Below are 68,182 nucleotides of genomic sequence, written 5' to 3'. Positions count from 1 at the left end.
CCACTAGTCACTGCCTGCCATTCTGAAAAGGTCCCGTTTATTCCCACTCTTTGCTTCCCGTCTGCCAACCAATTCTCTATCCACATCAATACCATACCCCCAATACCGTGTGCTTTAAGTTTGCACACTAATCTCCTGTGTGGGACCTTGTCAAAAGCCTATCGAAAATCCAAATATATACCACATCCACTGGTTCTCCCCTATCCACTCTACTAGTTACATCCTCAAAAAATTCTGAGATTCGTCAACATGATTTTCCTTTCACAAATCCATGCTGACTTTGTCCGATGATTTCACCGCTTTCCAAATGTGCTGTTATCACATCTCTGATAACTGACTCTAGCATTTTCCCCACCACCGATGTTAGGCTAACTGGTCTATAATTCCCTGGTTTCTCTCTCCTTTTTTAAAAAGTGGGGTTACATTAGCCACCCTCCAATCCTCAGGAACTAGTCCAGAATCTAAAGAGTTTTGAAAAATTATCACTAATGCATCCGCTATTTCTTGGGCTACTTCCTGAAGCACTGTGGGATGCAGACCATTTTGTAGACTATGAGAAATTGTATACTTATCAGAGCAAAAGATGATAATAGAAACAAATTAGATTGGAAACCTCTCTATCAGAATGTATGGATGCAAATTTCTTGTCTCTGTTTGTCTTGCCGCTTACTCTCAGTGGCCAGTTTGTTAGGTACACCAGTACACCTGCTCATTAATGTCAATTGTGGCAGCCACTCAGTGCATAAAAGCATGCAGACAAGGTCAAGGTGTTCAGTTGTTGCTCAGACCAACATCAGAATGGGGAATTAATATGATCTAAGTGATTTTGTCCATAGAATGATTGTTCATGCCAGGTGAGATACTTTGAACATCTCAGAAACTGCTGATCTCCTGGGATTTTCATGCACATCATTATACACCAGTCATTGAAAGTGGGCATGCAGGTACAGCAGGCGGTGAAAAAGGCGAATGGTATGCTGGCATTTATAGTGAGAGGATTCGAGTACAGGAGCAGGGAGGTACTACTGCAGTTGTACAAGGCCTTGGTGAGACCACACCTGGAGTATTGTGTGCAGTTTTGGTCCCCTAATCTGAGGAAAGACATCCTTGCCATAGAGGGAGTACAAAGAAGGTTCACCAGATTGATTCCTGGGATGGCAGGACTTTCATATGAAGAAAGACTGGATGAACTGGGCTTGTACTCATTGGAATTTAGAAGATTGAGGGGGGATCTGATTGAAACGTATAAAATCCTAAAGGGATTGGACAGGCTAGATGCAGGAAGATTGTTCCCGATGTTGGGGAAGTCCAGAACAAGGGGTCACAGTTTGAGGATAAAGGGGAAGCCTTTTAGGACCGAGATTAGGGAAAACTTCTTCACACAGAGAGTGGTGAATCTGTGGAATTGTCTGCCACAGGAAACAGTTGAGGCCAGTTCATTGGCTATATTTAAGAGGGAGTTAGATATGGCCCTTGTGGCTACGGGGATCAGAGGGTATGGAGGGAAGGCTGGGGCGGGGTTCTGAGTTGGATGATCAGCCATGATCATAATAAATGGCGGTGCAGGCTCGAAGGGCCGAATGGCCTACTCCTGCACCTATTTTCTATGTTTCTATACACAGGCTCTTAGAGTTTAAGAGTTCAAAGTTTACAGAGAATGGTGCAAAAAAGAAACAAATATTTTTTTAAAAAAAACATCCAGTGAAGGGAGATCTGTGGGCAAAAATGCCTTGCTAGTGATGGAGGTCAGAGGAGAATGGCCAGATTGGTTCAAATTGATGGGAAGGTGACAGTAACTCAAATAACTCAAAAGTGGTGTGCAGAAGAGCATTTCTGAACACACAGCAAGTCAAACTTCGAAGTGGATGGGCTATAGCAACAGAAGACCATGGACATTCAATCAGTGGCCACTTTAGTAGGCACCTCCTGTACCAATAAAGTGACCACTGAGTATATATCTGTATCATAGTGTCTTCGCCATGCCTGAATCCCCTGCGCACCAAACACCCATTTACACTATTTCTGTGTTTATGCAAAGTTTTATCGTGCTCACATTCCTGTTAACTCTCCTGAGATTCTACAACTCACCTGTACACCAGGAGCAGGTACACAGAAGTCATTTAACCTAACCAGCAACACGTCTGGGATATGGGAGAAATCCAGAGTAAACATGCACAGTCACGGGGAGAACACGCAACCTCCATGTAGGCAGTACTTGAAGTCAGGAATAAACCTAGTTAGTTAAATTGTAAGGCAACAGCTCTATTATCTGCACCACTGCTGATCTTGCACCACAACACATGGCGTGTGAGTGCACAACTCTGCATCGTATGATTCTTTGACAGACTTCCAACCATAAATTCAAAGATTCAAGATTCAAGGTACATTTATTATCAAAGAATGTGTGCAATATACAACCCTGAGATTTGTCTTCCTACAGGTAACCACAAAACAAAGAATAACCATGGATCCACACAAAGAAAAACATCAAACTCCCAACATGCAAAAAAAAGAACACATCAAACAAACAGCAAAAAAGAAAACAAGTGAAAACACAGAATATAAAACACCAAACTACAAATCATCCAACCAGTCCAGACATATTCAGTTCAGCTCAGTTCAGTTCAATCCAGCTCTGTGTTGCCCGTTAACTTCAGGTTGCAGAGCTGGTCCACTCCAATCAAAATAGCAACAAAAAAAGTGCGACCAGAAACCAGGAACACATCGTAACGTGATCTACAGAGTCCAATTCACAAAACGCATCAGTTAAACCTTGCCCAAGACCAGGATGCCAGCACCATCTCCCAGCAGCTTTGAGGGAGAGGGAGAGCGACACCATTCGAATGCAGGGACCTCCCTCTGGGAGCAGCGGATGAGAGGGTGAGAGCAAGACCATTCGAATGCAGGGACCTCCCTCTGGGAGCAACGGATGAGAGGGTGAGAGAGAGACCATTCGAATGCAGGGACCTCCCTCTGGGAGCAGCGGATGAGAGGGTGAGAGCGAGACCATTCGAATGCCAGGACCTCCCTCTGGGAGCAGCAGATGAGAGGGTGAGAGAGAGAGACCATTCGAATGCAGGGACCTCCCTCTGGGAGCAGCGGATGAGAGGGTGAGAGAGAGACCATTCGAATGCAGGGACCTCCCTCTGGGAGCAGCGGATGAGAGGGTGAGAGAGAGACCATTTGAATGCCAGGACCTCCCTCTGGGAGCAGCAGATGAGAGGGTGAGAGAGAGAGACCATTCAAATGCAGGGACCTCCCTCTGGGAGCAGCGGATGAGAGGGTGAGAGAGAGACCATTCGAATGCAGGGACCTCCCTCTGGGAGCAGCGGATGAGAGGGTGAGAGAGAGACCATTTGAATGCCAGGACCTCCCTCTGGGAGCAGCGGATGAGAGGGTGAGAGAGAGAATTGTCACATGCAGACACCTTGCTCTGGCAGCACCAAGCAAGAGGCTGGTAGATGGAGCTGAACCTGCTCACTTTCCACTCTCGCCTCGATAATTTCATTTTTCCTCGATGAGATTGGTGAGAAGCAGTGTGAATCGTGGGCTCACACCCTGTCTCCAGGACTTTTGGCCTTCAGACCGCACAGTTTGCATGAAACCTCATGGAACCCCCTTGGAGACAGCAAAGCACCAGATTGCGGACTTGGCCCGAAAACACACCACTGCAATGTAGATCACAGGGTCCAACAGTAGCCGAACCACATTTGAGAGGAAAAAAAAGTGAAAGAAGTAGTTTTGTGGACTGTCTGAAAGACGTTGGCTTTGGTCATATTGTTTGCTGGCGCCACCTTCACTTCTCAACAACCCTGCACTTCATGCCACATCTAATGCTGAATCTTCATAGGATGCCTAATGTATTTTTCTGCAATGGTGTATATTAAAGCTTAAACAATGGAATAAATGGTAACTGGGTTGGCTAGGAACTCCTTGTCCATCTACCTCTTCCATTATTGTATTCAGCATTTCTTCTTGGACAACTTCAGTTTGCACTACTATACTTTGCACCGTTCCTTTGGTTTGCACCTGTTGTTATATTTATTATTGTTACCATGTGCACTGTTTACTCTGTGATCTTCACATGGACAAGGAGTTTTATTGCACTCCGGTGTGTATGACAATGAATAATCTGAAAATGAAACCTTTCACAGAAAAATGAGCATACTATGCAATGACATAATGGTCAGGTAAAATATCAAACATGAAGAGAAGAACCCAATCTGTGTGGGCATGTTGCAATCTTTTGGATTCCATTCTGAATGTTATAGCCTTATGTAATGTGATTTCTTGGTCTGTGTCAGTTGCCCATCTGTAATATTAGCACAGATTTCCTCCTTCCCTATTTCTTTTCTTTGGAAGTGGTGGACATGACCAGTCTCCCCCATTCTTTGTCTATATTATCACCCTCTTACTGCTCCCATTTAATCACTGACCAGATAACTTTGATTGTTAGCCTAACTCCATGGTTACCCTCATTTTATCCTATCAGAAGCATACCCCTTTCTTCCCATCCTCCACCCTACCTCTTTACGAGTGTCTTTGGTCTCCTTCCCAGTCCTGACTAAAACTCTTCAACCAGAAATGTTACCTCTGTTTCCCTTCCCACAAATGCTACTTAACCTACTGAATATTCTCTGTTTTATTTTGAACTCCTTCACTCTACCGTCTATGAAATCAACCATTCCCACAGATGAAATCATACATTGTACTAAAGGCCAAAGTAGTTCTTTTTAACACACAAACATCTCAGTAATATGAAAACAAAGCATCTAGCACCAGCGGGGCATAAAATGCCCCAGTTGCACTTGTTAAGATGAAGAAGAAAGTGAACAATGCTTTTAAGAAGTCGAGGAGATGTAAGTCTCTCGATGGCCATAAAAAGATTAAGAATACAGTAACGATGGAAATCAGGAGGGCAAAGAGAATATAAGAGATGGATTTGGCACTTAAGATTAAGCACAATTCTCAGAGGATGTCCAACTACATAAAGAATAAAAAGGTGTCTAGAGAGAGTAGGTCCTCTTAGATACCAGCAGGGCCGTAAATGTCTCAAGCCACAGGAAACAGGTGGGATAGATAAGTGAATAGTTCTCCACAGTGCTTGCTCAAGAGAAGGGGAAAAAAGTGGAGATGTTTTGGAAAAAGTTCGTAATGCCAGGAAGGATGTATTTGCAGCCTTACAGCACATTAAGGTGAATAAGTCCCCAGGGCCTGACTGAGTATGTCCTTGGACTTTGTAAGAGGATAGAGAGAAAATTGCAGAGGCCCTTGCAAAGATATTTGTTTCATTGTTAGTCATTGGTGATGTTCCAGAAGACTGGAGGGTGGCTAATGTTCCATTGTTCAAGAAGGGTGGAAAGGACAGGCCAGGGAACTACAGGCCAATCAGCCAGTTATCAGTATTGGGGGAGTAGATGGAGGGAATTCTGAGTGACAGAATCTATCAGCATTTGGGTAGACAGAGGCTGATTCGGAGGAGTTAGAATAGCTTTGAACATGGGAGGTTGTGCTAGTTGAATCTTTTAGAGCTCTTTGAAGAGGTAGCCAAAAGGGTAGATGAAGGCAAAGCAGTGGATATTGTCTATCTGGGCTTTAGCAAGGCCTTCAACAAGGTCCCACATGGTGGCCTGGTCTGCAGGGTTAATTCTCCTGGAATCCAGGGAGAGCTATTTAGAACATAGGACATAGAAATCTACAGCACATTACAGGCCCTTCGGACCAAACTGTTGTGCCGACCATGTAACCTACTCTAGAAACTGCTGAGAATTTCCCTAGGGCATAGCCCTCTATATTTCTAAGCTCCATGTACCTATCTAAGAGGCTCTTAAAAAACCCTATTGTATCCGCTTTCATCACCACCGCCTGCAGTGCATTCCATGCACCCACCACTCTCTGTGTGAAAAACGTCCCCCTGGCATCCCCTCAGTACCTATTTCCAAGCACATTAAAACTATGCTCCTCTTGTTAGTCATTTCAGCCCTGGGAAAAAAGCCTCTGGCTATCCACACGATCAATGCCCCTCATCATCTTATACACTATCTCTATCAGGACACCTCTCATCTTCCATTGCTCCAAGGAGGAAAGGCCAAGTTCACTCAACCTATCCTCATAAGGTACGCCCTCCAATCCAGGCAACATCCTCGTAAATCTCCTCTGCACACTTACTATAGTATCCACATGCTTCCTGTAGTGAGGTGACCAGAAATGAACACAGTACTCCAAGTGTGGACTGACCAAGGTCTTATAGGTAGGTTGTTTTGTGGGTAGGAAGCAGAAGGGTGGTGGTTGAAGGTTGTTTCTCAGAATGGTGGCCAGTGACTACCAATGTGCCACAGGGGCAGGAGCAGTCACAGGGACACTCATACTGGACCTTCGTTATTCATTATTTATAGAAGGATGTTAATGCACAAGGCTTGATCAGCAAGTTTGTGGATGACACAAAATAAGGGAGGTGGTGTTGTTAGTGAAGGAGGTTATCATCGATTACAGTGGATCTTGATCAGTTAGGGAAGTGGGCCAAGGAATAGCAAATTCATTTCAATACAGATAAGTACGAGGTGATGCATTTTGGAAAGTCATATCAGTTTAGGACCTATACTATGAATGGTAGGGCAATAGAGAGTGTAGAGGAATTATGGGGTTAGTGGTGGTAAGAAGTGCAAGTGATTCGTTTATTAAAATCTGCAACACAGGTAGACAGGATGGTGAAAAAGGTCTTTAGCATGCTGCCATTCATCAGTCAGGGCAAGTATGTATAGAATCAAAATGAGGTTTATTTTCACTAACCTAGGTCATGAAATCTGATGTTTTGTGGCAGTGCAATACAGGACATAAAAGTTACTACAAATTACAAAATAAACAAATAGTGCAAAAGGCAAATAATGAGGTAGTGTTCATGTATTTGCAAACTGTCCAGAAATCTGATGGCAGAGTGAAGAAGCTCTTCTTAAAGTGTCGAGTGTAGGTCTTCAGGCTCCTCTGAAGGTGGTAATGCAAAGAGGGCATGTTCCAGATGGATGCCGGCTTCTTGAGCTGCTGCCACTTGAAGGTGTCCACGATGGTGGGAAGTAATGTGCCTGTGATGGAAATGGCTGAATCTCCAAACCTCTGCAGCCTCATGCAATTCTGCACATTGAAAGCTCTGGACCAGGCTGTGATGCAACCAGTCAGAACGTTCTCCATGGTAGGGATTTGCAGGTGACCTTGGTGACATACCAAATCTCCTGGAGCTGTTGATGTCCCTTCTTTGTGATTGCATCATTGTGTTGGGCTCAGGATAGACTTACTGAGACATTGATGCCCAAGAACTTGAAGTTGCTCACCCTTTCTACCACTGAGCTGACAATGAGGAGTGGGGTAGATGTCCTGACTTTCCCTTTCTGAAATCCACAGACAAATACTCACACTTGCTGCTGTTGAGTGCAAAGTTGTTGTTATGACACCACTCAATCAACAGATCTATTTCACTCTTGTATGCCTCCTTGTCTCCTGGGTTGGTATTGGGATATAGTGTTGTTGTATAAGTTGTTCGAGAGGCTGTATTTGGAGTTTGTGTCACAAGGGTGGCGTTAATGGCGGACACAAGTGCAAGACACAGACACTGAAGTACTAGGAACAGGACTAGGTGAGTCAAGCAAGCAAGGGAAGTGGGGAAGAAACGGCGCTGGACAAGTCACAGGCCCTGCACGAGGCCAGGATACAGGGCCTGGGCTAGGACTATGATGATATGATTATGAAGACATGCAGTCCTCTTTTATTATCATTTAGTAATGCATGCATTAAGAAATGATACAATATTTCCTCCGGTGTGATATCACAAAACACAGGACAGACCAAGACTGAAAAAACTAACAAAACCACATAATTATAACATATAGTTACAACAGTGCAACAATACCATAACTTGATGAAGAAGTCCATGAGCACAGTAAAAAGTTCAAAGTCTCTCAAATGTCCCACATCTCACGCAGACGGGAGAAGGAAGAAAAACTCTTCCTGCCATGCCTGACCACAATCCGTCTCTGAGTCATCCGAAAACTTCGAGCCTCCGAATCAGCTCTCTGACACCGAGTACTGAGCGCCATCTCTGTCCAAACGATTCAACCTCAAACTCGGTCGCCAACAGCAGGCAAGGCCGGGGATTTTGAGGCCTTCCCTCCGGAAGATTCCTGACCGTACAGTAACGACAGCAGCGAATGACTAGGGAAGCGGGACCTGGATGAGGAACAAGGAACTTGGAACCTGGACAAGGACTCAGAGCCAGAGACTGGACAGGGACCCGGAACCTGGGTCTTGACTCGGGCTCAGACCCTGGATCTAGGTGAGGACAAGATGTGGCTACAGGATGAGTACTGGCAACAGGACTGGACATGAGACTCCAGGACAGGACAAGGGAACCCCAGCATCGGGCTGAGCGAGGTACTCCTGGGCTGGGCAAAGCACATGGACAGGACGAGAACACGAAACCTTGACTTGGTTGAGGGAGAACAGGAACGCAGAGCCTTGGTCGAGGGAGAACAGGAACATGGAACACAGAGCTGGGACACCTCCTTGGGAACAGGACTTGGGGCCGGGGCTCTACACAGAGTCAGAACCCCTCCTAGGGAGCAGGACATAGGGCTGGGACTCATACACAGAATACTGAGAGACAGATCTCCACTCAAGGTAGCGGCAAACGGCCAGACCTACCTAGCAAAGGCGTGGACACAGACACGGTTCCCAACACAAGGTAGTGGCAAATGGCCAGACCTACCTAACGAAGGCGAGGACACAAAGAGACAGTTCCAAACAACAAAAGGCAGTTCCATATCTAGACACAGCAAGGCCCCGATCTTGCCCTGGCGGTTGAACCTGACAACATTATAGGCAAGGACACTGGCGAAGGTAGCAGGCGAGGCTTCAGAAGGAAGAGAAGGGAACAATCCAGCAACTGAAGCTGAACCAAGGAGCTGTGTATGTAGCCAGCCCAAAATGAGAATCATGTGCCTCAATTAAGGCACACAATAGGACAAGGGAAAACTAGAAAATCTGGAATAAGGAACTATGGACCGGACCATGAACTGGAAAGTGGGCTTCACAGACCCGACCATGACAGTTTGGTGTACAGTTTAGGTCACTTTATTATAGAAAAACTGCAGTTAAATTGGAAAGAGTACAAAAATGAGGGTATTGCTGGGTCTAGAGGGTCTGAGTTATGAAAAAAGTCTGGTCACTCTGGATCCTTATTACTTAGAGTGTAAGAGAATGGTAGACAATCTTATAGAAGCATTTTAAATTATGGGAGGCATGGATAATGGGGAATGGAAGCAGTCTTTTCCCTGGGAAGGGAAACCCAAATCAGAGGACAATGTCACGGTCCGGTCCGTAAAATCCACATTCCGGTTCATGGTCCGGTCCATCGATCTGTACTCCAGGTTTTCCGGTTTTCCCTGGTCCTGTTGTGTGCCTTAATTGAAGCATATGAATCTGATTTTGGGCTGGCTACATAAATAGCTCCTGGGGTCAGCTTCATTTGCTGGACTGTTCCCTTCCCCTCCCCTTCCTCCCGTGGACTCTCTCATGGTAGTTCTGAAAAGAGGATGCTGTCTAAGTTGCAGGCCATCTTGGTCAATGTCTCCCATCCACTACATAATGTACTGGGTGGGCACAGGAGTACATTCAGCCAGAGACTCATTCCTCCAAGATGCAGCACAGAGTGTCATAGGAAGTCATTCCTGCCTGTGGCCATCAAACTTTACAACTCCGCCCTTGGAGGGTCAGACACCCTGTGCCGATAGGCTGGTTGCGGACTTATTTCATAATTTACTGGCATAATTTACATATTACTATTTAACTATTTATGGTTCTATTACTATTTATTATTTATGGTGCAACTGTAACGAAAACCAATTTCCCCCTGGGATTAATAAAGTATGACTATGACTAAGCCCTGCCTGAAGCCTTACCAAACCTCGCCTGAAGCCTTCCTTCACCTGTAACCCTCGCCTGCACCACTGTCAGATTCAACCACCAGAGCAAAATAAGGAACTGTCTATCGTTGTTTTGAACTGTCTCTGTGTCCACACCTTCGCTAGGTAGGTCTGGCCGTTTGCGGCTACCTAGTGTTGAGAAACATCTCGTCATGTTCTGCATTCTGTGTATGAGTCCTGGCCCTACGTCCTGTTCCCAAGGAGGGGTCCCGGCTCTGTGTTCCATGTTCCACTCTCCCTCGACCAAGGCTCTGCGTTCCTGTCTCTCCCTCGACCAAGGCTCTGCGTTCCTGTCTTTCCGTCGACCAAATCAAGGTTTCGTGTTCTCGCCCAGCCCGGTGCTGGAGTTCCTTCATCCTGTGCTGGAGTCTCTCGTCCTGTCCAAGAACCTCGTCTAGTCCTGGCCACGTCCAAGAACCTCGTCTAGTCCAAGTCCTGTCCAAGTCAGGCTTTGTGTTCTCGTCCTGTCCATGTGTGTCGTCCAGTCCTGTAGCCACGTCATCTCCTTGCTTGGATCCGGGGTCCGAACCCGAGTCAAGACTCAGGTTTCGCGTCCTTGTCCAGTCTCTGGCTCGGAGCCCTTGTCCAGTTTCCAAGTTCCTAGTTCCTCGTCCAGGTCCCGCTTTCCTAGTCAAGTCCTAGCCCAAGTCTGTGTTCTTGTCCCAGCTCCTAGTCTGCATCCAGTCCCGTCCCTAACTCTAGTCCGGTTCCTAGTACTTCAGTGTCTGTGTCTTGCATTTGGGTCCGCTCCCAGCGCCCCCCTTATGACAGGCATAAATTTAGGACGAGGGGGAAGATTTAAAAGGGATCCCAGGGACAACTTTTCCCACGCAGAGGGTGATGAGTATAGGGAACAAGCTGCCAGAAGAAGTAGTTGAGGAAGAACCAGTATCAGAATGAGAACCAGGTTTATTAATATTGAAATATGTCGCAGAATTTGTGGCAGCGGTACAGTGATAAGACATAAAATTTCTAAATAGTGCAAAATTCATGTGCAATAGTATTATGTAAGAACCACTTGAGGGAAGGGGCCTGGAGGAATATGGGCTGAATGCAGGAAATTGGAACTGGCTAGAGATGGATAACGTGGTCTGCGTGGGCTGATTGAACCGACGGCGCTGCGTTCGGGCCCTATTGTTCCGTGACTCTAAGACTCAGCCGGTATTTCTCGATACCAACCATTCACAGCGGACAAGTCCTCACCTCGCTTGAGTGATCGATCTCTTAAAGCAGGTGATCATTTGCTGAAATGAGAACTTAAGATGCCCCTCTCAGCAAGTCCGGCAGCGACATATTTTCTGCTTTTCTGTTTCATGTCTAAATGAAATGATAACTCAGTACCGATGCAGCGTCTCCATGCGAACTTCCCTCCCACAGATGCTGCTCATTCACCTTGTTCTTCCAGCACATCATTACCCCTGAGTCTCTTGAATCACACTTTCTCTCAGAAATGATAAAAATTTTTTCTCTTATTTTTTTTTCTCTGGATGCTCTCTGACCTGCTGAACGTTGCCAACATTTTTTCCTTTTTATTTAAGTGCATCTGCTAGCTTTTCAGAAAATATTTTCAGTGGTTATTTACAAATTCCAGCTTCTCGTTTGCCTATTTCATCAGTTGTCAGTGCAAGACGGCCAATGTTTGGAATGATTGAAGAGTTTTTAAATTATACTTTCCGCCAGTCTGCCACACGTGACGCACTGAAGTGAAACCGCCACAAATTCTGCAGCGATTTTACACATTATAAAATGACCATCAGAGCTGGGTGATTCCTGTCCCGACGCTTCCTTCACCATGCAAGGACATCCTTTCTTATATAAGAGGTCCAAAATAAGTTGAAGCCATTAATGGACAAAGATTCTTTCTTTTGGCTTTGACTGATTCCTATGGCTTTGCTTCCAGCTTGGGGAACTGAAAGGGAATTAGTCCTCTATCCAAAAATGCTGTTCTTATAAATATAATATAAAGTAATAAATGAAGGGGGTTCACATAAAGGAAAATATGAACTTGGGTCTATTGTGCATATGAATCCATGAGTCCACTGGAGTGCAGAGATGACTTATCATGGGATTAGAGGACTGTGTGTGTACGTGGATGAGTGGGGAGGTGAATAGGAGGGAGAAATTCCCAGAATCATCCTCGTGAACCTCCTCTGGACTCTCTCCAATGACAAAACTTCCTTTCTGAGATATGGGGCCCAGAACAGTTGACAATACTCCATGTGCTGCCTGACTAGTGTCTCATAAATCCTCAGCGTTATCTCCTCGCTTTTATATTCTATTTCCCTTGAAATAAATGCTAACATTGCATTTGCCTTCTTTACCACAGAGCCAAGCTATAAATTCACCTTCCGGGGTGCTTGCAAGAGGACTCCTAAGTCCCTTTGCACCTTTGATGTTTGAACCTTCTCCCCATTTAGATGATAGTCCGCACTATTGTTCCTTTTACCAAAATGCATTTTCATACATTTCCCAACACTGTATTCCACCTGCCTCTATTTTGCCCATTCTTCCAATTTGTCTGTCCTGCTGCAATCGCATTGCTTCCTCAGCACTACCTACTCCTCCAGCTATCATCAGAAAACTTTGCCACAAAATCATCAATTCCATTATCCAAATCATTAACAAACAATGTGAAAAGTAGCAGTCCCTATACTGACCCCTGAGGAACACCACTGTTTACTGGTAGACATTCAGAAAAGGCCTCTTTTATTCCCACTCGCTGCCTCCTGCCTGCCAGCTATTCCTCTACCCATGCCAGTATCTTTTCTGTAACACAACAGCATTTTATCTTGTTAAGCAGCCTCATGTGTGTAATGAAGAAGTGTTTATGAGGTCAATGTCCACTTAGAAATCAGATGGCAGGGAAGAAGCTGTTCCTGAATCGGTGCGTGTGCGCGCCTTCAGGCTTCCGTACAGTGGCGGTGCCAGAGATTCTTTCTTGCTGGTGCTACAGTGGGGCTCAGTTATTCAGTGATGGTGCTGAGGAATGTACTGTATGGTAATATGTATTCGCAAGGCCAGACGCGTGGCGTTCAAAAGTCAGTTTCAAGCATTATGTGCCTGCTATAAATGCCTCTGTTGATTCACAAGCAACAGCATTTGATAAATATAATATAGAAGTGAACTGTGACAGTGTCAACAGCATCAGAGACAACCCGGGCTACATAGAGCACAAACAAACAAACCAACAGAGCATCCGATTCACAGCGCACAACGTGAATCACACACCAATCCCGCAATCAGCGTCAAATGCGTGCTTTTCAACTGAAAAACACAACACTCACCCACAATGTCCACTGCTATTCGCATTACATAGACTGACAATGCCAAAAGATACACTGTTATTAAAGGCAAACTGTCAAACAACAGATGCAAGGCTTTACCAGGAGTTGGAGAAATCATACTCTGACCATGCAACACCTCAACTAATTCATAGAACATAGAATAGTACAGCACAGTACAGGCCCTTCGGCCCACAATGTTGTGCCGACCCTCAAACCCTGCCTCCCATATAAGCCTCACCTTAAATTCCTCCATATACCTGTCTAGTAGTCTCTTAAACTTCAGTAGTGTATTTGCCTCCACCACTGACTCAGGCAGTGCATTCCACGCACCAACCACACACTGAGTAAAAAACCTTCCTTTAATATCCCCCTAGAACTTCCCACCCCTTACCTTAAATAGTCATAGTCATACTTTATTAATCCCGGGGGAAATTGGTTTTCGTTACAGTTGCTCCATAAATAATAAATAGTAATAGAACCATATATAGTTAAATAGTAATAAGTAAATTATGCTAGTAAATTATGAAATAAGTCCAGGACCAGCCTATTGGCTCAGGATGTCTGACCCCCCAAGGGAGGAGTTGTAAAGTTTGATGGCCACAGGCAGTAATGACTTCCTATGACGCTCAGTGCTGCATCTCGGTGGAATGAGTCTCTGGCTGAATGTACTCCTGTGCCCAACCAGTACATTATGTAGTGGATGGGAGACATTGACCAAGATGGCATGCAACTTAGACAGCATCCTCTTTTCAGCCACCACCATGAGAGAGTCCAGTTCCATCCCCACAACATCACTGGCCTTACGAATGAGTTTGTTGGTTCTCTTGGTGTCTGCCACCCTCAGCCTGCTGCCCAAGCACACAACAGCAAACATGATAGCACTGGCCACCACAGACTCGTAGAACATCCTCAGCATCGTACAGCAGATGTTAAAGGACCTCAGTCTCCTCAGGAAATAGAGACGGCTCTGGCCCTTCTTGTAGACAGCCTCAGTGTTCTTTGACCAGTCCAGCTTATTGTCAATTCGTATCCCCAGGTATTTGTAAACCTCCACCATGTCCACACTGACCCCCTGGATGGAAACAGGGGTCACTGCTACCTTAGCTCTCCTCAGGTCTACCACCAGCTCCTCAGTCTTTTTCACATTAAGCTGCAGATAATTCTGCTCACACCATGTGACAAAGTTTCCTACCATAGCCCTGTTCTCAGCCTCATCTCCCTTGCTGATGCATCGAACTATGGCAGAGTCATCCGAAAACTTCTGAAGACGACAAGACTCCGTGCAGTAGTTGAAGTCTGAGGTGTGAATGGTGAAGAGAAAGGGAGACAAGACAGTCCCCTGTGGAGCCCCAGTGCTGCTGATCACTCTGTCCGACACACAGCGTTGCAAGCACATGTACTGTGGTCTGCCAGTCAGGTAATCAAGAATCCATGATACTAGGGAAGTATCCACCTGCATCGCTGTCAGCTTCTCCCCCAGCAGAGCAGGGCGGATGGTGTTGAACGCACTGCAGAAGTCAAAAATGATCCCAATGATCCAAAAATCTAAAATCCTGCTCCCTGCACCAACTCCTCAGCCACGCATTCAACTGCCATCTCCTCCAATTCTTACCATCATTGTCACGTAGCCCTAGCAGCAATCCTGAGAATGCCACCCTTGAGGTCCTGTTCTTCAGCCTTCTGCCTATTTCCCGAAACTCACACTTCAGGACCTCATCCCTCTTCCTGCCTATGTCGTCGGTCCCAACATGTATCACGACTTCTGGTTGCTTTCCCTCTCGTACCAGGATGTCGTGCACCCAGTCAGAGACATCCCGGACCCTGGCACCTGGGATGCAACAAACCATGCAGGTGTCCTTCTCACGTCCACAAAATCTCCTGTCTGCTCCCCTGACTATAGAATCTCCAATGACAACAGCTGTCCTCTTCTCCATCCCACGCTTCTGCTCCACCAGCTCAGACTCTGTGCCGGAGGCCCTGCCACCGTGGCTCACACCTGGTTGGTCAACCCCACCAACAGTATCCAGAATGGTAAACTTATTATTCAGGGGAATGGCTACAGTGGTGCTCTGCACTACCTGTCTGCTCACCTTCGCTTTCCCCCCTCTGACTGTCACCCAACGACCTGCTTCCGACAGCCTAGGTGTGACTACCTCCCTGTAGCTCTCATCTATGACTGCCTCATTCTCCCTTATGAGTCGAAGGTCATCCAGGTGCTGCTCCAGGTTCCTTACATGGTCTTCCAGATGGCCCAGCCATATGCACTTCTGGCAGATGTGACTCTGCGGGAGAGGGGAGTTCCCCCAAGACTGCCACATCCCACATGAGAAGCACATTACCGTCTCAGGAGACATTAAAGAATAACCGGGAACAAGCTTGTCCTCCGCCTCTTCTCGTGGAAGCCTCTCGTGTCAAAGCCTCAAAGCTCCACTCCTTCACTGGCCCACTCACTCACTGGCCGCTCCGCTTGATCTACCCCTCTATTTATCTGAGCTTTTCAAAATGCTTGGTCACCTGACTTCGATTGCCCAATCAGCTGCTTTCTGCTGAGTCTGAGCTATTCAAATCTTGATTGTCTAATGAACGGCTTTCTGCTGAACTATTCAAATCTTGATTGACTTGATTGCACAGACCAACTGCCAAAACTGCCAAATTCGGCTAATGAATTTAAAACAAAAATCAACAGAATCACTGCTTGGAAGTCTAAGCAAAACCAGTAGGCTTAATAGCAGTAAATGTAATAGTTTAGGATTTTCAGGAAACATAAAGACTATGGGATATCCACCACAAAATAATAATAATAATCAGCATTAGTCTTGGCCGAATTTTTAAAAAAAAATCAACTGCACTCACCATTGATGTTTTCAGAGAAGCACAATCTGTCTGTTGTGATTGGTGCTGAAAGCATCAATGATTTTCTGGATGTCAAGTGCTTTGGTCCTTTGCCTGTTTATGGCCAACAGGGCCAAGTTGCTGTTCTGAGTATCTTCACTGTTATTCCTTAGGTAGTTTTTGAGCGGTCTGAGGCAAGAGAAACTCCGTTTGCACGAGGCAGATGTCACAGGTAGAGTCAGTGACATGCAGATCAATTTGTATAAATCTATAAATGCATCGCGGTAGGGACTCATTGGAGCTAGAAATTCCACTGTGTCAATCAATGTCTGTCCTTGCTGGAGACTCAACCACAGCTCTCATATACTCACGATTTTCTTGGACAATCTTTGCATGTCCTTTGTCAAGCTTATGTCCCAATCTTGAACCGCTTGTTTTCTCAATCTGAATTCGGCCCGTGCCTCCATAGCAAACTTATGAGCTGCATTTACATGGTGGGTTTTGAAAGCTGTTCTAGCTTTCCGCCTGTTGCGGTAACCGGTGACAGTGAAGGTAGACTCAGAATAGAACCCATGTCCCCCAGACAGGTAATGCCTGCATGCGAAGCAAAACGTAGTACCTTTCGTGCTCGAATATTCCAGTCAGTCAAACCAGCCACGAATAAAACTCCCTTGCTGATTGCCAAACTGTTGCGAGCAGCGAACGGTGCTTCCCTCGGGATCAATAAAGTATGACTATGACTATTTTCAATGCTGGCCGACGGGGTCCTTCCTCAGGCTGCTGGCTAACATCGCTAACAGTATTCCCACCAGCAGTAAGAGCAGCTTCATCCACGTTCTCTTGTGAATCCCGCTCCATTTCTTGTTCCTCTGCTTCGCCCTCACACTCCTTCGACGAACTGCTGTCGTCTTCATCCCTACTTTCTGCATGTCACTTTCAATTAAGATATGCTCAGGCTGAGACACCACTGATTCCTCTGGAGGAGGTCGTTTTCTCACTAAAAGTTGATCCATTTTTCACGCCGGCCAAAATAATACACGTGCGAGGTTGACGCTCGCTTGCAAAAGCACTGTGTGTGTGTGGGGGGGGGGCGGGGGTGGGGGGGGGGATCCGTTAGTTCGCGAGACCACGAATCTGCGACTGGATGTATACTATCAACGCGTGAGTGAGAGTGAGTGACATCACCACCTTAAGTAATCTTAGATCAGCCTAACTGATCTGAGCGCAGCAACGGCGAGACATTGACAACGAACAAATAAGCAGAAGTGTAGAGTGGATCTGATAGAGTTTATAATTTTATTGCTGCGTGGGTGCTATGGTAATTGGGGGCGCCGTTTCACTTGATCAACTGGAGAAACAAGCTGTATTCAAAACTATACAGAGAAATAAATGCAGCTGCAATTTGTATGTGAAATTTCAGTTAATTTCTTGGTGGTGCTACGCTGGTGCTATTGCAATTTCTGCTGGGGCTATAGCCCCAGCTAGCACCACCTCAGCGCCGCCCCTGCTTCCGTACCTCCTTCCCGATAATAACAATGAGAAGAGGGTATGTCCTGGGTGACGGGGTCCCTAATGATGGATGCCACCATTGTGAGGCACCGCTCCTCGAAGATGTATTGGAGACTATGGAGGCTAGTGCCCATGATGAAGCTGTCTAATTTTACAACCCTCTGCAGCTTACTTCGATCCTGTGCAGTAGCCGCCCCCCACCCCCATACCGGACGGTGATGCATCCAGTCTGAATGCTCTCCGAGATACATCTGTAGAAGTTTTCGAGTGCTTTAGGTGACCAAAGGTAATAAACCAAATCGCAAACTCCTGAAGAAACATAGCCGCCGTTTTGCTTTCTTTATAGCTGCATCAGTATGTTGTGACCAGATATAGAGTTCCTGGTTATTTCTCTTCAGAAGCTGCGTCCTTTTTCACTCCATCTCTCCCTCCTTTCAGCATCTTCCTTTTTTGTCATCCCTCACCTGGCTTTGTCTGCTAACTCCATCCTATTTTCTCTATATTTGGCTTAATCTTTTATCCTTTATCCTTCCCCCGTCCACCACTCTCATCTGCCTGGCTCGCCACTCCCTTGTTCTTCTTTATACCGACTACCTTGGCTCTGTATACTGATACAGGGGTTCCACCAGAAGCACCAACAGCTTCCACCCCACAGGTGAAGCTGGACTCCCCAAGGTTGTCCTGCAATTCATTTGTTGCTCCATAATGCCCTGTAGGATGTGCAGACTCTGTCACGGGCTGGATTGTTGCGCTCCCCGTCAGTGACTTGTGCATGGCACCTAAGAGCGTGGTCTGTCCCGGAAACCGGTTGCTGTGACGATGAACTAGAGATAAAACATAGAACATAGAATAGTACAGTACGGTACAGGCCCTTCGGCCCACAATGTTGTGCCGACCCTTAAACCCTGCCTCCCATATAAGCCCCCACCTTAAATTCCTCCGTATACCTGTCTAGTAGTCTCTTAAACTTCACTAGTGTATCTGCCTCCACCACTGACTCAGGCCGTGCATTCCACACACCAACCACACTCTGAGTGAAAAACCTTCCTCTAATATCCCCCTTGAACTTCCCACCACTTACCTTAAAGCCATGTCCTCATGTATTGAGAAAAATCGATTTTACTACATAATTCAAATTATCCAAGTCAGAGAAGATGATGACCAGTCACATTGCTTTAAAAAGGAAATGATGAAACGGGAACTGACAATAGAAGCGAATTGTTTGGAACAGTTATTCTTGAGCTTCAGCCTTTCGAAGAAAAATTATGATCACCATTCTGGTCCTGGTAGCAATCTGTAAGTATAATAGATTCAAAGCGACACACAATTGTTCACACTTAATGTGTAATTATTATGTTTGCTGTTTGCTACTTGCAACTTTAACGAGCTGTATTGTGATAGGTGCTGCCACCGGACTGGATTTGCAGCAAACTCCCCGATCGCTCCGGCTGCTGGTAGGGGATTCTGCCTCCTTCAGCTGTACTTTACAAGACAAGGGAGAGTTGGTAAATGGTAGCTTTTATTGGCATTTTACTAAAGAGATCTCTGGTGATTTGTACGCGAGAAACATCAGCACCAAGAGTGGAGATGGTCGCATCAGTGTGTTTGGAACTAATTCTTCAAGTTTCAATAGCACCTTGACGATTAATAAATAACCTTGAGTTTGCAGACAGCGGGACATATTATTGCAACGCTATCACTTCGTTCTCCAAGAATATTCAGGGCTTCGGAACTCAGCTGACTGTTGCGGTTGCAGGTAGGGTAGAATGGCGACTAAAAGCCCCATATAATTTTTGTAAATCACATATCAGACTAGTATTTTATTACCTTCAAGCACGAGAGGGCACATTGTAAACTAGGCATGACCTCCTTTCTTTCTAGATATCACCGCTGCCAGTGTCCTAATTTCTATCGTTCCCGGGTTCCCGACCCTCGTGATACTTGCTTATAACCAAGAGTCTATGATCAACACATAAATGCCCCCATCCTTTGCAGTCCCGATGCAGCGTCTCGGCGCGAAGAGTTGACCGTTCATTCCTTTCCATAGATCCCGCCTGACTTAGGACCATAAAAACATCGAGGCAGAATTAACGCCATCGAGTCTGTTCCGCCATTACATCGTGGCTGATTTATTATCCCTCTCAACCCCATTCATCCTGTCTTTTCCCCGTTACTTTTGACGCCCTGACTAATCAAGAACTTCTTTAAATATAATCTTGACTTGGACTTCACAGATTCACCACCCACTGGCTAAAGAAATTCCTCCTCATCTCCGTTCTAAATGGACGTCCCTCTCTTTTGAGGCTGTGGCCTTTGGTCCTACACACACCCACCTTAGGAAACCTCCATTCCACATCCACTCTGTCCAAATCTTTCGATATTCATTACGTTTCAATGAGATCCCCACCGCACCCCCGCCCCTCTTCTAAACTCCGGCAAGTACAGGGCCAGAGCCATCAAACGCTCCTCATAAGTTAACCCTCATCTGCAGATGCCGGAAACCCGAGCAACAGATACAAAAAGCTGGAGGAACTCAGCTGGCCAGGCAGTATCTATGGAAAAAAGTACAGTGGACGTTTTGGGCCAACATCCTTCGCTGTGCCCTCTATTGGTCACATTTTCTGATTTTGCTCCATGTTATAGGGCAACTCACCCACTGACTGTAATTTTGCCCTATCATTTGCCTGTCCTTCCTCGCATTCTTATTACACACTGCATCGACTTGTATACCAACTGCCCCATTTTCATCCCGATCCCTCCGGTTCTCGTTACCCCTGCCAAATGAGTTTAAATCCTCCCCAACAGCTCTGGCAAACTTGAATTTGCCAAATTCCTCCCTTAATTTCTGTGCTGTTGATCAATATTTCCAGCATCTGCAGAATCTTTTCTGGCTGGTAAGTTTATGAAATAGTTTCAAATCTAATAGCTTAATAGAACGGGTGCCAGAGTAGGAGAGCTTTGGCTCAACCGGGCTTCGGGGATAACGGGTCGAGGCGAGGTAAGTTACTTGTGTAGTACAGAAACGGGAAGTATGTCTGCGAGGCCGGTGTTCTGTTCTCGGTGTCGAATGTGAGATGCCCGGGAGACTCCCAGCCTCCCGGATGGCCACATCTGCCCCAGGTGTGTTGAGCTGCAGCTCCTTAGGGACCGGGTTAGGGAACTGGAGATGCAGTTTGATGACTTTCATCTGAGTGAGGAGGTGATAGAGAGGAGCTACAGGCAAGTAGTCACACGGGGGACTCGGGAGACATAAGTGGGTAACAGTTGGGAGAGGGAAGGGTAAGAGTCAGGTACTATAGAGTACCCCTGTGGCTGCACCCCCTTGACAATAAGTACCTCTGTCTGAGTACAGTTGGGGGGGGGGACCTACCTGGGGGAAGCAATAGTGGCTGCGCCTCTGGCACAGAGTCTGGCCCTGTGGCTCAGAAGGGCAGAGAAAGGAAGAGAATGGCAGCAGCGACAGGGGACTGTATAGTTAGGGGGTCAGACAGACGATTCTGTGGACGCAGGCGAGAAACACGGATGGTAATTTGCCTCTCAGGTGCTGAGGGATTGGAGCAAGGGGCAGGGATTCGGATTTCTGTAGCTTTGGGACCTCTTTTGGGACAGGCATGATCTGCACAATAAGGATGGGTTACACTTGAATCCGAGGGGGACTAATATCCAAGCAGGGAGGTTTGCTAAGGCTATTGGGGAGAGTTTAAAATAGATTTGCTGGAGGGTGGGAACCGAACTGAAAAGACCGAGGAAGGGGTGGTTGGTTCACAAATAGAGAAAGCTTGTAGGCAGTGTGAGAGGGAGGATAGGCAGGTGATAGAGAAGGGATGCACTCAGACTGATGGTTTGAGATGTGTATTTTAATGCAAGGAGTATCATGAACAGAGCAGATGAACTTACAGCGTGGATCAGTATTTGGAGCTATAATGTTGAGGCCATTACAGAGACTTGGATGACTCAGAGGCAGGAATGGCTACTTAGGGGGCCAGACTTTAGATGTTTCAAAAGAACGGGGGGGGGGAGGCAAAAGAGGTGGGGGCGTTGCACTGTTGATCAGAGATAGTGTTACAGCTGCAGAAAAGGAGGAAGTCATGAAGGGACTGTCTACTGATCCACTGTGGGTGGAAGTTAGAAACAGGAAAGAGTCAATAACTCTACTGGGTGTTTTCTTATAGACCACCCAATAGTAACAGGGACATCGAGGAGCAGATAGGGAAGCAGATTCTGGAAAGGTGTAATAATAACAAGGTTGTTGTGGTGGGAAATTTCAATTTCCCAAATATTGATTGACATCTCCCTAGAGCAAGGGGTTTAGATGGGGTGGAGTTCGTTAGGTGTCTTTAGGAAGGTTTCCTGATACAATATGTAGATAAGCCTACAAGAGGAGAGGCTGTACTTGATCTGTTATTGGGAAATGAACCTGGTCAGGTGTCAGGTCTCTCAGTGGGAGAGCATTTCGGATATAGTGATTACAATTCTCTGTTTTACCATAACATTGGAGAGGGATAGGAGCAGACAAGTTAGGACAACATTTAATTGGAGTAGATGGAAATATGAAGCTCTCAGGCAGGAACTTGGAAGCATAAATTGGGAACAGATATTATTAGGGAAATGTACGGCAGAAATGTGGCAAATGTTCAGTGGATATTTGCATGGCATTCTGCATAGGTACGTTCCAATGAGACAGGGTAAAAATGGTAGGGTATAGGACCCATAGTGTACAAAGGCTGTAGAAAATCTAGTCAAGAAGAAAGGAAAAGCTTATGGAAGGTTCAAAAAACTAGGTAATGATAGAGATCTAGACAATTATAAGGCTGTCATGATGGTGCTTAAGAATGAAATTAGGAGAGCCAGAAGGGTCCATGAGAAGGCCTTGGCGGGCAGGATTAAGGAAAACCCCAAGGCATCCTACAAGTATGTAAAGAGCAAGAGGATAAGATGTTAAAGAATAGGACCAATCAAATGTGACAGTGAAAAAGTGTGTATAGAACCGGAGGAGGTAACGGAGGTATTTTTGCTTCAGTATTCACTATGGAAAAAGACATTGGCAATTGTAGGGATGACTTAGAGTGAACTGAAAAGATTGAGCATATAGATAGTAAGAAAGAGGATGTGCTGGAGCTTTTGGAAAGCATCAGGTTGGCTAAGTCACTGGGACCGGATGAGATATACCCTAGGTTATTGTGGGAGGCGAGGGAGGAGATTGCAATGATCTTTGCATCATCATGGGGATGGGAGAGGTTCTGGAGGATTGGAAGGTTGCAGAGCTTGTTCCCTTATTCAAGAAAGGGAGTAGAGATAGCCCTGGAAGTTATAGACCAGTGAGTCTTACTTCAGTGGTTGGTAAGTTGATGGAGGAGATCCTGAGAGGCAGGATTTATGAACATTTGGAGGGGCAGAATATGATTAGGAATAGTCAGCATGGCTTTGTCAAAGGTAGGTCATGCCTTACAAGTCTTTTTGAATTTTGTGAGGATGTGACTAAACACATTGATGAAGGTAGAACAGTAGATGTAGTGTATATGGATTTCAGCAGGGCATTTGATAAGTTACCCCATTCAAGGCTTATGGAGAAAGGAAGGAGGTATGGGATCCAAAGGAACCTTGCTTTGTGGATCCAGAACTGGCTTGCCCACAGAAGGCAAAGAGTGGTTGTAGATGGATCATATTCTGCATGGAGGCTGGTGACCAGTGGTGTGCCTCAGGGATCTGTTCTGGGACCCCTTCTCTTTGTGATTTTTGTAAATGACCTGGATGAGGAAGTGGAGGGATGGGTTAGTAAATTTGCAGATGACACAAAGGTTGGGGGTGCTGTGGACAGTGTGGACAGCTGTCAAGAGTTTACAATGGGACATCGATAGGATGCAAAACTGGGCTGAGAAGTAGCAGATGGAACTCAACCCAGATAATTGTGAGGTGGTTAATTTTGGTAGGTCAAATCTGATGGCAGAATATAGTATTAACAGTAAAACTCTTGGCTGTGTGGAGGATTAGAGGGATCTTGGGTTCCCAGTCCATAGGGCACTCAAAGCTGTTGCACAGGTTGTCTTTGTGGTTACGAAGACATACGGTGTATAGGCCTTCATCTACCGTGGGATTAAGTTCAAGATCCGAGAGGTAATGCTACAGCTATATAGGACCCTGCTCAGATCCCACTTGGAGTACTGCACACAATTCTGGTCACCTCACTACAGGAAGGATGTGGAAACTATAGAAAGGGTGCAGAGGAGATTTACAAGGATATTGCCTGGACTGGGGAGCATGCCTTATGAGAATAGGTTGAGTGAACTTACCTTTTCTCCTTGGAACGACGGAGGATGAGAGGTGTCCTGATAGAGGTGTATAAGATGATGAGAGGCATTGATCGTGTGGATAGTCAGAGGCTTTTTTCCTGGGCTGAAAATACTAATAGAGAAGGGACAATTTTAAGGTGCTTGGAAGTACGTACAGAAGGGATGTCAGTGGTAAGTTTTTTACGCAGATTGTGGTGAGTGCATGGAATGGGTACTTGGCGACTGTGGTGGAGGCAGATACAATAGGGTCTTTTAAGAGACTCCTGGATGGGTACATGGAGCTTAGAAAAATAGAGGGCTATGGGTAACCCTAGGTAATTTCTAAAGTAAGTACATGTTCGGCACAGCACTGTGAGCTGAAGGACCTGTACTGTGCTGTAGGTTTTCTATGTTTCTAATCTGATCTTTCGGTGTTGTTTATCAAAATCAGGATATGGGTTTCCAGAAAGATCGGCAATGGTTACCCGTCCTTTAAGTGCTCATGAGAAGGTTATGTCCAGGCAGTCTGAACCTTCTCGTGAAGGGACTCCGATTGTGCAGTTAGTGGGGATTTTCACCTAGTGGCAATCGAATTTACAAATTCAATTGAGTATGACCTAAGTGGTAGAGATACTTCTGAGCTGCATTATTATCCAGCTGAAACTGCATTTGTTCTTTCTTCAAAACTATAGTTTGTCTTGTGTCCAATATCAATTATCTAGCTTGTAGTTTTATTTTTGTTTGAAAGATCAGCTTAAGACTGTTAGTGTGAACATGCAGTATCAAACTCTCCTGCATTTACCACAATAATGAAATCCACGTAGTAACAGAAAATGCCGGAAATGCTCAGTAGGCCAGATTGGATTCTGTAGAGAGAACCAGAGAAGTTGGAAGACAAGTATGTTTTAAATCTGAGAGTAGGGGTGGGTAGAGAGAACATCCGTGAAATAGTAGAGACCAAGGGTATGCAAGTCATTCAATGCTTTCTGAGTGGTTTAATAATGGGAGAACGATGGAAAATAAGGAGAGAAAGAATAGGAAACAAATACTGTGCTGGGTCTTTTGGAGGCAAAGGACATCTTGTGTGGAAATCTGCATCGTTAAAAGACCCAGCAGACCAAGCTGCATCTGCTGAGAGATATAAGTGGAGTTGAAGCAGATGTCTGCACATCAGAATCGGCCAGTTCTAACACAAGGAGTAAAAGCTGGTGAATTCAGTGCTGAAATGAAAATCCTGGCAATGATCAAGCCTGTCAAATACTTATTACTGTAAGTTTATTTCTAAATAATTAATGATTCTATTTCTTTTTTTTTTAACAGACTTTATTCCAGAGGATGAAGTTCTCAATGGTATATTTTTACATTTTACCATTTTGGCTCACTCCACTGTCCAAATATCCCCACAAAAAACATTAGATGACTGGGAACTTGCAGGAATATTTGTGATATGGAAAGAAGAAATAGAACTCACAGGCTTTGAAAGAAAATATCTCCAAACTCAAGACAATGAGGGAAATACCCTCAACGTAGCCTGAAAATTGTGTTTTCATATTTACTATGTGAGATTTTGGTCCAATTAAACAATAATGACTCATGATATAGACAATAGGTGTAGGAGTAGGCCATTCAGCCCTTCAAGCCAGCACCACCATTCACTGTGATCATGGCTGATCATCCACAATCAGTACACTTTTCCTGCCTTCTCCCCATATCCCTTGACTCCACTATCTTTAAGAGCTCTATCTAACTCTTTCTGGAAAGAATCCAGAGAATTGGCCTCCACTGCCTTCTGAGGCAGAGCATTCCACAGAACCACAACCCTCTGTGTGAAGAAGTTTTTCCTCAACTCCGTTCTAAATGGTCTACCCCTTACTCTTAAACTGTGGCCTCTGGTTCTGGACTCCCCCAACATTGGGAACATGTTTCCTGCCTCTAGTGTGTCCAATCCCTTAATAGTCTTATATGTTTCAATCAGATACCCTCTCATCCTTCTAAATTCCCGTGTATACAAACGCAGTCGCCCCAATCTTTCAACATATGACAGTCCCAACATCCTGGGAATTAACCTCGTGAACCTACGCTGCACTCCCTCAATAGCTAGAATGTCCTTCTTCAAATTGGAGACCAAAACTGTACACAATACTCCAGGTGTGGCCTCATGAGGGCCCTGTACAACTGCAGAAGGACCTCTTTGCTCCTATAGTCAACTCCCTTTCTTATGAAGGCCAACATGCCATTAGCTTTCTTCACTGCCTGCTGTATCTGCATGCTTACTTTCAGTGACTGATGAAGAAGGACCCCTAGATCTCGTTGTACTTCCCCTTTTCCGAACTTGACACCATTCAGATAGTAATCTACTTTCCTGTTCTTGCCACCAAAGTGGAAAACCTCACATTTATGCACATTAAACTGCATCTGCCCCCTCACCCAACCTGTCCAAGTCACCCTGCATTCTCATAACATCCTCCTCACATTTCACACTGCCACCCAGCTTTGTGTCATCTGCAAATTTGCTAATGTTGCTTTTAATTCCTTCATCTAAATCATTAATGTATATTGTAAATAGCTGCCGTCCCAGCACCAAGCCTTGCAGTACCCCACTAGTCACTGCTTGCCGTTCTGAAAAGGACCCATTAATCCCTACTCTTTGTTTCATAGACAGATAGATAGACAAATAGACATACTTTATTGATCCCGAGGGAAATTGGATTTCGTTACAGTTGCACCAACCAAGAGTAGAGTATAAATATAGCAATATAAAACCATAAATAATTAAATAATAATATGTAAATTATGCCAGATGGAAATAAGTCCAGGACCAGACTATTGGCTCAGGGTGTCTGACCTCCAAGGAAGGAGTTGTATAGTTTGATAGCCACAGGCAGGAATGACTTCCTATGATGCTCAGTGTTGCATCTCGGTGGAATGAGTCTCTGGCTGAATGTACTCCTGTGCCCAACCAGTACATTATGTAGAGGATGGGAGACATTGACCAAGATGGCAGGCAACTTGGACAACATCCTCTTTTCAGACACCACCGTCAGAGAGTCCAGTTCCATCCCCACAACATCACTGGCCTTACAAATGAGTTTGTTGATTCTGTTGGTGTCTGCTACCCTCAGCCTGCTGCCCCAGCACACAACTGCAAACCTGATAGCACTGGCCACCACAGACCCGTAGAACATCCTCAGCATCATCTGACAGATGGTAAAGGACCTCAGTCTCCTCAGGAAATAGAGACGGCTCTGACCCTTCTTGTAGACTGCCTCAGGGTTCTTTGACCAGTCCAGTTTATTGTCAATTCTTATTCCCAGGCATTTGTAATCCTCCACCATGTCCACACTGACCCCTTGGATGGAAACAGGGCTCACTGGTGCCTTAGCCCTCCTCAGGTCCACCACCAGCTCCTTAGTCTTTTTCACATTAAGCTGCAGATAATTCTGCTCACACCATGTGACACAAGTTTCCCACCGTAGCCTTGTACTCAGCCTCATCTCCCTTGCTGATTCATCCAACTATGGCAGAGTCATCAGAAAACTTCTGAAGATGGCAAGACTCTGTGTAGTAGTTGAAGTCTGAGGTGTAAATGGTGAAGAGAAAGGGAGAGAAGACAGTCTCCTGTGGAGCCCCAGTGCTGCTGACCACTCTGTCTGACACACAGTGTTGCAAGCACACGTACTGTGGTCTGCCAGTCAGGTAATCAAGAATCCATGATACCAGGGAAGCATCCACATGCATCGCTGTCAGCTTCTCCCCCAGCAGAGCAGGGCGGATGGTGTTGAACGCACTGGAGAAGTCAAAAAACATGACCCTCACAGTGCTCGCTGGCTTGTCCAGGTGGACATAGACATGATTCAGCAGGAAGACGATGGCATCCTCAACTCCTAGTCGGGGCTGGTAGGCGAACTGGAGGGGATCTAAGTGTGGTCTAACCACAGGCCAGAGCTGCTCTAGAACAAGCCTCTCCGGGGTCTTCATGATGTGGGAGGTCAATGCTACCGGTCTGTAGTCATTGAAGCCACTGGGACGCAGCGTCTTCGGCACAGGGACGAGCCAGGACGTCTTCCACAGCACAGGAACCCTCTGGAGACTCAGGCTCAGGTTGAAGACATGGTGGAGTACTCCACATAGCTGGGGAGCACAGGCTTTGAGCACCCCGGTGCTGACACCATCCAGGCCTGTAGCCTTGTTTGGATGGATACGTTTCAATTGTCTTCTCACCTGTTCAGCTGTGAAGCCCACCGTGGTGGTTTCATGTGGGGAAGGGGTGTAGTCATGAGAGCAGGGTGGGGGGCTGTGAGGAGGGTAGGAGGGGAGAGTAGAGTTATGTATTGGTTGGGGGCCTGTCTGCCAACCAATTTTCTATCCATGTCAGTACGTATACTTATGACCCTCTTCCAATTAGGATATGATCAAGGCTGACTGTACACTCAGTGGTCACATCATTATGTACCTCTTGTACCTAATAAAGTTGTCACTGAGTTTATGTTCCTGGTCTCCTCCACCTCAAGGTTTGACATGTTGTGTATTCAGGGATGCTCTCCTGCACCCCACTGTTATAACGTGTGGTTATCTGAATTACTGTCACCACCCCGTCAGCTTGAACCAGTCTAGCCATCCTCCTCTGAACTCTCTCATTAAGAAGGCATTTTTACTCACAGAACTGCCACTCGCTGGATTCTCCTTTTCACCATTCTTTGTAAACTCTAGAGACTTGTGTGTGAAAATCCCAGCAGACCAGCAGTTTCTGAAATACCCAAACTACCCCGTCTCGCATCAACAGGGTCAAAGTCACATTTCTTTCCCCTTCTGATGTTTAGTCTGAACAACAACTGAATCTCTTGGCCATGTATGTCTGCTTTTATTCATTGAGTTGCTGCCACACGATTGGCTGATTAGATATTTGCATTAATGTGCAAGTGTACGTGCACCTAATGGAGTGGCTTCTGAGTGTAGGTTGTAACAACATGGAATGTCAAAATACTAAACATGCTGACTGATCATTTATCTATTGTATTCCAGAAATAGGAACCAATTTGCATTACTTATTGACAATCCTCCGCTACAGTTTATTTGTCCTGCTCTTGTGTTATTTCATTTGTGTTGAGAAATTCTTCTAAACCCAAAACAGAGGTATGTCTTGCAAGGTTTTGAAATTTGTGCTTGTATATTGCGAAGTTTTCACTCCTAAAAGTTACATTTCTTTATATCAAATACAAAGGCTCCCCAAATACTTCTGAAAAGTAGACTAACTAGCCTTTCAAATAGTAGACTAACCAATCAAGGATTGAGCTTCAACTTTATTCTCCATATACGTTTACATGTATTAGGAATTTATAAATACAAAAGATTCTGCAGATCCTGGAAATCTGGAGCAGCACCCACAAAATGCTGGAGAAACACAGCAGGTCAGGTAGCTTCAATGGAAATGAATAAACAGTCAACATTTCGGGCTGAGACTCTATTGCAGGACTGGATGTGGGGGGGAAGATTATCAGAATAAGAAAGTGGGGGGGAAGGTAAGGAGGATTGGCTAGAATGTGCTAGGTGAACTTTGGATAATATAGATGACCTCAACAGATTCACGGGTGAAGTGTTGCCTCGCCCAAAGGAACTGCTTGGGGACCTGAATAGAGGTATGGGATGAGGTGAATGGACAGGTGTAACATTTGTCATTTGCAGGGACATGTGCTAAGAGGGAACTTAGTGGAGAGGGACGAAAGGATGCTCCCTGTGAAGAGTGGAGAATGAGGAGAGATAAAGATCTGTTTTGGTTTGCTGGTTGAAGATGGTGGAATATGTGGAGAATGACGTCTTGGATGCGGAGTCTCATGGGATGAAGACAAGAGTAACTCTTGAGATGTTCTCTTTTTCAAAGAGCAAGGTTTCCCTTCTTCCACCATTGATGCTACCTTCACCTACATCTCCATTTCCTGTACATCCACACTCGCTCCATCTTCCCACCACCTTAACAGGGATTAAGTGCCTCTTGTCCTCAACTACTACCTCATGAGCCTCCGTATTCAACACATCATTCTCCAAAATTTCCACCATCTTCAATAGGATCCTACCACCTAACATATCTGTATTGCTCCCTTCCTCCCCCATCCATCCTGCTGGGGTCATCTATTGTATACAGTGCTCCTGATGCGGCCTCCTCTACATTGCTGAAACCCGAGATAAATTGGGGGAACGCTTTGTCAAGCACCTCCACTCTATCTGCTAAAATTGGAATTTCCCGGTGGCCAACCATTTTAATTTCTATCCCTATTCCCATTCTGACATGTCAGTGCATGGCTTCCTCATTTTGCCATGATGAGACCACCCTCAGGGTGGAGGAGCACACCTCATATTCCATCTAGGATGGCATGACCATCAATTTCTCCTTACAGTAAAATTTCACCTCCCCCTTCCCTCTTCTCCTATTCCTTACTCTGGCCTCTTACCTCTTCTCCTCACCTGTATATCATCTCCCCCCGATGCCCCTCCTTTTTCTCTTTCTCCCATAGTCCATTCTCCTCTCCTGTCAGATTCCTTCTTCTCCAGCTCTTTATTGTTCCCATTCATTTGGCTTCACCTATACCTTCCAGCTTAATCCTTCTTCTCCCTCCCCCTACCATTTTATTCAGGCATCGCCCCCCCTTACTTTCCAGTCTGGAAGAAGATTCTCGGCCTGGAATACCTACTGTTTATTCATTTCCATAGTTGTTGCTTGACCATCTCCAGTATTTTGCATTAGGAATTTGTTGTGGTGTATTGGCATGACATGCAACAAAACACAAGAACATTCAACCATTACAGAAATAAAGAATTATAAAAAAATAAACATAGAGGTTACAGATATGGAATAAAATGTGCATAGATACACAATACCAGCATGTATTTACAAAGTAAACAGCTCTATAAAAGGTGGCTTAAAGTGTTTACAGTGCAATGACTGAGGTAATAAATAGAGGGGGCATGGGGTGGCTAAATAGAATAGCTTAACAGATTGAATTCTTGGTGGAAAAACTTTTAAAATGTGTTTTTTCTCAAAAAAATTGAGCTAAAGAGCTCTGTGGAAGGGAGTTTTGGAAAAGGCATTTTGTGGGTGGGTAGTGTCTGCAATAATTTTTCTTATCTACTTCCTTGCTTTGGCCACATACAAGTCCTGCAGTGATCGTAGACAATCACTGACCTTTTCAGCTGACCTGACAGTTCGCTGTAGTTTTCATATATTGTGAGAGAATGATGAACCAACCAGAAATTTATAGCTGACGTGAGGATATTCTCTGTTGTGACAGTGCAGAATGTTGTACTTTATACTTTATTGTGAAGGTGTAGTTTTATCATCTTTTGCAAGAAGTACATCCTCTGCTGAGCCTTTTTGTTCATGAAAGCCTCTCATCACTTCAAAGTAAACTGCTTCTTATTTTTCCTATCAAAGTGGATATTTCTGTATTTCTCCACACTTAGCTGCACTTAAAAAGATGAAGGACAATGGCCTGAAATGTTAACTGTGTTGGACTGTTCGGTGATTTTGGCTAACTACTTCTGGCACTTTGATGTTACCTCCTTACTTAATTAATCAATACCACTTACAGCATCTGCATCCTCAGAGTTAATTTTCCATTTAACTTTCTTTCACCAGTAAACTTATAAATATCACCTGCCTTCATTTAATCTGCTAGTAAATAGTTGAAGCTGTTTTTTTCTATGAAGTCAAGGACAAATCCTTGCTGCAACCTATTGGTAATGTAAACCCAAACAGCGATTCTGCATTCTGTCAAGCAATTGTTCCACAATTCATGCTTAAATTATTCTTGCCTATGCTATCCACCCCCCACACACACTACAACCAATGAGTGCTAACTGCTTAACAAGCAGCTTATCAAATTTCTTATGAAACTTTACATTGCTGTGTAACACACACAAAACGCTGGAGGAATTCAACTGGTCAGGCAGCATCTATGGGGAGGAATAAAGAGTTGAAGCTGTGAGCTGAAACCCTTCATCGGGCCTGGAAAGGAAGGGGGAAGAAGGTGGGGCGAGGAGAAGGAGTACAAGATGGAAGGGGCAAAGAGTTAGAGAGCAGCACAGATAAAGGGGGAGCAGTGAGAGAGGGTCTCACCAAATTCCTGTCGAAGAGAAGATTTAAATTCCTTCAGGGGAAGCATACCCCGAAGAGACTTCGCAATGAAACAGCAAATCAAACACAGAAGAGATTCTGTGGATGCTGGAAATCCAGAGTAACAGACAAGCATACAAAATGCTAGAAGAACTCAGCAGGCCAGGCTTCCTTGACTTTTGTTTCCAATCCAACAACACGCAAGAAACTCAGACAAAGCAGCCCATTTGATAGGCACTCTTTTTGATCCCATGTATTCATTCCCTCCTCATTCTTACACAATGTATACCAGTCCACATATCTAACTTGCAGCTCTCACAACAGCTCCCAAACCAATGACCTCTGCTACCAAGAAGAACAAGAACAGTAGATGCATACCATGTCCATGATCTGCATAGAAAAATGACATACTGTCCTATCTTGAAAATATATCGCTGGTACTTTATCAATGCTAGGTATATATGCCCATACAATAGCACTCGCAGAAAACCTTTACTAAAACCACCGCACAAGTTCAAGGAGGTAGGCTACTATAGTCTTCCCCAGAGTAACTGGGCATGACACCAAAAACTGCGAGATCCCGATCCAGAAAATTAATTTTAAAAGATGTTTTGTGTTTTATTTTCTCAGTCTTGTCCATCATGGTTAACAGAGCATATTTATCTCACCCAGACTCCTGCTTTCCAGACCTACAATACAGTTAGTTTTGTCCTCACTTTCCATTTTATCAGTCTTCTATGGATCATCTACTAGTTCTTTCCAGTAATTCCAAAATTGTTACCAAAAGCTATACTTTTTTATCCTCTACTTTATCATTATCAAGAGTTTTTTTTCCTATCTAAGAAGCTCTGCTTTACTCTTTCATTTTCAGCAATTACTAAAACAACTGCAGGCACTACAACACCTACCATCTCAAGCTTCAGACATACCATACATACTTTTTCCAGGTGAGGCAGCGACTTGCTTGCATTTTCAATTTAAAAATTCAATATTTGCTCATGATTCAGCCCTCTCTAATATTGAGAAGGCCAACTTCTGATTTTGTAGCTGCTTTAAACAACACCCCATTCACCCTGCATACACAATCCCAAAATCCCAGTCTGTCATCCTAATTTTCCATTCCATTCCTACTTGGACACCTATGCCCTTGTGTACTGTACTGTTAATTGAATCTCAAAGCAAGGTCAAGAAAGAGAACCTCATCCTCCAATTGCTATATATTCCTTCCAGTTTTAATCTGATTTAATAATTTCTGGGACTGAGTGTTTCCAGCACCTTCCATTTTCAGAGTTCCAGCATCAACAATTGTGTCCCCTGGAATATCATACCTGTTACCTTGTACCTCCTCGTTTCTTCATTTCTTTCAGCATGTACTCCTCTCCCGCCTTCTAACCTATCACAATAGCTTTCTTCCCTTTCCTCTTTTGCATACTTCTTTAAGAAACAGAACAAACTTTTCCCAATTTCAAAGATGATGCCTGTTCTGAACATTTCTAACACTTTTTTATATTTTGATTTTTTTTTTCAGCATCTGCAGTATTTTGCTCTTTTGATTGCTGGGAATCTGAAGCTGGGGACTTCTATTAAAACAAAATCAGTTGTAGAGAAATAGGGCATATGATGGCTTTTACTACACAGGTGAATTTGATTTGGGACAAAGAATGACAAAACATCAGAATATCTGGGCTCTGTGCTTCGTTATCACTGCATCGGTGGTATCGGCATAGGGAGCAGAGAGATCCTGTACCTATAAGGATACAAGAAACCATTAACTAAGACAAAAACATGTACAAGACATGGGCAAAGATCACATAATGGAATGTCAAGTAATTAGTACTTTCATGAGTGTTCCATTTAAAACTCCAGAACATAGGAACAAGCAATGTGCTAATTGTGATGCCAATATGGATCGTCTGCACATGGTCAGCATCTTTAAATGACCTGCCTGTTCATGTACCTGTCAAGGCACCTTATAACTCTTCCACCATTTACCCACAGTGCATGCACCTAACTGTATAAAAGACTTGCCTTGTAAATATCCTTTAAACTTGCCCCTCTCACCTTAGAGCTATTATTAGGTAGTTACCTTATGGGGAGGAACTGGGAAAGGAAGAGAAGTGGATTGGTGGGTAAACATGCTGAATATTCAGAGTTGTTTTAAACAGAATAGGCAACCAATGATATCTCTTTTCACCACTGAGAGACTGGAACCAAACCTTGCAATTTCCATTGCTTTTTCTTCAAGGATTTAGGAACTGTAAAATTAACTGTAGTTGAAAAAAAACAATTTTAAAAACTTGTAATGTGGTTGTACTTGTGGAGAAAATGTTAATTGATATTATAAATAATGATTTTCCTTTCACCTTCAGTTCCAGAAGGCAAATTTGCTGGAAACCATGGTACCCGTATCATTTAACTAACCTGGAACCACATGGAGCTGATCTTCTGTGATGGTTTTTTTCTGGAACATTCTCAGCAAGAGAAAGGCTGCTTTTAAAGCTGTTGTACATATATCATGCTTAATAGAAATTATTCTTGCTTTCAGATTATTAGTAATTAAAGGAAATGCAGAGTCTTATATATTCAATAAACGTTTAAATGATATTCCAAAATTGTCGAATTCCTTAGTTAGACACCAATTTTTAAATGCACTTATGATAGTGTGACAAAAGAAAAAAATACATTTAATTACATTAATATACATACAAATTTCATCAGTTCTTCTTTTGGATTATACTACTGATTATTGTGACAAAATGTGTGAAGCCTGAGTTTTTCTTGTATTTATTAAACATATGTCCCAGGAGATTGAAACAAAATTGGTAAAAGATGTTTAACAACCACATTTCAATAGGTCAACAAACATTTAGCTTTCTGTTTCAAGATTTGATAGTGAACAAGGTCTACGACATGTGTGCCTGACTGTTTGCACTCTGCAGCTATAGAATGCATTGCAGCTATTTGTTAAGCTTTCTTCAGCAGTATCGCATATGCTTACAGTTTCTATTCGAAACACAAGGGCAACAAAGATATACTGTAAGAAGCACAACTCTTGCAAATTTTTCTTTAAGTCATGTCATTCTGACTTTGATGTCCATTCTTTTTCATTTGCCTGGTCAACATCTTTGAAATCCTGACTGATAGAAGAGCTAAGTGTAGTGAATGGAGAGGAAAGATGATTGCAGGAAAGGCTGAAGAAGGATATGGATGGAAGGAAAGAAGAGAGTGAAAAAGTTTAAAGAAAGTAAAAGAAAGGTCTGCAAACTTCACTGACATCAAATTCTGAGCAGAACATCTTTGACAACTGGCTAAACCAACCTAACTTTTGACATCTGTTGATACAGGATTAGAGGAATGTGAAGGCACATGGGAGAAAGAAAAGAGGGGTTGGGAGGAGGGAGAGAGTTTTAGTAGATTTTTCAGCAGCAAATAGTGGGAGCAAAGGGAAGAGGGTGGTCGAGGTGAAGGGAGAAGGTGATGGTGATGGAGATGGAGAGCAGAAAGGGAGAAACAGGAGGGTGTACAGGAGAAGGTGAAACAGAAGGAGGAGGTGAGAGGATATGGGCTTAAGAAGGCAGAGATAACACAGCAATGGAGAAAGGTGGGAGGAGGGAAGTAGGAACAAAGCCTCTATACCAGGCGTTGATGCAACCAGTCAGAATGCACTCCAATGTACGTTTGAAGAAACTTGCTCACATTACATACCAAATCTCCCCAAACTCCCAATGAAGAATAGCCACTCATGATTTCCTTCTTCATGATTGCATCAATGTGTTGGGTCAAGGACAGATGCTCTGAGATGTTGATGCCCAGGAAACTGAAGCTGCTCTTCATTTCCATTGCTGACCCCTCAATGAGGACTGATGTGTATTCCCCCAACTTACCCTTCTTGAGGTCCACAAGCAATTCCTTGGTCTTGCTGATGTAGGGTGATTTCACCACTAAACCAGCCAATCTATCTTGCTCCTGTACACCTCCTGAGCTTCATCTGAGGTTCTGCCAACAGCAATGGTGTTGCCAACAGTGATGTTATTGGTAGTCTCTTCAAATAGATCAGTGAAAAGGGGAGAAAGATGTTTGCCAATAACAGTGTATTGATAAGTTTTCCAAATTGCCTATGGCTGTTGCTGATAGAGGAGAGGAGAAATGAAATGGTGGAGAGGGAGAGAGGTTAGAGTGAGGTAGAGATTGAGAGGTGGAAGGAGTAAAGGGAAGAAATTGGGAAAGTAAGGTAAGATGGAGGATGGAAGTGGGTGGTAGAATGAGGGTGGAGTGGATGAAGGAGGATGAGGGAGGGAGGAGGATAAAGGCAGAAGGGAGGATAAACATGAATGAGCAAGGAATATGTATAAAAAGGGAGGAATGAACAGTTAAAAGAAAGAAAAGACAAAAGAGAATAAAAAAGATAGGTTACCAATTGCCTCTTATTGGACCATTGGCCCTATTTTTAAATATGGTTATCATGTACAATGCTAGTACAGGCTGTCCAACAGCTGACATAATGTTCCCAATATTGGCAGCTGAGCTGCAGCAATTGAACTCCAGGCATTGTGCCTAATCACTATGCAAGTATTTTGGAACTACCCCAGCAGAGATCCTTCCTGAGGGACTGTGGGGAATCTCTCAGTACAAGCACAAAAAGCCACAGCCACACGTGTTCATGCTTTTCGAACACAATTATTATTAATCCTGTTTCCTCTTCTATTCCTTTCTTTGCACCTTGCTTTATCTTTCAACTTTTTTCCTGGTTCTGATAAAATTAATTGCCCTGAAACATTAACTGTTTCTTCCTACAGCTGCTACCAGACATTTTTTCCTCCGAGTGTATTTTTAATATATCTACAGCCACACAGAATAATGCCATTCAGCCCATCAATTCTATTCTGGTTCTGAGAGCATTTCCATCAGTGCCATCCCCCCTCTTATTTTCCCATTATCTATTTACAGCTATTGCCTGTGTCTTGATTCTCCTGCCACTCACCTATATACTGTAGCCTGTTAACCTACAATTGATGTGGGACGAAACCGAAATACTCACAAGGGAGAATGTGCAGACAACACCCCTGGTCACTGAGGCGGCGAAGCAGTCACTATGCTGTCGAAAACGGCCATCTGCACACTTTTAAGTTCCCGTATACTCTTCAATACGACCGCGCAACAGAAATACAAAACATAACTGCGGACGATAATGATCATACCATAGGAGGGTCGCTGATCGGGCTGTAGGGGGTGAAGCGGGGATTGTTTTCAAAATTTCCACTCACTCACTTTCAGTTTCGTTTCTCCGTTTATACGCAGTTCCTATTACTCGGAATTGGTCCGTTTATGGCCACTGATCTTCGATGACTCGTTCTAAATTATTTTGAAATAAATTCCGAAGAACAATTCGGATATTCAAATTCAAATTAATATCGTGGCGTCCATCATTAAGGACCCCACCACTCCGAACGTGCCCGATTCTCATTGTTAACCTTCAGGAAGGAGGTACACACAGTTCCTGAAGGCGCACACACAGCGATTCGGGAACAGCTTCGTCCTCTCTGCCATTGAGCCCTCGAACGCTACCGCACTACTTTTCTATTTCTGTTTTTGCACTACCTATTTAACACTAATGCCAATTGCAGCAAAGACATTTTGTTTAGAAGCAATTTCTTCTAATAGTTTTTTGGCCTCCTTAATACCCATGTGTAGAATTCCTAAACGCTTAGTATACAGGATGTAAGATTTAAAAGTGAAAATGTGTTGGAATCACTTTTAGTGTTTCTTATGTTCAACTCAGTTTACAATCATTGTTTTGCTCTGGCTTTCATAAGGAACACTTACTATCAGACTCATAAGAGTCCATGGTATTACAAGAAAGATACTAGCATGAATAGATGATTGGCTGACTGGCAGGAGGCAAAGAGTTGGCAGAAAGGAGGCCTACTCTGGTTGGCAGCTGGTGACTAGCGATGCTCTGCAGGGGTCGGTATCGGGACTGCTTCTTTTTATGTTATTGCAATAATTTGGATGATGAAATTGATGGCTTTGTGGCGAAGACTGCGGATGATACAAAGATTAGTGCAAGGGCAGATAGTGTTGAGGAAGTAGGGAGTCTACAGAAGGACAGACAGTTTGGGACAATGAGCAAAAAAGTGGCAGTTGGAATATAGCAACACACGTAAAAGTTGCTAGAATAGATGGAATATAGTGTACGGTCATGCACATTGGTAGAAGGAATAAAAGCGTAGACTATTTTGTAAATGGGGAGAAAATTCAAAAATCAGAGGTGCAGTGGGACTTGGGAGTGCTGCAGGATTCCCTCAAGGTTAACTTGCAGGGTGAGTTGGTGATAAGGAAGGCGAATACAATGTTTGCATTCATCTGGAGAGGACTAGAATATAAGAGAAAAGATGTGATCCTGAGGCTTTATAAAGCATTGGTCAGACTGGTCTTTGAGTATTGTGAGCAGTTTTGGGCCCCTTATCCAAGAAAAGATGTGCTCCTCCAGAGGAGGTTCATGGGAATGATTCTGGGAATGAAAGGGTTAACATATGAGGAGCATGTACTTGCTGGAGTTTAGAAGAATGAGGGGGAGATCTCATTGAAAGCTATTAAATATTGAAAGGCTTAGAGTGGAATTGGAGAGGAAGTTTCTTTTCGTGAGTGAGCCTAGGACTAGAGGTCCCAGCCTCAGAATAAAGGGACGTCCATTTAGAACAGAGATGTAGAGAAATTTCTTTAGCCAGAGGGAAAATGAATCTGTGGAATCTATTGCCACAGGTGGCTATGGAGGCCAAGTCATTATGTTTAAAATGGAGATGGGTTGAGTCAAGGTGTCAGATGTTACGAGGAGAAGGCATGGGAATGTGATTGAGAGAGATAATAAATTAGTCATGATGAAATGGCAGAGCAGACTTAATTGGTTGAATGTCCGACTTCTGCTTCTATGTATGGTCAGACTGCCGGATCACAGTGGATCAGGTAGTATTTGTGCAGGGAAATGGACAGTCGATGTTTCGAGTCAAGACCATTCATTGGATTGAAGGATCCAGATAACAAGTGTTGACCTGAAATATCAACTGTCCATCTCCTTCCAGAGATCAAAGTCAAAGTGAAGTTATCAAAGTACCTATATGTTACCCTAGCAACACTCACTAAGTGCTGGAGGAACTTAGCAGGTCAGGCGGCATCTGTGGAAGAGAGTAAACAATTGATGTTTTGGGCCGAGACCCTTCTTCAGGACTGATACATACTATATGTTACCAAATACTACCTTGAGATTACTTTTTCTTGAAGGTGTTTACAGGGGAAAAAAAGACGTACCAAACAAAAACAAAACAGCTGATTGTGGATTACAAGAGGAATGGAGATACCAATGGGACTGTGGTTGAGAGGGTGAGTAGTTTCAAGTTCCTCAGTATTCACATCACCAATGATCTCATCTGGAATGTACACACTGGCTGTGTGGCAAAAAAAAGCACAGCAGCGTCTCTTCCACCTCAGGCGACTGAAAAAGTTCGGCATGAGCCCCCAAATCCTCAAGACCTTCTACAGGGGCCCCATTGAGAGCATTCTGTCTGGCTCCATCACCGCCTGGTATGGGAACTGCACCAACCTTGATCGCTGGGTACTGCAGAGTGGTACGGACAGCCTAGTGCATCTGTGGATGTGAACTTCCCTCCATTGAGGACATTTATAACAGTAGGTGCATAAAGAAGGCTTGGAAGATAATCGGGGACACCACTCACCCCCAGCCATAAACTGTTTCAGCTGCTTCTGTCTGGTAAATGGTACCGCAACATTGAAGCCAGGACCAACAGGCTACGGAACAGCTTCTTTCTACAAGCCATTAGACATTGTGACGGAAGATTTTTACTCCCTTGTGTTGCGGGACGGATGTATCATTTAAATAATTCAATTCAATTCAAAAATAGAATTTTATGAAAAATTATTCATGAGTAGACAAAGTGACAAACAACTGACAGCTAATGTGCAAATGATGAATTGTGCACATAAAAATGAGTTGTAAAGGATCCTTGAAAGTGAGTCTGTAAGTCATAGAATCAGTTCAGAGTCGGGGTGATTGAAATTATCCTTTCTGGAACAGGAGTCTGATGGTAGTAGGGTAATAACTGTCCCTGGGAGCCTAAGCTTCTGTACCTCCTGCCCAGCGGTAGTATAGAAAAGAGACTGGCCCATTTGGTGGGAGTCTTTAATGATGGATGCTATTTTCTTGTCGCAGCATTCCATGTAAATATCCTCAATGGTGGGAAGGGCTTTGACTGTGATGGACTGGGCTGTATCCACTACTTTCTGTAACCTTCACCATTCCCGGGCACAACTTTCCATGCTGAGCCATGATGCAACTAGTTTGGATACTTTATACTGTGCATCTGTAGAAGATTGTCGGAATTCTTTGTGACATGCCAGGAATGCATAAACTTCTAAGAAAGTAAGGGCACTGTTGTGCCTTCTTTGTGATAACACTTAGTTGCTGGTTCCAGGAAATATTCTCTGATATATCAGCGCCAAGAAATTTAAAGCTACTGCCTTCTCCACTTCCATTCCCGGAATGAGCTTCATCCTCCTGCAGATGATAATCAGCTCTTAGGTTTTGCTGACGCTGAGTGAGGGACTAGTGTTTTGGCATCACTTAACTGGATTTTCTCTTTCTATATTTTAATTAATATTATATAAATTGCATAAATACAAATACAAAATTCATTAGGATACAAATAAGTAATATAAATTGCATTACATTTAAAACACAGTATCCCATATTCCAAATCAATCGTAGAAAAAAAATTGAATTATGAAATGAAATAAGGTAAAATAATTGTATTTTATTAACAAAAATCTACCCCCACCACCAAAATGTGCTGGTTGGTTAAAAAAAAAAGAGAAGGAAAAAAAGAGATACCTTTACAATTAATATTATAATAATAATATAATGGCTCAGATCCATACTTTAATAACAGTTCAAAGATTATGAAAATAACTCAGAAAGGGTCCCCATAACATTAGAAAATCACGTTTTGAACCAGAAATCGAACAATGAATCTTCTCTATATCAAGGCATAACATAACATCAGATAACCATTGAGCATGAGTGGGCGGGGCAGTCTCCTTCCACTTGAGCAAGATCACCCTCCTGGCCATAAGAGACATAAAGGCCAATACCCGCAAATTAGATGGCTTCAGTTTTGTCGCGCTATCCTTGACAATACCAAACATGGCAGTCAAAGGATTGGGCTTAAAAGTAACATTGAAGAGTACAGAAAAAGTTTGAAATACATCTTTCCAAAATTTTTCAAGGCTCAGACATGTCCAAAACGTATGAATTAGTGTGGCCATTCCATTAGTACATCTGTCACAGTAAGGGGAAATATTTGCGTAGAAACGAGAGAGCTTGTCTTTAGACATATGAACTCTATGTACCACTTTGCATTGTAATAGAAAATGACGAGCACATAATGATGAAAAATTAATCAATTTTAAAATAATCTTCAGCTCTCTTCAGATTTGAAAATCTGTAAATCCTTTTCCCAGTCTCCTTTAATTTTGTCTAAATAGGCCTTTTTCAGTCCCAATAGCAGACCATAAATGTAAGATATTGAACCGTTGTCAAAGGGTTTCAGATTAAAAATTGTATCTATTATCCTTATCTGGACTTGTAGGAAATGTATGTAATTGAGATCTTTAAAAATCTCTAAGCTGTAAATATTGAAAAAAGTGGGTATTGCGAAGGTTAAATTTCGTTGAAAGTTGCAAAAAAGAAGAGATTCTCTCCATCAAACAAATGCTAAAATCGTTTAATACCCTATCTATCCCATTCTTTGAAAGATAAGTCAATTAAAGATGGTTTAAAAAACAATTAGAAAAGATGAGGCTCGAGAGGGAGAATCTCAATAAACCAAAATGTTTTCTGAACTGTAACCAAATCCTCAAAGTATGTTTGACCACCAGATTGTCAGTTAGCTTATTTAAAGATAAAAGAAGTGAGGATCCAAGTAAAGAAATAATGGAAAATTTCATAATAGACTTGACTTCCAAAGAAACCCATATAGGGCAATTCTCATGGTTAATGTAATATATCTAGAACGTAATATTTTGTATATTAATTGCCCAATAATATAAGCTAAAGTTGGGTAAGGCAAAGCCACCATTCTGTTTGTTTTTTTTTGAAGGTGAGCTTTATTTATAAGAGGTTTGGTATTCTTCCATTTATAAGAAGAAAGAATTGAATCCAAAGAGTCAAAAAAAGTTTTAGGAATAAAAACAGGCACAGCTTGAAAAGAGGTATATAAATTTAGGTAAGATATTCATTTTAATAGAATTAATTTGGCCAATCAATGATAGATAGAGAGGCGACCAACTAGAAAGTGCTTTTTTAACTTAATTCAATAAAGTTAAAACATTTTCCTTTAATAAGTCTTTATATTTCTTAGTAATTGTTACTCCTAAATACATAAATTGTTTTTGTTAAATTTTAAAAGGAAGGTTAATATTAGTTGGTATTAAATTGTTTAAAGGAAACAGTTTACTTTTATGTAAATTTAGTTTATGTCCTGAGAACTGACTAAAATTAGTCAGTAAACGAAACACAAATGGTAAGGAGGTTATAACATTAGATAGAAAAAGCAATAAGTCATCAGCATAGAGCGACACTTTATGGATAGTACCTCTCCTTAAAATACCAGTAATCTCTTTAGACACTTGAAAAGCAATTGCTAAGGGTTCTAATACCAAATCAGAAAGCAGAGGGCTCAAAGGACAACTTTGTCTAGTTCCACAGTGGAGTTTAAGGGGTTTAGAATTCTGAAGATTAGTAAGGACCCGAGCGGAGGGAGATAAATAAAGTAATTTAATCCAATGAATAAAATTAGGTCCAAAATTACTTTTTTCTAAGGATGTAAATTCTATTCAACTCTGTCAAAGGCTTTCTCTGCATCCAAAGATATCACACATTCCGATATTTCCTTAGATGGAGAATGCATAACATTTAACAAAGGCCATATATTAAAATTGGAATATCGATTTTTAATAAATCCTGTCTGATCATCCGAAACTATAGAAGATAAAATATTTTCAAGTCTGCGATCCAACACTTTAGATAAAATTTTAGTTATCAAAACTGAGTAAAGAGATAGGTCTATACGAAGAACATTCAGTAGGATTCTTATTCTTTTTGAGAAGAAGCGAAATGGAAGCTTTGTAAAAAGGACTGCGGTAATCTTCCTACCTTAAAGGAATCTGTAAGGGTAGAACATAAGTGTGGTATAAGGGAGGAAAAAGCCTTATAAAACTCTGCAGAGAATCCATCGGATCCTGGGGATTTCCCAGAATGCAATTCTTGAATAGCCTGAGCAATTTCCTCCTGGGAAATGGGTTAATCCAATTGCCTACGATCATCTATTGAAAGATTAGGAATATTCACTTGATCTAAAAAATTATTCATTGCAATATTATCCTTAACAGAGTCAGAACTATACATTTTGAAATAAAATTCCCTCAAAGTGTCATTAATTTCAGAGTGGTCACTTGTCGTATAACCATATAACAATTACAGCATGGAAACAGGCCATCTCGGCCCTTCTAGTCCGTGCTGAACTCTTACTCTCACTAATGTCCCCATTAATTTTAGGTATTTCTTTAATTTGCCACTTGGCTAAAAATGGCTTCAATTGATTAACCGGTAGCTTACCAGTTTTATCTCCGTGAATATAAAATTGACTTCTATCTTTTATAAGCTGGCTTTCAATAGGATGGGTGAAAAGAAGATCATATTTAGTTTTGGTTTCAATACGTCTCTTATATGTTTCAGGGTCGGGTATCGAAGCATATTTATGGTCCAGTTTTAACTGAATAGCTAGTTCGTTTCTCTCTTTGTTAGCTTTTATAATGATATTTGCAGTATAAGACATAATTTGACCCTGGATATATGCTTTAAAAGTATCCCATATAATAAGACAAGATGTCTCTTCCGAAGTATTTTCTTCAAAAAAAAAGAGTAATTTGATTTTCCATAAGTTTTAAAAAGTCCTCATTGGATAGCAGAGTTAAATTAAATCGCCAAAATCTACTCATAGGGATAGAACCAGGGAGATTTAAAGATAGAAGTACAGGAGAGTGGTCAGAAATAGCAATCTCTTTATTTTCGATCGATTGAACCAATGGAATCATTTGACTGTCAATAAAAAAATAATCAATCCTGGTATAAGAATGATGGGCATGAGAGAAAAAAGAATACTCCCTGTCCGTTGGATGAAGAAAATGCCAAACATCAACTATACCACATTTAGTTAGAAAGGGTTGGATAAACAAAGCTGATTTATTAAGTGTGGCTGGTTTGACAGATGAGTGATCTAATACTGGATCTAACCAGCAATTAAAATCTCCTCCCATCACAAGACAGTAAGTACACAAATCTGGCAAACAATCAATTTACTGTCTAAACTCCCTGATACAATAACAAATCGACCATTAGGATCCAAAACAACTGTATGCTGAACAAAGGAAGCTATTATCTACAAAAATCAAAACTTCACGTGATTTTCCATCAAACGAAGAGTGGAACTGCATACCCTTCCACCGAGTAAACAAATGTAAGCTATCACAGTTGCGTATTTGTGTTTCTTGTAAGAAAATAATGGGTGCTTTTAATTTTTTAATATAAGCAAACACTTTGTTCTGTTTAATGGGATGATTCAGCCCTTTCATATTCAAACTAAATAAGTTAGTATTTTGAACCATTTTAAATAGAAATCATTATGTAATTAAAATATCTGGCCATAAGTTATAAAAACTAGAAAGCAAACCGTAAGGTAAGGTAGTCAAAGAGGCAGTCATATAACCGACCCAACACAGCTCCCAGGGAGAAATAGGCCCTACTCCCTCCCCCACCCAAAGCAAGAAAGCTGACCAATAGACAATCAGCGAGCTAACAACTAAGTTCCCTCCCCAAAAAATCCTGTTGACAGAAACTCCGATCCTACAAGGTCAAATATGTCCCTACCAAGACACAACATAAAAAGAAAAATAACTCAGAATTCAGAAATATAAAAGGATTAGTTTAAACAAATTCAAAGAAAGCTGTGTTAAAATAAAGCCTCAAAAAGGGATATAATAAAAAAGTATTAAAAAAATGCAACAAAAAACAATATACGAACAACCAAAACATAGGCTTATTGAAACCTTATTTCAAATTCATATTAACAGAGGAGAAAATTGATCAACTAAGAAATATAACAGTTTTAGGCTTCATCCTTCAGAAACTCCTTTGCGTTTTCAACCAACTTTATTCTTTTTCGCAATCTGTTTTCTTCAAATCAATACTCAGATGGGTGGGAAACAGAAGGGATGGTTTAGATTAGATTAGATTAGATTATGAGGACACTCAGTCCTCGTTTATTGTCAATTAGAAATGCATGCATTAAAAAATGATACAATGTCGCTCCAGAGAGATATCACAGAAACACAGGACAAACCAAAACTAACATAATTATAACATATAGTTACAACAATGCAAAGCAATACCGTAATTTGATGAAGAGCAGACCATGGGCATGGTAAAAAAAAATGGCTCAAGTCCCGATAGCCCCATCATCTCATGCTGAGGGTAGAAGGGAGAAACTCTCCCTGCCTCCAAGCGCCGCAAACTTGCCGATGAGTTGGAAGCACCGGACTGCAGCCAATTCTGAGTCCGTCCAAAAACTTCGAGCCTCCAACCAGCCCTCCGACACCGAGCACCATCTCTGCCGAGTGCTTCAACCCCGCCCTGGCCGTCGAGCAACAAGCAAATCCGAGGACTCGGGGCCTTCCCCTCTGGAGATTCTGGATCACACGGTAGCAGCGAACAGCAGTGAAACAGGCATTTCAGTAGTTTCACCGGATGTTCCTCCGTGCTGTCACGTCTGTCTCCATCAAATCAGGATTGTGCACAGATATCATTCACCGGAGTGGCTGCTGCGAGCTGCGTCGCGCCTCCATCTTCTCCTCCTTCATAAGGTGCAAATCCTTTATTATAAAATTCCGACATAACTTCTTTATATTTCATATGATCAGCCGTAACTTCAGGCGAATAATCTTCCACAAATCTGACCTTGTAACCATGGAAGTCAATCATTCCTTGTCGACGGGTATGGCGAATTAAAAGGTCTTTATTATGAAATTCATGAAAACTTAGAGTGACCGACTTGGGTCTCGCAGCCGACGACAATGGCTTCGAAGTCGGCGAGTGAAAAGCTTGATCAAGCTTCAACTCAGAAGTCAGTAGAACAGGGAGTAGCTTTTTCGGAAAGTTTGCAAAGAACTTTGTAGGGTCAGTGCCTTCAATTGATTCAAGACCTAGAATTCGCAAGTTATTTCTCCTGTTTCTATTTTCTAGACTGATAATCCTTTTCATAATTTTTTCATTGGTTAAGGATAACTCTTCGCAGAGGTTAGATGTATCTTCAACGTCCTCTTCAAATGTCACCAGTTTTGCAGTATTTTCCTGAATTCGGTTCTCGTGCTCAGTTAAAGTTTGTTGGATTGTATCCAATTTGCCATTAAGCTGTTGAAACTCCTTGGAGAATTCAGATTTTTGCCGTTTAAGGAAGTCACTGATTGATTCCAAAGTGACTGGGGAATCGTCTTCTGTTTCTCTTTCTTTTGCAGAAGCTTTTGCTCTTTTCCCAGCCATAGTAAAGCAGTATTAAAGTATTATAATAAGGTTTCAAAAAAAACTCTGGTAGGAGACAATAAGGTAAAAAGGGAAGGAGTAATCTAAAATGTTGATACTCCATCAGCTGCCAGCAGGGCTCTCGTGACTCAACCAGATTTTCAGTCTCTCTAAAATTCATCAGAATCTTTGCTTTGGCCAACAATAGTGGTGGAGAAGTTATAAAGTATGTGTTGAGTATTTAATATTTCAGTAATATTTGAGTAACATGTTGATAAATCATTCTTTGCTTAAATAATTTATTACCAGTTGCATGTAAAGGTATGTAACTAGTATACGTCATCATGCCACCATGTGATATGTGCATGCTTCACTTAAAGTAAACACAAAGATACACTTCAGGTACATTATTTTGGATTCCCTTGTTTCAATTAGTTTTTAAGTTTTAGAGTTATAAAACATAACAGTACATGTTTCCCCCGCCATCCAAAGGTAGAGTGTTCCTATGAGACGGTTCATAAGCTGGAATGTTGTAAAGTGAAGAAGCAATTACCATTTATTTATATGGGAAAAATTTGTGAGCGTTTGCAGACCCAGAAAATAACCTACCTAATCATGCCAAATAACACATGAAACCTAAAATAACAGTAACATATAGTAAAAGCAGGAATGATATGGTAGATACACAGCCTATATAAAGTAGAAATACTTTTCTACAATCATTGCCGCACTGTTCTCCATAGCGAAAATCTCATGCAAGCGCTCTCGGCAGAAACATGGTGCAAGCGCTCTTGGCAGAAACACTCTCTCCAGTAACCCTTAAGCTATGAAGCTGCCAAATCATACCAAATAACACTTAAAAAATACACAGCCTATATAAAGTAGAAATAATGTATGTACACTGCAGTATCACTTACCGGAATCGAGAAGACAGCGCCGAGCACACTGATGATTGTGTGTTAGGCTGGGTCGTCGGAGGTTGGGGTGGTGCAGTGATCCCCAACCTCCGGGCGGCGAACTGATACCGATCCGCAGAGAATGCAGCTGTAGCTGGGACGCACCAGCACATCTTTAAGAAAAAAGCCGAAATAAACAAGCTAATTAATTAGGTGCTGCCCGGCACGTAAATGTTGGCCCAGATCAGAGGCAGCGTAATTGACAATGGCCTCTGATCTGGGCCGACATTTACGTGCCGGGCAGCACCTAAAGCTTGTTTATTTCGGTGTTTTTCTTAAAGATGTGCTGGGTGCATCCCGGCTACCGCTGCATTCCCTGTGGCAATGTATCGGTCCGCGGCCTGGTGGTTGGGGTGGTGGGATACTGGGGTGACATCTCATCGTTGTCTGTTTCCATCAGGGCAGGCAGGTCATCTTCTACTATGTTTGCTTGCCTCGATGTCGAAGTTTGAGGTTCATCGTCTGCTGTGGCTGATGTGGAAGGCTTGAAAAATGATGGCATGCTTGACTGCTTAGCCTCATGCATTTTACTATCATACAGTTCTTTGTAAGCACTCAAAACCGTCCTGCAAATATGCCCTAAACCGACATACCCTTTCAAAATTAAAGTTGTACTATTCTGCAATCATTGTGGCGAAAATCTCATGCGGTTGCTCACATTCAGTTCCTGGACAACTTCACTTTCGGTCCATTCGCTACTGCATGTGGTTTCGATTATTTTCCTTTCCTCTTCCAATTGCATCGGCTCTTCATCTATCTGTTTTTGCTCATGGGATGCCAAACGTCTTTATCATCATCTTCGTCAGCTTCCACAAGCCAAACTCACTTTATTCTTACTTTTTTCACCACGATCGAAACGCTTAATTATGTCTAGTTTTACGCTAAGTGTAACACCCTTACAAGCTCTTTTAGGCTTTTCCGATACCTTAGAACTCATCTTGCTAATGGCTGCTCAGAGGCACATATTTAAGCAAAGCCGGCTAGAATGCAGTTCCGGGAGAGGAGCTTTGCTGCTCGGGGCGCGCGCTGCCTTTCTTCGTAACAGTGAAAACACCTTCTGTTAGCGAAAACAGGTAACTGATAAAGGTCTTTTGTAACAGCGAGGTTTCGTAAAGCGAACGTTCGAAAAGCAGCGGACACCTGTATGCATTTTAAGTTGTTGTGAAGGGAGTGGGGTATGGAGTGCAGATCATTTTAACCATAACATTTCATTACTGCTTTATCTATTACATCTTTTCGTGAGTTAGATGAGTTTTGCTTTATTTTAAAATGTTTTAGTGAATTTTACAATTCAATTCTCTTAATTTTTTAGTTTCAAATCATAGTAATATAAAGCAAGGCAACTAAGTCTCCAAACTGACTGAGTAACCAGCTAGAGTTAGTTGAGTGAAGCTGGGTATATATATTGGTACAGTACAGATATTATGGACTTTAAATCTCTGAACTTAATGAAAAGCACTGTGTATATTTGCATTGGGTTTTTTCGGTAAGCTACTAGTGACGATAGATTTAAAATATTTAAGGTAATGAATATATGTAAGAGGTGACATGTTGCAGCTGTAGTATACTAAGACTACATCTGCCTGCGTTTACACGAATTTTGGTTTGGAGATGATGAGCTGGAATCAGAGATTCTGATCCTATGGTGCACTTGAGAATGAGAGCATTCCTGGTAACAGTGCACACTCCTTTAGTTAATTACTGTATACTTTATCAGTCAAGGGGATAAGAAAGTATGCCTCTGAGTTGGGACAGCTGTGAGGATCCAGGAGTTAGTGTTTGAAGAGTTGCAGTCCCTACACTTGCCCAATGGATACAAGCTTCATTCCAGTCTATGCAGATAGAGCAGAACTTGTAGATGGATGAGCCAACTGCCCCCAGAGTTCATTCTTATGCCTTTGCCCCATCTTTTGAATATTTTCTTGCGGCATGTCTTAGTTTTCAGAAATATTTACATTGCATTTTATTTTGATGTCATGTTGACCTCTGCAAACTTAGAAACAAATCCGTAATATATAATAATGTGGACAATAATATACATGGTCTGAGAGGGATCTTGGGTGCGAATTCATGGCTTCCTGAAAGTAAATGGGGTAGAAGAGAAGTTACCTGGGATACTTGCCTTCATCTGTTGGGGTGTTGAGTATAAAAGTTGGGAAGTCATATTGCAGTTGTCTGAAACTATGGTTGGGCCACAGGAGAGGTTAAACAAATTTTGATAGTTTTCTTTGGAGCATCAGGGCTGAGAGGCAACCTGATAGAAATCTATAAGGTTATGAAAGGCGTGTATAGATAGATAATGAAAATCCTTGACCCAGGGTTGAAGTTACAAATAACAGAGGGCGTAGCTTTAAGGTGCAAGGTGGAAAGCTTAAAGGAGATTTACAAGGAAAATATTTTACACAAGAGAGTGGTAGATGCCTGGAACATGCTGCCAAGTAAAGTGGTGGAAGCAGATACAATAACATTTGTGAGGCATTCAGGTAGGCACGTGAACAGGCAGGAAATGAGAGATGCAGAACATGTGCAGGTAGATGGGATTAGTTTGGGTGAGTATTATGGTCAGCATAGACATCGTGAACCAAGGGGCTTATTCCTGTATTGTACCTTTCTATGTTCCATGTTCTATACATCTGATAGTCTTATATCTAAATAATTTTTGTATATGAATGTGCAGAAGCAAATATTAGAATTTTACACTTGAACGTTATTATTTTACTCTGACCATTTGGTAGATGCTTTAAATGCTCAGTTTACTCTCTTCTAACCAATTGTTAATTTCTTTTCAGGATGATGTATATCTCAGCTGTGGTGTGTTCCTTGTTGCTTGTTCCTGTTGGTAAGTTATTCTCTGGATGAGGTTGATGTTAGATGCTTCAGTAGCCTCCTTACATTGCTGCATTGCTACTCAAGACTATATTTCCACAACATGGAGCACAGGACAAAGAACAGTACAGGCCCATTAGCCCATGATGATGTGCTGACGTTTTAACCTATTCCAAGATTAATCTGTCCTTTCTCACCCACATTGTCCTTCATTTTTCTTTTATCTATATGCCTATCTAAAATATACCTAATGTATCTGCTCCTACCGGGCAGTGCGTTCCATGCACTTAAAATTCTCTTGTGTTTAATTAAAAACCACCTCAGACATACCCTTAGACTTTCCTCTAATCACTTCTTAAACTCAGTCCCTTGACTAACAAAGGCCAACACATCATAGACCTCCTCAGCTATCCTATCAACTTGTGTGGCAACTTTGAAGGATCTATGGATATGGATCACAAGATCTATCTATTCCTCCACACGATCAAGAATCCTGCCATTAACCTTATATTTTGCTTTCAAGTTCAGTCTTCCAAAGTTGAACTTCATCCGCCTCTTCTCAGCCCAGCTTTGCATTGTATCAATTTCCCATTGTAACCTGTGACAGCCTTCTACACCATGCACAATACCACCAACTTATTAACATGCTGTTCCAATTCCACATCTAAGTCATTTTTATAAATATTGAAGAGCAGAGGTCCCAGATCAGATCCCTGTGGAACACCATTCGTCACAGACCTACAGGCAGGATACACTCTATGTACAATCTTCTGCCTTCTGTGGACAAGCCAATTCCAAATCCATGCAGCCAAGATTCCCTGAATCCCATGCTCCTGACTTTTTGAATGAACTTACCATGGGAAATCTTGTTGAATTCCGTACTAAAATCCATATACACTGTGTCCACTGCTCTAACTTCAACAATTAGTTTTGTTGCTGACTCAAACAAGTCAATCAAGCTCATATAGCATGACCTGTTCCTCACAAAACCATGCTAATTATCTCTAATTAGGCTGTGTTTCTCCAAGTGCTTATAAATCCTCTCCAAAAGTTTGCCCATCACTGATGTAAAATCACTGCTCTGTAATTCCCAGGGTCATCCCTATGACTTTCTCCTTGAACAAAGGAATAACATTTGTCATACTCCAATCTCCTGGCATTACTCCTGTGGCCAGTGAGGATGTAAAATCATCACATACAGTAATATTGAAGATCATTTCTAAGACCTTTAATTTTTGCCAAAGAGGCAAATAAGTAAGTGACAACATAATTCTGCCAAAGCTGGTATTGAAAGGCCCAGGGCAAGCATTCAAATTTTGTTAATGTGTGAAAATTTCAGTTGGAGTTTTAAGAGATCTGTGGTTTTATTTCTACCTAATAGACTGTTAAGTTTGTAATCATAATACCACATTACCTTAAACAGTTTATTTTCCATATTGTCAGCTTATGGAATCAACTGGGTCAATTTATATTGAGGCTGTGGTAGAGATCCTTGTTGTTAAGCTTAGCAGTTTAACATGACAATTATTAGTTTTATTGCTAAATATCTAAAAATTCAGTGATCAGGATTTTAACAGTGGTCAATTGTCATTCCAACCTGATAGGACAACAGGTTATGTTCTTAGACTGCATATTTTTCAACCCTTTCTGAATCCAACTCTCAAACCCATAGGGAATGTTACTATACCTCAAGAAATCTGGCCATGACTCAAAACAAATTGCAAAATATAACAACAATGCAAAGCCATGTTATTAACAAACTGAAAATACAGAATATTGCCCTGTTTGATTTTTATTATAGCCTGTGACAGAAATGAAACGAAAGGATGTGGACAGTCAAGTGAATTGAAACTGTGGATTTGTGGTCCCTTTTCAGACAAACTGATTGGGTGAAGTTTTAAATTGTCAGCACAAGGACATGGGCTCAAAGTCAGTAGAGTCCTAGAATTTCCAGATCAGACTCCAATCATGCCATGAGGTTTTGTAGTAATTCTTATCCAACTTTTGTTCAAGCAGAGTGATGATTTTGTGCAAGTTAGATCTGCTGGGAGCAGTGTTCTTCTGTAGCATAGAAAACATCCTGTAAATTATAAATGTGAGTGCAACAGTGTAATGTTAAAACCCAGCAAAGTACAGACTAATATTTAGACAAGAAGGTGTTGGATGGATACAATTAACTTTTTAAAGATAAATGGAATCAATCAAATTGGAGAAACTGGAAAATTCTGCAGACCATCCTCGTCCATTGCCCAAGTTCTTAAAGTGAGATGAATATCAGGCAAGGAATTTTCTGAAAGCAATTTGTAAGTGGAAAAATATACCTTTTTCAGACTTGTGTTAACAATAGAAAAGCTGATCAGCTGAAACGTAAGTGAACGTTTGAATTTTTTTTTTCGAGAAGGTTTTGTTTATAACTATTTCTATCCTTTATTCAGGTGCATTCAGAGTTGAGTGTGAGCAGGAACCAGCTGCAGAAATTGGAGGATCTGTCACCTTCGAGTGTTCATTTGATTGCAATGGCCAATGTACTCCAGCAGTGAAATGGGAGAAGAATCCTGGCTCTGAAATTTTATATGAGTACAAAGAAAGTAAAAGTGATTTCAGCAACCAGCATGCCAACTACTCAAAAAGAATTCAAGTTGATGAAAATTCAATCAATAACGGCAAAGCATTTCTTACATTGAAGAATGTTAATCTTTGGGATGAAGGAGATTACATGTTGTTTGTTAGCACTGATGGTGGATATGGAAAAGCAGTTGTTCATCTGCCTGTTTGGGGTATGCCACATATCTTGCTCTGCTCTCAGTGAGGGTGAAATACACTTTAGTTTCATTTTTTTAAATTGTAATGACAATAGTGGCAAGAAATAAAAGGGTATGTTTTACTGATTAACACTACCTTTTACAGAAGACAGCAGCCTAAAAATATTAAAGCATTGTGTTGCATTAAAGCTCATTGTAACCAAGTCTCTGAATTTGAAATAGGGTGACTTGGCCAGAATTATCAGTTGAAGGTCAGCGTGGTTTTTCCTGGAAATAGTACCAAATGCAATTTACTCCTTGTTAAATCAATTTTCAATTGCACAGTGTTGGAAAAAGTAGCAGCACTCTGCTGTTAGGCTCTGGCAATTAAAAAAAACATCACTTGTAGCAGTAAAACACATTTTTCCTGAGTTTATCAATGCCATCATTGGGTATAGTCAAGGTAGAGGTTGATAGATTAGTCAGTGCATGAAGGGATACTGGGAAATGGATGTTGTATGCTGGAATGGCGGAGCTGACTTGATGTCCTATTTCTGCTCCTATATCTTACGGGTCTTATCATCTAGACTGATGCAGTGGCATCATAGCTGACAGAGCTAATCAAGTCCTGACAGACATAGTTACTAGATCTTTTGCAGGTCAAGTGAGCAACCCACCTGACCTTCCTGTAACCAGTCTATTTGTTGCTGATACAGTTTATAAGCTGTTGGTGACAAAGCCCTGTGTTCAGATTGAGGATACAATTATGTTGCATGTTCCGTAGTTCTATAACATTAAATTGGGCAGCCTTAGCACAGTTCAAGCAACACACACAAAATGCTGGTGAAACCCAGCAGGCCAGGCAGCACCTAGTCGACGTTTTGGGGCCAGACCCTTCAATCCTGATGAAGGTCCTGGGCCCAAAATGTCAACTGTACTCTTTTTTTTCTCTTTCCCATAGATGCTGCCTGGCCTGCTGAGTTCCTCCAGCATTGTGTGTGCGATGCTTGGATTTCCAGCATGTGCAGATTGTCTCTTGTTTGTGTTACCACAGTTCAAATCTGCCCAGTTGTAAGCACTGCCAGCTTTCAGAGTGCTAGGATTATGTTCCACCAGAATCAGTAACGTTGTATTTTAACCTAAGGACCAACCTATGTTCAGTGAGTGATGGATATGGACATCCCAGAATATTATTAGGTAGAGCTCAAAAGGAAACATCCATCAGGTGAAAATACAATATAGGAATGTGGGCTAGGTCATATGCTACAGACAGTATTAAGTTATCACTTGATAGAACACAGTTATATCTCTTCAGAAACAGTTGGACAGGTGCACAGATTGGAAAGGTTTAGAAGTTTATGGACCAAAGACAAAACTGGTTTAGCTTGGAGGGAGCATATTGGTCAGCATGGACCAGTGGGGCTGAATGGCCTTTTTCTGAGATAAGTAAAAGTCTTTGTAGTTTTACATCATACATCATGAATATCACCATCCTTGATGAGAAGGCAACTGTGAAGACCAAAGACAATACTGAACCATCTACGGTCATCTTCTGAAATAGCACGTGTATGATTCTTCTCTGCCTCCTCTTGAGGTCTTTACCATCTGTAAACTAGTCTTCGGTTATTTTCATTCATTTCTTCATTCAATTAAGTTGATGGGCAATGATGGTAAATATGCCAAATCCCAGGCTCTCTACCGCAGCTGAGGGCAAAGTGGAGAGACCTTTGCAGAAATTACACCCTATCATCTTTAGGTAATAAAGTGACAAACATTTCCCCATAGACTGAACGGTATAAGAACAATCACATAATTCTGTAAAGCTTATGACTCTTCCCTGATACCTTGGCATTAGTAGCATTTCTACAAGAAAAACACACTTAGAAATAGTTTTATGAGTAAAAATAGAACTATATTTTGGTTTGATGGCAATGGATGGAAAACCAAAACTGTTAAACAATATACGAATAGCTAAGGCTTCTAGCTAAAGGTGTGAAAATGCAGTATTTAATATTATAGCAGTACCAGATCAGATATGAAGTGACGACAAAGATGGAGTTCTGCCCAGTAGCTATTAAATTTATTTATAACACCATCACATAACAGCCTTTTATAGAACAACTATTGCTAGTCTCTAGTCCCGAAGGAATGGTGATTGCAGAATTCACTGTTTGGTTTGACTGGAACCCACATGGCACCAACTATTCCCTGGCACTGCATCTAGTGACTATTACTGATTTGTATATTGTATAACTTCCATTTCTATTTGAACTGGCTATTTAGTATGGCTACTTGACGAGGAGTCTTAAAAAAAAATTGATGAAATGTTCCTTGAACATCTTGTGAGTGATCCTGGCTCAAATACATCGAACACTCTTCTGATAACTCATGCAACACACATCAAAGTTGCTGGTGAACGCAGCAGGCCAGGCAGCATCTCTAGGAAGAGGTGCAGTCGACGTTTCAGGCCGAGACCCTTCGTCAGGACGTCCTGACGAAGGGTCTCGGCCTGAAACGTCGACTGCACCTCTTCCTAGAGATGCTGCCTGGCCTGCTGCGTTCACCAGCAACTTTGATGTGTGTTGCTTGAATTTCCAGCATCTGCAGAATTCCTGTTGTTTTCTGATAACTCATGGTCAGTTTCTTCAGTAGGACCTGACAAGTGAATCTTCCAAGTTGGCCCAGGTGAATGTTGAAAGCTCAATTTCATTCATTTAAACTATTACAAGGGATGAAGTATAGCTTAATGTTATTCTAAACTGGTATCTGCATACTTACTTGGCAAGATTATTATTTTCCTGTGTGTGCTGAATGCATCGGATCACTTCAGCACAGCACAGAAGAAAAGAGTTTGGAGGATTATTCACCAATGAAGGTGCTTGCTCAGTCATTGCTTCATTTGTTATAAGAAGGAAGCTAAGATGTGCAGGTTATTTTCAGTTGCAGCCCAGTTTATTTAAACTTAATTCCTCTATCAAGAAAATCTGCCTGAGAATGCATGTGGAATCAATATAGAAAAAGTGCCATCTTATTTATTTATAAACTTTATGTACCTACGATGCTCACGGAACAATGTGTTTATGAAAACAAAGTAAGCCAATGGAAAGGAGTCAGACCATTGTCTTATTTTGTTGCACATTTTGGGTAACTTTCAACTCATTCCAATAGATATTTATTTTCTCCAGAATATACAGATCTTGATTATCAGCAAAGTATAGGGAATATCTTAAATATATAATTTTGCAGAGGGTTATTGCTTTTCTAAAAACTGTAACATTTTGTATTGAAGCATTTCTGTGTGATTTGTGTTCTTGTTGACTAGCTGTAATTTGTGTTACTTTTATCTTGGTAGCTAGTACAGATGGCATCCATGTTTTCTGGGATTCCGATTCAGATGTGCTGTCATGCCGGTCTTCAGGGTGGTACCCTGCTCCAGAAGTTACGTGGAGGGACCAGCGTGGGAATGCATTGGCAGTGCATAATGAAATAAAATTGAGGGAAAGTGATGGATATTTCAACGTGACAAATGATTTGAAAGTAATTGATAAGGTGAATCACTATATCTGCTCCATGACTCATCGATGGATGGTCAAGCCTACGCAGACTCGAGTGATATTCTCAGGTAGGTTTATTTCTAAAATTGTTACTTTTGAAAGTGTTAAATGAACATAATAAGCAGTAAGTATATCAGTACATCTTATAAAATTATACAGTGGATTCTAGTTAATTGGGCTTTCAGTTAACTAGGGCAGCTGTTTATTTAGGACAACTATTAAGACCAAAAACTAATTGAGAAAATAGCCAGGTACCCTTTGTTTGTTTGTGACACCATGCCCCTTAATTAGGACAGGAGACTTGCTGAACAGGTTCTAACTAGCACTTGTGTGGTTGTTAGACGCTACATCATGCTTAAGGGTGAACTGTTTTTAAATAGCATCAGTTTTGTGTGTTTGTGTTCAAAAATCAGTGATTTTTGTCACTGATAGTTGTCAAGAAATAAGCAGTCAGGCAATTCAGAACTATTTTGATCAGTGAGGTGTCAAGCAAGAAATGGTGGGAGTGAAAAATGAAATTATTTCATTACTTCAACAAGTTAGGAACTACTGAGAATTTGAAGGTATGGGCAGTCATCTTGAATGTTACAATGCAAATGAAGATTTGGAGTATCCATTCAGCAAAAACATTGTATGAAGGCAGTTCATCATCTGCAGTAGGTGTCCGCACTGATTTTGTTCATTGCATACACTGAATGAATTCCTCTGTTGATAACTATTAAGAACCAATACAGAGTTTTATAGTACTGTAGTAGCATTGGTAGTCTTCCAATTTGTTCCATATTTCAGTTAAATACATAATTTGTTACTCAGTTTGTGTTTTTTACACCTTTTTAATGATTTCCATGAAACCTCGGCTAATTGGGGCAGCAGGTTAATTGGGCTAAAATGTACTGATCGTGATGTGCCCCAATTAATGGAACCCATTGTACAAGGAGAAACAAAGGAAGAACAAAAGTGTAGAAACTGAGCAAGGCTGAAAATAGAGGAAATCTGGAAATATTTTAAGTAATGTTGTGTTATTTAATCATAACCTTTTAGTACAATCACTAGAAATTGCATTCCATAGATTTTTAAATCAGAAATTAAAGCCCAGCTTGAAATGTTAAGAAAAGGGCAAATTAAATAATGCTTATTAAGAATTAAGTGATAGTTTTGGGAGAATTCTTGACAATTTCACAAGTAACTGGATTAATGTTTAATTACAATAGTTATTTAAAGTCAGTGCAGAGCTGGCTTAAGTTCAAGTAAATCATTAGAAAAACAGCACAGTGTTATTGAACATAGATTTAATTTTGTGCTGAGTATATTAGTGATTGTTTCCAGGTTACATTGCATTGCATTACATCAGGAATTTGTAACCAGACTTTCTGTTGGAATTTGCACTTGTAGGTTAATATTGCAATGTCATTTTCCAGTGTTGTAACTTGATTTGTCCGAAATGACCATCCTCATTCATTCACAGGTATTCCAGCTTTTACCATTGCTGAACATGCCTCTGTTACACACTCAGTTTTTGTTCTTTTCCAGTTTCCCACATAGCAGTCTGGACGCTGCCTTCCATTTCTGGCGGGTGAACATGATTGACAGAAGCACACTTTGTAAATTTAACTATGGTTCAGGCTTTATGAAGCTCTTAGCGTGACCTAAAGAGAAAATATTTTTTAGGACATCATTCTTGTGAATGATGAGGGTATGCTAGCGCAATAAGTGCAGCTTCAATGAGCATCACTACAAGTTCACAATTAGATAATCATGGGAATTTGGTTATAATGCTGCTATTGAAGGTGTTCTGTTACCCAGTATTGGTTGGAACAAAAACAAAGAAAATGGCATAAAAGCTACAATATGGGAGCCGTTGGAATGTGAGAACACAAAGGAGATGCCATCCAATAGAACAAGCCTAGGTCAGGCTTATGGACAGACAAAAGAAAATGAACCAATATCCCAGAGCCACCTGGCCTGATTTTACATGGATAAAGTGTGTTACCCAAAGTGGTAGGATTCAATTTTGAGTCGGCACATGCCCAGATAGAAGATGAGGTGTTGCTCCCTAATCATGCATTGGGTTATTTTGAGCAGAAGACTTTGTTATCTCTTCCTAACTGCACCCATTGAATCATCTTACCCTGGCCTCCTCTTACCCTATATACTCCCTTTGTTCTGTTCATCCCTCTGTCACTTATCCCATACCTTGACACCAAACTGTGTTCTCCCCTTCTCCAGTTCCAACAAAGGGTCTTCACAATTATATATTAATCCTTTTTCCACTTTCCTGATCTGCAGCACATTTCTGGCACTTGCTGTTTTTATTTTGTATTGAGTTAGAAAGCTTATTTGTTATTTCTAATTATAATTTAAAAACTAGATTTTTTTGCATGCTGAGATTAAACTGTTGCACGCTCTAACAGTTTTGGAGGAGGAACATCAAGAAACAAGAAGTACATTCAGATTCAGATTAATTTATTTATCACATGTACATCGAAGCATACAATGAAATTTGTCGTTTGTGTTAACAACCAACACGACCCAAGGTTGTGTTGGGGCAGCCCACAAGTGTTGCCACACATTCCGGCACCAATATAGTATGTTCACTATGATCAGCAGAACAACCCAAGCAACAACACCAACAACAAAGCAAAAAAACACAGCAAGAGAAGTCCCTTTCTCACCTATCAATACACACACACACACACACACCCCCCTCCAACCCCAGGACTGGCCACCTCTGAGCCTTTGACCCCAGTCCTTGGCCTCGAACACTCAGCAGGCATAGACATTGTGCCTCTAACCCTAGTCCCTAGCCTAGACTCACGAATGTTGAGCCAGCAACTTCCGAACACACTGATCAAGGGGCTTCAAATTTCAGGGCTTCAACCTTCAGGCCCCAATTTTTGAACTCGCTGATTTTGCTCTTTGACCTTTGGTGTTGACCCCAGGGTTGACCAATCACATGGGATGTTCAACTCTGAGCATAGACCTCCAGACTCGCATGGACTTCCGAACCCAGGGCTTGGCGGCCTGGGAGGGTCACCAACCCTACATCTTTGGGACCAGCCAACCACAGTCCTTGACCATGGGGATAGCTGATCTTCATCCTCAGTGCTTCAGCCTGGACTATGACCACCAACTCCTGCCCTCACTCTTCATTTACAGGCCCTAACCTTTATCTCCCCGGCATCTATGCCCCGAAACCCAAACCTGACCTGTAATTGCTCAATGTCCCCAAAACCATTCCTTAGCCTCAAAGGAATAAGTCTGAGCCACAACTTGACAGACATCATTGCTTGGCACCATTTTGACTTGGTACATTAAATTAAGCATATATAGAACTTTGAGTAAATACAAATGAACCTATTTTGGGAAAATAATTCCACTTGAATACAGTACTGCAGAGATGGATTAACTAAATTTGGCACAATTATCTGGTTGTAGATCATGAGAAACTTTAGAAATTGTTAGTAATGCAGAATGACTGACAACTGTTTTCTGGTTTTCACTAACCAAGTGGTTTCCATCACTGAGAATTTTCAGGTAAGGTAACGATTTTGTTGGTAGGAATGCAGAAAACTGAGGAAGTGCACAGTGTAAAATTGAGTGCAATTGTTGTACTGTGTTTTAGAATGATCAATGCTTATTTTAAACCTGAATATGAAATAATCTAAGGCTAAATAAAAGATACAGAATTACAATCAATTTAAGATTATTTCATTATGATAGCCCTGCTGATGTATACACAGTATTAGCAGAATAAATGTTGACTTTTGTTCCCATTTGTATTTTCAGATGGAAAACACCTTATCCGTGTGGATAATGGAGAGAAGCCATCAGATTTATAATTGAAAAGATGTGTTTCTCGAAACAGTCATACGCTCGCAGCAAAACTTCCAAAGTTTATTGCTTCTTAACTATAATAAATCCTTTCGGTGGTTGGATGTATCTAAGGCTGAATTTGGGGGAAATGTAACAAGGGAGAAATGTAACAAGGAATGTCCATCTTTTACCTAAACTTGATTCAGAGTACATTCGGCCCTCCGTATCCGCAGGTTCCGCATACGCGGACTCAACCAACCGTGGATTGAAAATACTCGAAAAAAATTCCAGAAAGTTCCAAAAAGCAAAATTTGAATTTGCTGCGCACCGAGCATTATGCGAATCCACGTGAATGAAGTGATATGCCCTGCTGTAGCCTTCTGCCATTTCACAGATCCTCAGTCTCTGTCCAGCACTCAGTTGTGCACTGTTTACTCTGCGTCTCGTTTGTTTTGCTACTTGTGTAGTGAGTGAGAGGAAGGAGTTTAAGGCTAGTAAGGGATGGCTAGCTGGGGTGGGGGGGGGGGGTAGTGTGGTCCTGGAACCAGTCCCCTGCGGATACTGAGGGATGACTGTAAACTCTTCATACTCTGGAGCTTGTCCGTTTTAATGATGCTTGAATTTCAGACAGGCAAAGAGCAACATGCAGAGAACTTGTGGTCTACAGATCATAAGTTGAATTTCTCCCACCAGTTACTACTTCTTTTGATACATTAAAGGAAGAGATTTTAACCCTGGCCAACCTTACTTACCCTTTCTCTCTGCAGCTGGGATCTTACTGATTCAACTTACTTCCTTTTTGTCTCCAACAGCCCTTTTTAAAAAGTTAGTTGTTACGTGAGCAACTTTTGTCTCCAACCTACCATGGACATTCCACTCCACCCTGCCTGCCCCTCCCTCCTCTCCACCCTGCCTGTCCCTCCCTTCTCTCCACCCTGCCTGCCCCTCCCTTTCTCTCCACCCTGCCTGCCCCTCCCTCCTCTCCACCCTGCCTGCCCCTTCCTTCTCTCCACCCTGTCTGCCCCTCCCTTCTCTCCACTCTCTGCTTAGTTTGTTATTTTTTCCGGTTTTGGAACCTTAATAGGGATGGCTGGATATGCCTCTCTGCTCAGTGATATTATTTGACTTACTGTTTTCTTATTTCTGGTTTTTTGGTTTAAAAACATTTGCAGCTTTGTTAATCAAAATGGCTAATCCAATATATGTTAAGGTTGAACTAAAACTAGTTTTCTTGCTGGATTTTATGGTCACATAGTAAGACCCTTAGAGGTGTTGTTGCAGCATTGGAGTAAGGGATTAAGGAATTACCACTGCTAGTGGAATTGGTAGATGTAGGTTTGGTTTCAATATTTAGGTGAATTTTGTATATGTGTATAGATGGGAGGTGCACGGAGGGCCATGGCACATTGATGGGACTAGACAGAATAAATTGGTCTGGTCTAGATAGGCTGAAGGACATGTCTCTGTGCTGTAGTGTTCCTACTATAAGTGACTGTAATTAACCAAAATTAGAGCAATGTGATTTTATATCTCTGGTAGATGAAAACAAAACTGGAAGAGGTGATAGATTTTCAGGAAGACCACTCATTTGAATCATGGTCAGTGAGTGGTCTCTAAAGTGGGGTAAATTTTTCGGGTTGGAACCAACTCTGTGAATCAAGTATTGTGATTTGTGTATATCTGAAGACTGTTAGGTAAGAGCAAGTAAAAATACTGCTTGGTGGTATGTACAAGTGTACATAGCCATAGCTATATGCTGTATACTGTTTCTACGATTATTACTGAAGAAAGTTCAGTCTACAATTATTTGCAAAGATGGAAACATGAGGCATTTTATTTTACTTCATTTTAATTCCTTTCCTCTTTTCCTGTATTTAAGTGATTAATAAAAATAATTGAATTAATTAATTGAATAGGATTGTGAAATGATTAATACAAGGATCAGGTGTTATTTTGATTAATGTCTTCAATTACATGAAAATCTCCAGGTCCAAATGCAAAACCCTCATGTATTAAGAGAGGGAATTTTGAAAAGGCAGGTTGCACACCACCCTGATGATTTAATTCCTCCTGTATTATCATTGCAAAGTCTAGTTTCTGGAATGTTCAATATCTGAAGCAGGCACTGAGATTTTCTTGCTTTAGAGAGCAGTACATAAGTACATCCTTAATGTTGTAGACTGAGCATGTATACACAAATGCCCATAAATCCATTGTGCAGTTTTCTGGATGATGATCTTGCCTACAATCTCTTTTTACCAGCATAAACCCTAACTAGAAGAGTACCTTTTCAAAAGTAGTTAGTGTTGCAGTAAACGTTGATCTTTGTCACTAATGCCTTCATCATATAAATGAATAAAGAAAAATACATCAGAATCTGATCATCATCTCCATTATTTGATAGTTACAATAAGCCACTTTGAAATGGAATCACATATGTTCCTCACGGGAGAAGCAGCTTAGTGAACACTTAGAACCAGGGAACAATGTTAAGTAGGCACTGAATACTGTAACTGGAGCTAAAACAAAATGTCAAAGAACACCAATGCAGGAAAGATACAGTGAACTTACTTTGCAAACCATATTTCATATCACTGAGATTGACATTCAGGCTGTGAAAGACAGGTTGAAAAAATCCAAGGACATTGAGAGAACCAGCCATTGGTTTCTATGAAAACAGCCCTGAAGAAAAGGACTGCAGCTGTGTTCTTGTATCTGTAATTCAACTCCTGAAGACTCTCAAGCAATGCTCAAGTTCATTCTGAATATATTGCCATCGAATTTCGTCCCATGGATGAGCCTGAACTACTGCTGCTGTCCATAATTGACACCATGGATACATGGAGCCGGTTGTTAAATGAATGACAGGATCATGAAATGTTTTCACCATCACAAGGGAAATCCCTGACCTAGAATCTGCTCAAGTATAAACTCAATCTGGCCTGTTTACAGCCAAGCTATCTGGCTTTTATAGAATACTTAAAGAATTTTCTACACACAACCAACAGGATGCAGAGAGAGTAAAATAGAAGGAAAATACCTATGTAATAATAGATTTTGTTACTGATCAAAGTGGATGAACTTGACTCGTGAACTCTTAGGTCACGATATAAATTCGAGCTGAATAGACTCCCAGGTCACAGTGCATTTTATAAATCACAAGGAATTCTGGACTTCCAGCATATCCCAGGTGAGTAACCAGCAATGTATTATTTTACATATTACAGAAAGCTCCCATTACATTTTAAAGAATGTCAGCATTCTAGCTTGTTTTAGGAAGAAGGAAATAATCCAGCTGTCTCCTTAGTAACAAGGGATATCCCTTTGGGTACTGGTCATCACTGCAGAATATTACTCAGATTAAAATTTTCCGATTCACACCCCAAAGGGGAAAAATGACCCAGGCTGGGAACTTTGCAATTATTTGGCATGCAGCATGGAAAACAAACAGTGAACGCTGCTTTCTCCAACCAATAAATAAAAGGGTTTAATTACCTTTTATCTCTTAGATCGTATCTAATCACTTACAAAGTCAACCTGGTTCTTGATGATTCCATCTTCCTCAATTCAAGAAAATCACATTTTAGCAAGACTCAGCTGTAGAATAATATAAAATCTAAACATTGGTCTTTGAAGTTGAAAGTAAATTTGTTAATGAAGTACATTTACAACCCTGAGATTCATTTTCTTGCAGGCATACCCAGAATATCCATTGAATAATAACCATAATAGAAACAAGACTGCGCCAAATTGGCCTTTCAACCAATGTGCAAAAGACAATGAACTGTGCAAATGTAGGTAGAGAGAAATAATAATGATAATTTAAAAATGATCAAAAAGCAATAAATATCGGGAATGTGAGATGAAAAGTCGTGAAAGTGTGGCATTGGTTGTGGGAACGTTTCAATGATGGGGCAAGTGAAGTTATTCCCTTTGGGTCAAGGGGTGGTTGTGGAGTAATACCTGTTCCTGAACCTGGTGATGTGAGTCCTGAGGTACTTTCTTCCTGAAGGCAGCAGCGTGAAGACAGCATGTCCTGTGTGGTAGATAAATCAAGCAATTTTACATCAGAATTTATAGTAAGTATAACATCTTTCAACTGTGCATTCATTGATTCAACTCTCAGCTGTTTTTAAATTTAACCCAGAATTCTACTTTGGCCACGCAAACCAGTGTTCTCCTGCCTCCTCCTGTTTAATAAGATGTTGTCTGATGAAAGGTGACCAAGCTTACCACTCTGTCAGTAAAGCTGAAGACAGACACATTTCAAGACGTTCTTTATACATTGGTTTATTAGATGTGGTCCAAGGCATTCACAACTGCAGATACAAAATTACTTTTTTAGAAACATAGAAAATAGGTGCAGGAGTAGGCCATTCGGCCCTTTGAGGCTGCACCGCCATTCAGTATGATCATGGCTGATCGTCCTACTCAGAACCCTGTACCTGCCTCCTCTCCGTACACCCTGATCCCTTTAGCCACAAGGGCCATATCTAACTCCCTCTTAAATATAGCCAATGAACTGGCCTCAACTGTTTCCTGTGGCAGAGAATTCCACAGATTCACCACTCCCTGTGTGAAGAAGTTTTTCCTCATCTCGATCCTAAAAGGCTTCCCCTTTATCCTCAAACTGTGACCCCTCGTTCTGGACTTCCCCAACATCGGGAATAATCTCCCTGCATCTAGCCTGTCCAATCCCTTTAGGATTTTATACATTTCAATCAGATCCCCCCTCAATCTTCTAAATTCCAGAGAGTAGAAGCCTAGTCAATCCAGTCTTTCATCATATGAAAGCCCTGCCATCCCAGGAATCAATCTGATGAACCTTCTTTGTACTCCCTCTATGGCAAGGATGTCTTTCCTCAGATTAGGGGACCAAAACTGCACACAATACTCCAGGTGTGGTCTCACCAAGGCCTTGTACAACTGCAGTAGTACCTCCCTGCTCCTGTACTCTAATCCTCTTGCTATGAATGCCAGCATACCATTTGCCTTTTTCACCGCCTGCTGTACCTGCATGCCCACTTTCAATGACTGGTGTATAATGACACCCAGGTCTCATTGCACCTCCCCTTTTCCTAATCGGCCACCATTCAGATAATAATCTGTTTTCCTGTTCTTGCCACCAAAGTAGATAACCTCACATTTATCCACAGTAAATTGCATCTGCCATGAATTTGCCCACTCACCTAACCTATCCAAGTCACCCTGCATCCTCCTCACAGCTAACACTGCTGCCCAGCTTCGTGTCATCCGCAAACTTGGAGATGCTGCATTTAATTCCCTCGTCTAAGTCATTAATATATATTGTAAACAACTGGGGTCCCAGCACTGAGCCTTGCGGTACCCCACTAGTCACTGCCTGCCATTCTGAAAAGGTCCCGTTTATTCCCACTCTTTGCTTCCCGTCTGCCAACCAATTCTCTATCCACATCAATACCATACCCCCAATACCGTGTGCTTTAAGTTTGCACACTAATCTCCTGTGTGGGACCTTGTCAAAAGCCTATCGAAAATCCAAATATATACCACATCCACTGGTTCTCCCCTATCCACTCTACTAGTTACATCCTCAAAAAATTCTGAGATTCGTCAACATGATTTTCCTTTCACAAATCCATGCTGACTTTGTCCGATGATTTCACCGCTTTCCAAATGTGCTGTTATCACATCTCTGATAACTGACTCTAGCATTTTCCCCACCACCGATGTTAGGCTAACTGGTCTATAATTCCCTGGTTTCTCTCTCCTTTTTTAAAAAGTGGGGTTACATTAGCCACCCTCCAATCCTCAGGAACTAGTCCAGAATCTAAAGAGTTTTGAAAAATTATCACTAATGCATCCGCTATTTCTTGGGCTACTTCCTGAAGCACTGTGGGATGCAGACCATTTTGTAGACTATGAGAAATTGTATACTTATCAGAGCAAAAGATGATAATAGAAACAAATTAGATTGGAAACCTCTCTATCAGAATGTATGGATGCAAATTTCTTGTCTCTGTTTGTCTTGCCGCTTACTCTCAGTGGCCAGTTTGTTAGGTACACCAGTACACCTGCTCATTAATGTCAATTGTGGCAGCCACTCAGTGCATAAAAGCATGCAGACAAGGTCAAGGTGTTCAGTTGTTGCTCAGACCAACATCAGAATGGGGAATTAATATGATCTAAGTGATTTTGTCCATAGAATGATTGTTCATGCCAGGTGAGATACTTTGAACATCTCAGAAACTGCTGATCTCCTGGGATTTTCATGCACATCATTATACACCAGTCATTGAAAGTGGGCATGCAGGTACAGCAGGCGGTGAAAAAGGCGAATGGTATGCTGGCATTTATAGTGAGAGGATTCGAGTACAGGAGCAGGGAGGTACTACTGCAGTTGTACAAGGCCTTGGTGAGACCACACCTGGAGTATTGTGTGCAGTTTTGGTCCCCTAATCTGAGGAAAGACATCCTTGCCATAGAGGGAGTACAAAGAAGGTTCACCAGATTGATTCCTGGGATGGCAGGACTTTCATATGAAGAAAGACTGGATGAACTGGGCTTGTACTCATTGGAATTTAGAAGATTGAGGGGGGATCTGATTGAAACGTATAAAATCCTAAAGGGATTGGACAGGCTAGATGCAGGAAGATTGTTCCCGATGTTGGGGAAGTCCAGAACAAGGGGTCACAGTTTGAGGATAAAGGGGAAGCCTTTTAGGACCGAGATTAGGGAAAACTTCTTCACACAGAGAGTGGTGAATCTGTGGAATTGTCTGCCACAGGAAACAGTTGAGGCCAGTTCATTGGCTATATTTAAGAGGGAGTTAGATATGGCCCTTGTGGCTACGGGGATCAGAGGGTATGGAGGGAAGGCTGGGGCGGGGTTCTGAGTTGGATGATCAGCCATGATCATAATAAATGGCGGTGCAGGCTCGAAGGGCCGAATGGCCTACTCCTGCACCTATTTTCTATGTTTCTATACACAGGCTCTTAGAGTTTAAGAGTTCAAAGTTTACAGAGAATGGTGCAAAAAAGAAACAAATATTTTTTTAAAAAAAACATCCAGTGAAGGGAGATCTGTGGGCAAAAATGCCTTGCTAGTGATGGAGGTCAGAGGAGAATGGCCAGATTGGTTCAAATTGATGGGAAGGTGACAGTAACTCAAATAACTCAAAAGTGGTGTGCAGAAGAGCATTTCTGAACACACAGCAAGTCAAACTTCGAAGTGGATGGGCTATAGCAACAGAAGACCATGGACATTCAATCAGTGGCCACTTTAGTAGGCACCTCCTGTACCAATAAAGTGACCACTGAGTATATATCTGTATCATAGTGTCTTCGCCATGCCTGAATCCCCTGCGCACCAAACACCCATTTACACTATTTCTGTGTTTATGCAAAGTTTTATCGTGCTCACATTCCTGTTAACTCTCCTGAGATTCTACAACTCACCTGTACACCAGGAGCAGGTACACAGAAGTCATTTAACCTAACCAGCAACACGTCTGGGATATGGGAGAAATCCAGAGTAAACATGCACAGTCACGGGGAGAACACGCAACCTCCATGTAGGCAGTACTTGAAGTCAGGAATAAACCTAGTTAGTTAAATTGTAAGGCAACAGCTCTATTATCTGCACCACTGCTGATCTTGCACCACAACACATGGCGTGTGAGTGCACAACTCTGCATC

The 68,182-nt window shown here is 42.1% G+C and overlaps 1 protein-coding gene across 1 annotated transcript; it reads left to right on the top strand.

Annotated features, from left to right (window-relative positions):
* The first annotated feature begins 39,242 nt into the window (after positions 1 to 39,242).
* LOC140199002 (V-set domain-containing T-cell activation inhibitor 1-like) lies at positions 39,243 to 62,882 on the top strand. The gene is made up of 5 exons (XM_072260371.1): positions 39,243 to 39,349; positions 50,362 to 50,411; positions 52,834 to 53,175; positions 56,492 to 56,761; positions 60,480 to 62,882. The coding sequence occupies exons 1-5, from the start codon at positions 39,318 to 39,320 to the stop codon at positions 60,530 to 60,532; spliced, it is 747 nt and encodes a 248-aa protein (XP_072116472.1). The 5' UTR covers positions 39,243 to 39,317; the 3' UTR covers positions 60,533 to 62,882.
* Positions 62,883 to 68,182: the final 5,300 nt, after the last annotated feature.

Source organism: Mobula birostris, chromosome 6 (assembly GCF_030028105.1).
Source record: "Mobula birostris isolate sMobBir1 chromosome 6, sMobBir1.hap1, whole genome shotgun sequence".
Classification (NCBI taxonomy): domain Eukaryota; kingdom Metazoa; phylum Chordata; class Chondrichthyes; order Myliobatiformes; family Myliobatidae; genus Mobula; species Mobula birostris.
Note: the sequence above shows the minus strand (reverse complement) of the source record. Positions and strands in the feature narration are given on the sequence as shown.

Coding starts and splice junctions, on each gene's coding strand:
- LOC140199002 (XM_072260371.1), top strand. CDS start 39,318: ATGGAGATACCAATGGGACTGTGGTTGAGAGG. Junction 39,350..50,361: donor ATGGGACTGTGGTTGAGAGG/GTGAGTAGTTTC, acceptor ATTTCTTTTCAG/GATGATGTATATCTCAGCTG. Junction 53,176..56,491: donor TGTTCATCTGCCTGTTTGGG/GTATGCCACATA, acceptor TTATCTTGGTAG/CTAGTACAGATGGCATCCAT.